The 66,921-nt window shown below is 35.5% G+C and overlaps 5 protein-coding genes and 4 pseudogenes across 5 annotated transcripts; 5 read left to right on the top strand and 4 right to left on the bottom strand.

Annotated features, from left to right (window-relative positions):
- Window positions 1-8,438: 8,438 nt before the first annotated feature.
- Window positions 8,439-10,455, top strand: LOC120188980 (annotated as a pseudogene).
- Window positions 10,456-12,680: 2,225 nt separating this feature from the next.
- Window positions 12,681-14,368, bottom strand: LOC120188775 (nijmegen breakage syndrome 1 protein-like). Its single transcript, XM_039192175.1, has 3 exons — window positions 14,120-14,368; window positions 13,941-14,029; window positions 12,681-12,740 (listed from the first exon to the last, which is right to left on the bottom strand). The coding sequence occupies exons 1-3, from the start codon at window positions 14,293-14,295 to the stop codon at window positions 12,727-12,729; spliced, it is 279 nt and encodes a 92-aa protein (XP_039048106.1). The 5' UTR covers window positions 14,296-14,368; the 3' UTR covers window positions 12,681-12,726.
- Window positions 14,369-28,461: 14,093 nt separating this feature from the next.
- On the bottom strand, window positions 28,462-29,746 carry LOC120188771 (auxin response factor 9-like). Its single transcript, XM_039192171.1, has one exon. The coding sequence runs from the start codon at window positions 29,605-29,607 to the stop codon at window positions 28,537-28,539; it is 1,071 nt and encodes a 356-aa protein (XP_039048102.1). The 5' UTR covers window positions 29,608-29,746; the 3' UTR covers window positions 28,462-28,536.
- A 3,257-nt stretch (window positions 29,747-33,003) lies between these two features.
- LOC120188770 lies at window positions 33,004-34,996 on the top strand (annotated as a pseudogene).
- A 9,320-nt stretch (window positions 34,997-44,316) lies between these two features.
- Window positions 44,317-46,555, top strand: LOC120188767 (O-acyltransferase WSD1-like). Its single transcript, XM_039192168.1, has 7 exons — window positions 44,317-44,680; window positions 44,794-45,369; window positions 45,461-45,527; window positions 45,608-45,714; window positions 45,799-46,008; window positions 46,094-46,231; window positions 46,348-46,555. Exons 1-7 carry the CDS (start codon window positions 44,417-44,419, stop codon window positions 46,501-46,503), a joined length of 1,518 nt encoding a protein of 505 aa, XP_039048099.1. The 5' UTR covers window positions 44,317-44,416; the 3' UTR covers window positions 46,504-46,555.
- A 933-nt stretch (window positions 46,556-47,488) lies between these two features.
- Window positions 47,489-48,029, top strand: LOC120188979 (annotated as a pseudogene).
- A 75-nt stretch (window positions 48,030-48,104) lies between these two features.
- LOC120188776 (putative cyclic nucleotide-gated ion channel 13) lies at window positions 48,105-50,871 on the bottom strand. The gene is made up of 8 exons (XM_039192176.1): window positions 50,800-50,871; window positions 50,155-50,710; window positions 49,873-50,085; window positions 49,519-49,781; window positions 49,295-49,442; window positions 48,976-49,212; window positions 48,496-48,890; window positions 48,105-48,422 (listed from the first exon to the last, which is right to left on the bottom strand). The coding sequence occupies exons 1-8, from the start codon at window positions 50,826-50,828 to the stop codon at window positions 48,119-48,121; spliced, it is 2,145 nt and encodes a 714-aa protein (XP_039048107.1). The 5' UTR covers window positions 50,829-50,871; the 3' UTR covers window positions 48,105-48,118.
- Window positions 50,872-52,270: 1,399 nt separating this feature from the next.
- LOC120189160 lies at window positions 52,271-56,432 on the top strand (annotated as a pseudogene).
- A 278-nt stretch (window positions 56,433-56,710) lies between these two features.
- LOC120188854 lies at window positions 56,711-63,316 on the bottom strand. The gene is given in 11 exon segments (XM_039192239.1): window positions 56,711-57,045; window positions 57,214-57,815; window positions 58,043-59,058; window positions 59,061-60,320; window positions 60,853-61,029; window positions 61,133-61,235; window positions 61,316-61,498; window positions 61,615-61,707; window positions 62,049-62,156; window positions 62,158-62,238; window positions 62,507-63,316. Coding segments are annotated over 11 exon segments (3,873 nt in total). The 5' UTR covers window positions 62,747-63,316; the 3' UTR covers window positions 56,711-57,035.
- Between the last annotated feature and the right edge of the window lie 3,605 nt (window positions 63,317-66,921).

The following is a 66,921-nucleotide window of genomic DNA, read 5'->3' as shown; positions in this document are numbered from 1 at the left end:
ATGTCTAACGTTATAGATGTTACCATTTTAAGTACCTTGGTTGTAACGCCTGTTAAAAATTTTCGTTAAATGACATGTGTTGCAAGGTAATTTCAAAAAATTTATTTTGAAAAATTACAAAAGTATTATTAATAAAATATCATTAATTAAAAAAAAACCTCCATTTTTTCAAATTATAAAAAAATCTTGAAATCCTAAAGTCCCTTATTCAAACCCCATACAAACCGTTGTCGACAATCACCGGCCGTCTTTGTCATCTTCAAACGGTCATCCACCCATTGTCAGACCTTTACTACCGACCATCCCTGTTGTTGTCGTCACAATCCCCATAAATCCATAAATTCTTAAACTTAAATTCCTAATCCTAATCTCCAAATTTATAAGAGAAAATCGCCTCAGTGACCAAAAATGCCTTATAATATATGATTTTAACCAACTTTTTCCGGATTTGCCAAAATGACCAACAAAATCGCAATGCGATCGCTAATTCGCAACGCGATCTCCATTATCGCAAATTCGCGTTGCATTTCGCGTTGCGATAGTTGGAAATCGCGTTGCGATGGTCTACAGTGTCGTTGCGATTTTCCCAATTCGCAATGCGAATAAGTAAATCGCAACGCGAATTGGGAAAATCGCAATGCGATACTGACTATCGCAATGCGATACTGACTATCGCAATGCGATACTTACTATCGCAATGCGATAATACAAAATCGCAACAAGATACTGACTTTCGCAACGCGATTCTGACTTTCGCAACTCGATTTACATAGCGCCATTCGTATTAACGCGTATTTTTTTTTCAAATTCCAAACACGAATTTTTTCTTAATAAATCGGAAACTGAACCGTCCACAGTAATCGCAACTCATAACCTCAAACCCAAAATCACAACACTCAGTCTCATCTCCATCTCTCACTCTCTACGGCGAAATCCGTCCCCATCGCCGGCGAAATCCCTCACAACCATTCACAGTAAAAAATCCCTCACAATCATTCAAAAATGGAAAATCAACCTCCGAGGGTTAGGTTTTTTATTTTTATTTTGAAATTTTTGCATTATTTTAGGTTTTTCATATTGAGATTGATGATAAGTTTACTGGTAATTTCAATAATAGATTAACCATTTCACTTAGATTTCTTATTAAATTCATTCGATTGTTGCCAATACTGCTAAACTGTTTAGCCTGTGAAGTTAGTATTTGTCTTTGTTTTGTCTTTTGGTTGAAGTAATGCAGAAGAAGAATAGTTTCGAGAATGAAAATCGCAACGTGGAAATAACTATCGCAACGAGAGAATCGCAACGCGAAACCAAAATCGCATTGCGATTTTCATTTCGCGTTGCGATTCTCTCGTCGCGATAGTCATTTCGCGTTGCGATTCTCTCGTTGCGATAGTCATTTCCGCGTTGCGATTCTCATTATCTCGTTGCGATTTTCATTTCAACCAAAAGACAAAACAGTGTTGCAAATTTTAGTTTCAAGAATAAACTACTATTTATGTTTATTGTTTTTGGTATATCTTGACAGTGTAGTTTTTGGTATATCTAACTAGGTATGTTTATTGTTTTTTGTAGAAATTTTTTTCGGCTTCATTGACATTAAGGAATAAAGTTAGCCTAGCCACTACAATTGCTTCGAAGCTTTCACCTGCACAAAGAAAATTGTTTGAGGAAACCTGCTTCGGGCCATGGCTGAGAGTACAGCATCCGGGTGGAGATACTAATTTGACCCATTTGTGGCTTCAGACCATGACTAGCGATCTACCCGACAATATACAACGTGGTGAGGAAGAGATATGGTTTCATTTTCCACCGGCGTATACTTGTTTTGGGCGGAAGGAGTTCTGCTTAATCACTGGTCTACGATTCGGACACGATGATGTAGGCCGGTACACTCGTCATATCACCCGCTCATCATGGTTATCCAGGGTTTTTCCTGATGAGTCAATAGAGAAGCCGAACTTACACGTCGACGACATGAAGAAATTGTTTAATAAGAAAGATGGTTTTACTCGGATGAATGACGTCGATGTTGTCCGAGTATGCCTTCTACTACTTTTGTATGCCGGCTTTTTAGGCAGAAAGGCAAGACAACCTATTCCTCAGGAGCTAATATTATTGGTAGAGGACCTAAATGCATGGAATCTGTTTCCGTGGGGTTCGTATATATGGAAAGCTACCTGGACTAAGTTGTCGTCTGCCTTTGATGACCGCAAAAGTTTGCGGGGCGATGGGTTGAAATACACTTTGTCAGGCTTTGTTTGGGCCTTTAAGGTAAGAATTTCTATATAATGTTTTCAAAATTATAATTAATTATTTAACAATTACTAATGTTTGTTATTATATTGTTTGTAGATTTGGATATTCGAGGCCTTTCCCGCCATGAATACATATGCAATAAAAACTTCAAATGATATTCCCAGGGCTATTTCCTGGAAGAGGAAACGTCTGTTGGATTGGGAAGACTTAATACCATATGCGACAATAAATAATGTAAGGTAACACAAATACTATCAAATACATGATGGATTCAAGTTGGCTCTCGTATGAGTTACCGGCCAGTACCATACCGGTATCTGAAGTGGAGAGGAAACAACTACCGGACACAATTCTAGATAACACCCTTTGGGCTAAGACCTCAGTTGATTTTTATCTACATGAGCGGAGCCAGGGGTGTTTCACTGACATATGCAAGCTCAACGATGATATCTATTTGTTGCTTGATCGGTCTTGGTGGGGCGTATTATTAGGGGTCGAAGAAAATGGCTATTTCGATGAAGGGGTAAGTCTTATATTTTTCTTATATTTTAATTTGATTTTTTTTTTAAATTTATGTAAGTTACTAATATATGTCTTTTTTTGTAAAACAGCATATCGATGCGTGGGTGTCACGTCTTCTAATAATTAGGAAACTTAAGGAAAATAAAAGAAATACACGATATACAATTATGCCGACGTCTTTTAACGCCGCTCACTTGAAGAATCAACGAGATGAATCATTTGCGTTGGGTAATGGACAAGCTAAACTTTATCCTGCATGGTGGGAGGTCGATAAGGTTAGTGTTTATTTTAGATTGAGTTTAAAGGTATTCATAAATAAGTGCGCAAATGAATGAATTATTACTTATGATTGCAGATGTTTATCCCTGTTTTGGAACGTAAACATTGGCTTCTCGTCGAGCTTCAGATCCCATCCCTTAAGGCAATAGTATATGACAGCATGATAAATTACATATCATTGGCTGATTTAAGAGATATTATTAAGGGATGGAGCTCTTATTTGGCTAAATTCTTGGATGCGATAAATTATTGGACTCGTTCTGGAAACAAGAAGCCAAAGAAGCTCAATATTACAGTTAGCAGAGACGATACCGCACCACAACAAACGAAAGGACCCAGAAGGGATTGTGGTCCTCTCGTATGCTTGGCGTTGGACCGTTTGATCACAAGAAGTATAAAGTATCTACCTCCCACCGATAGAGATAGAGCTGCAGTAGGCTTGTGGTTTCGGTATTATATGGCTAGATCGATATATACGAGACGCTGCCTACCTGCATCCTCGTTATAAAAATGTCCATAAACAATTGGTATGTTTATAGGCTTGTGGTTTGAAAATGTTTGGTTAAGTACCTAGAATTCAATAATTTGTTGTTTGTAGGTTTTAGATGTGTAGAAAGTGTTGTTTGAGCAAATGTTTGGTTTATGCAGGTTAATCTCAGAAGTGAGCTGCGTGAAAATGATGTATAGCTGCAAAAGTTGATTCAATAGTAGATGAGGAAATAAGAATTATTGCTTATTTTTTGATTGTTTAATTGATTTGTAAAAGGTGATTTGTAAAAGTTGATTTGTTTAATTGATGTTAACATAATTCTTATTTGTGCTTGTTTAATTGATTGAAATATAATGGTTGATTTTGTTGATTTCAATCTGCATTATGTTGAAGGCAAAAAGTACTATCGCAATGCGAAATGAAAATCGCAACGAGAGAATCGCAACGCGAAATGAAAATCGCAACGAGAGAATCGCAACGCGAAATTAAATTCGCGTTGCGATTTTCATTTCGCATTGCGATTCCCTCGTTGCGATTTTCATTTCGCATTGCGAAATTCGCGTTGCGATTTTCATTTCGCATTGCGATTCTCTCGTTGCGATTTTCATTTCGCATTGCGATAGTAATTTCCGCGTTGCGATAGACATTAAGATGATTGCCTATTAAGTGATAACAACTGAACAGATCATAGCAATTTTCAAACTCAAGTTACTAATACATGCCTAACTGAAAATGTTAAAAGTTCACACATAAAATCTACATAATACAACGTTTGCATTTAAAAATCACCTAAGTTAACAGTCCCATAAGGTGAAGCCAGTTGTGATTAAGATTTTAAAGATGATTGCGATTTTGATTGCCTTTTTCTTGACACCATATGAGCTTTGGATTTTGATGATGATCCATATTTTGGTAGAGGAAAAGATGATTGTGATGGCACTGGTGATCCACATGTCAACCTTGTATGACCACTTTCCTTGCACCGACTACATGTCGATCTCTTCTTCTCTTCACCCTTAGACGGTATACGATCGTGACTTTTTGGTCGGCCAGGTAGCCTTCTGTCCATGGCTGGTGGCAAAACTATTTGTAAGTCATCTGGTATGTCTCACTCAGAAGGATGTGGAATAGGGTAGACAATATCAGCATAAGTCTGTCGATATACTTCTGTAGTGTAGCAATTCATAGCGTATGTGCTTGAATCATCTTGGTTTAGATGAAGAGCAACTTTTATAACATGGCCACACGTATAACCAGATGTTTTCCATTTCATAAAACTACACGTCCTTGCATTTAGATCGACAAGCCCATTTAAGTTATTATCCAGTACTTCAAACAAAGTGTTTGAACATGGTTCAACTCTCCATGACGTTGACTTCACAACACGTTTCGTTATCTTTTTTCAGTCCATGGTGTAACACGATGTTCCAATGTTCCTGTAAATTTAAATAAATAAAACTTAGTAAAATATATGATAAGTTACGAATTCAAAGAAATAATACTTGCATGGTTTCTTTTCTTGTAGTACCACTGTTGAATAGAGGCTCGAAAAAACTCTATTAACATAGTAATGGGTAATTTCCGGGAATGACGACTTAGAGCGTTGATTGATTCTGCACTATTAGACGTCATGAAACCATATCTTGCTCCAAGTTGATGTACTCTTGACCATCTTTCAAACCCGACATCTTCTAGTGTTTGAGCACACTGAGGCAAAACAAGTCTTAAACAGTTTATATGCTTATTGAAATCCACTTCCCGATAAGCTTTTACAGCCTTCCAGTATGTCCATTTGTGCTTTTTTATACCAGCAGACATTGATTTTAGATTTCTATACAAATGAACACCACAAAGTCCATGAAAAGCATCTGGGAAACACCTTCTAACAGCGTTGTCAATTGAGTTTGCCCTATCGGATATGATTGTCAGATTGCTAATAGGACCTATGCAATCCCTAAGATGCCCCATAAACCATGTCCATGAATCAGAGGTTTCAGATTTGCCAACCCCGTAAGCTATTGGCAATATCCCATTGTTAGCATCCATGGCTACTGCTAATAAGTTTACTCCAAGGTATCGACCTTTCAAATGTGCTCCGTCAACTATAATAACTGGGCACATGCAAGTAATAAACGAACGAATCTACAAAATAATATACACAAGAAATATAATCATTTAAATGTGAAATGCATGTAACTAACAAAAATGAGTCAACAGAATTATATATATTTACTAACCGCAACACCAATGGCGATAAACAGCAACTCAAAGCGTCCATCGCTATCTGTTTTGATATGAGTTACCGACCCAGGATTTTTCAGCTTTAAATTGTGACAATAAGCCGACAGTTGGGCAAACGATGCTTCTGGCGACCCCCTCAACAATTCCAAGGCATAACATTTGGCTCTCCAAGCTTGAGAATATGATATACTAATCTTGAATCGAGCATTCATGTCAGTCATAATTTCATGTCCCCGATATACCCTGCCATTCAAAAACATTAACTCAGCCAGAAAACCACACAACACCTTTTTGTTTGCCTGTCTATGGTGAGGAAAAATTTGGGTTCTTGAACATGTATTTTTATCAATAAAAGTCCTAACTTGAAACATTTCGCAATCTTTTATCCTCTTTGCAATCATACGCCACGTACAGTTTTTGTCAATCATACACCTTGTTTCGAAACGATCTTTGCTTGATTTGTTAACTTTTAGTTGATAGCTATCTTCCACACATTTCGTATACAAAGCTATCTTCAAGTCTTTCTTTTTATCAAAACAATCATCTTCTTGATACGAATAACTTTTGTGTAACAATCAACTGCTTTCTTTACCAACTCTTCTTCCGGTATCTAAAGTAATTCTGGCATATTCCAGTTATACTCCCGTGGCATTTTCTTTTCTTCGGGGACTTTTTCTTCTTCTTTTTCTTCTTCAGGATTATATGAATTACAGAATGGATGTTCAACATGTTCATTCACAGTCGTAACTTCCTCCTCATTATCATCAACAACATCTTCCTCGGCAACGGCTGTTTCATCATCAAAATTCGGGAATTGACCAATATCAAAATCATTACACGCAGGGTCTGTTTCTTCTTCTGAAACATCATCAAAATCCGAGTATTGACCAATATCAAAGTCCGGGTATTGACCAAGATCAAATTTCGAATACTGACTAGTACTCACAATTTTTTCTGTTGGCTCATCATCGTCTAATTGGTCAATACGAAAACCGGAATTTGGTGCTGAAAGTTGATTGGGATTTGGATTAGAGAAAGGTTGTGGGTTTTGAGAAAAACTTAGTTGATTACTACCCGCTACTGACCCAACAATACTACTTCTAGGTTCAACAACATACAATGTAACATCATCACTTGAAACACTAATGTAAGCAATGAATCGTTCAACATCTTCATTGTCGATTAACAAATAAACTTTACCATTTCTCTGATAAGATAGCCTAAATCCACTTAGGGGCTCTAAATTCAATTTCTTTGAAACACGTAACATTAGAGTTTCATAAGTTAACTTTTTTAATGACAGTTTTAGTTGAAGATTCATGGGTAAAGGCATATATTGTAAAACACCATGAACATTCTCCCATGACCCTCCAAAACACAAATCTATCCAAACATGATCAACATTAGATGATTTCATGGTTGTAAATTAATTTACTAAACAAACGAGCTGCGAAACTAAGACCTGTTGCCGGATGGGGAAGGATGTAGGAACGGATATAGGAACGGATGTCGCCAGAGAGAGTGAAAGATGGAGATGGAATGAGTTGCGATTTAGGGATTTAGGTTATGAGTTGTTGCTCCTGCGTAGATATATACCCAAAAAATTTGTGTTGCGAAACTAAAACATGTTGCGAACTTTGAAAATCGCATTGCGATTCTGTATTATCTCGTTGCGAAAGTCAGAATCGCGTTGCGAAAGTCAGTATCGCGTTGCGATTTTGTATTATCGCGTTGCGATAGTCAGTATCGCATTGCGATTTTCCCAATTCGCGTTGCGATTTACTTATTCGCATTGCGAATTGGGAAAATCGCAATGCGATTTCCAACTATCGCAACGCGAAATGCAACGCGAATTTGCGATAATGGAGATCGCGTTGCGAATTAGCGATCGCATTGCGATTTTGTTGGTCATTTTGGCAAATCCGGAAAAAGTTGGTTAAAATCGTATATTATAAGGCATTTTTGGTCACTGAGTCGACTTTCTCAATTTATAATCCCTAAATTTCTTTGAATCCCTTTGGCCCGCTATTTGGCTACGCATCGGCTTTTGGTCGTTTGAAGCAGTGATTGGTGAGCATTTTAAAGAGATAGAATTTTTTTAATGTCCGTTACGGTCGAGACTCTTAAAATGATAACGTTTGTATCGTTAGACACTTATATTGACTAAAAAATTTTAAACACCTAAATGAAAAAGACAATATAATTCAGACATTTTTTTTATATTAAGCCATTCCAAAAAATATAATATTAGAGGAAAATCGTCATCATTTGTGAACAATTTCCCTTAGAAAAAAAATCAATGTAAAATTATTAATATGGGATGAGATTGCAGTATAAGTCATCAGATTTATAATTTAGGAATCACATATTTTCTTTCGGGACAAGCCATTCACTTCACTAGTTTTCTAGCAATCATGTCCCTGTACTCTTGTCGCTGCACGTCCCTGTTTATAAACATGAGCGATATCTGTTAATCTGTGAATCAAAATAATTTATACAAGTTTATCGATATGCATTCCTTCTAATTTATTCTAGTAATGATAAATGATAAACTCCAAACCCCTGCACTGCTCATAGTTAGTTTTGTTTCCTTTCCATTGTTAATTGCCAGAAAGAATTTCGTGGGAACAGCTTTTGTGAGGTAAAAATGGAATCTAGTAATGGTCTCAAATGGAGGAAGCAATCTCTTTAACCGATTAAAACAACGAGTTCATCAGCAACCAAACGAGAAGCAGAAGAAGAGAATGAGAATAGCCAAAAAACAGCTAAAGAAGAGCCATTGAGCCCTTCATCTCGTCTCTTTCACGAACCAACCTTCAACGTTTATGTTATAGCCATCATTGGGTGTAAGACTAGAATTTACCCAGACGTCGTCAAAGCCAATTTGGGCCATACTTTGCTTAGACACCCTCGTTTCTCTAGTTTGCAGGTATCTCAAACAAGTTTCTATGCAATTTTTTCTACTTCATTTTAGGTCGCTAATATGGTAAAAATGTCAGGTGGTGTATGAGAGAAATAAGGGAGAAATGAAATGGGTTAGAACCGAAGTGGATTTGGAAAAACATGTTATCGTTCCAAAGTTGGACCCCAACAGTTCCTTGAGGATTACATTTACAACCTGAGCAAAACCAGCATCGACAAATCGCAGCCTCTTTGGGACCTCCATTTGTTCAACTTAAGATCCCCAGAATCTGAGGCGGTTGGTGTTTTCAGGCTCCATCACTCCTTTGGCGACGGCACTTCTCTCATGTCTCTTCTACTCGCTTGCATTCGCCAGACCAAGGATCCTCTGGCGTTGCCTACTATCCCAGTCAAGATGAAGCAAGAGAAGAAGGATGATGATAGATGGTTTTGGAGAATTATGTTCATGCTTTGGTCTTTGTTTCAGGTGTTTCGGAATACTGTGGTTGATGTTTTCATGTTTATTGCCACGACATTATTCTTGAAAGATACTCAGAACCCTCTCAAGGGTCCGCCCAGATCTGAGTTCAATCCTCGTCGAATTGTTTACAGGGCAGTTAGATTGGATGATATCAAGTTGGTGAAGAATGCAATGAAAACTTAAGTCCATGTGTTGCATTAGGAAGAAAATTTCAGTTATTGCAGAAAAAGAAATTAATAAAATTTCAATCTGCAGACCATAAACGATGTTGCTTTGGGGATTACACAGGCTGGTCTGTCCCGCTATATCAACAGAATATATGGTAAGATTTATCACTACCATGCAGCTTATGGCTGAAACGGGAAGGATTGATTTTTTTCTTTCACTTGTTAATTAGGTGGGAAAAACAAAGATGACGGAGCAATAGAAAAGGATAATCTTCCCAAGAAAATTCGCCTCTGATCAACTTTGCTCATCAACCTAAGACCATCTGCAGGAATCCAGGTTAGTAGCTTTCGCTCAAATTATTTAGTGATTAATTTCTGCCCCTAATCTCTCTTAAATAATCTTTTTTCCACAAACTCTCTTAAATAATCTTAATTAAACATGTTAATGCATGCATGCATGCTAGGCTTCAGCTGATATGATGGAGAAGGATGCTGAAGGAAAGTGGGGCAATTGGATTGGTTATGTTCTGCTCCCCTTCACCATCGCTTTAAGGGACGATCCATTATACTATGTTCGTTGACAGAAAGAAACGCTCGTTTGAAGCTATATTCACTTTCTCCATTGCTGAGTTAGCACTCAAGATTTTTGGCGTCAAGGTTAATTTCAATCTTTCTAATTAGTCTTAGTTGCCTCACTGATTTCTTATCAGTTTGTATGTTTTCCAATGCTGAAAACAGACGGCTAGTACTTTGTCCCATAGAATTTTGTCTCACACAACGATGTCCTTCTCGAATCTGGTTGGACCTTTGGAGGAAATTGGTTTTTATGGTCACCCCCTGGCTTTCCTTGCTCCTAGTTCTTATAGTCAACCTCATGTAAGTCTTTCATTTGAGAATAGCTACGCTGTTGTCCGGTCGAATTATCGGCTGCTGATGTGATTACTGAAATTAAACTGCAGGCATTGATGACCAACTTCCAGAGTTATATCGACAAGATGGCGATTGTCCTATCGGTGGACGATGGAACAAATCCAAACCCTCACCAGCTGTGTGAGGACATCGTGGAATCACTTAGGCTCATCAAGGATGCAGTGGTCACTAGGGGGCTTGCCTAGGAAACAGAACCGTCATGCCGCTTCTGTAAACTGTAATCAGTTTTTCAGGATTATGCTGTGACAAATTTCTACGGTGTTTCATGAATCACGGAAACAAAGAAGTTCCAATGGTGCCGATGATTAGCTAAGATCAAGTTTCTATGTTGTTGGTGTTGCGTTTCGTACATTGTAGGAAACGTTCTGGGATTGTCGAAATCATTTGAATGTTATCAAAAATAGATTAAACTAATAAAAATATCTCTAAACTTCATTTAAATCAGAAGTCGTACTTTCTGGACTCCACAGTGTTGTGCATAAAATTGGTCCATAGAATTTAAAGTTGCTTGGATGCTAAGTAACAATAAGGCTGAATTTTTGCTCTGCTGATGCCAGTAAAGTTATTGGCACTGTTCTGCAGTGACGTATATATTTATTGTTATTATGATATATTAAACATTTAACTTAAAAATATCGCCTCAAAAAGAGGCCACCTAGTTGTTTCAACTAAAGTTGTAAAAAGTTGACACGACCTGTAAAACTGATTAAAATCGACTTAAGTTAAAATTGTTTTTGACCTGCGCTGTAGCAATCCGAAATCGATTCGAGTCGGAACTGGTGTTAACCTGAACCCGAATTGAACCTGAAAATTTTGTATCTAAACCCGACCTGCATCCGACCTAAGAATGACTTGAACCCGAATTGAACCGAAAATATGATACTCGAACCTGAACTGCATCCGACTGATATGAACCCGAACCCGAGATTAACCTGATAAATAACTGGTATTACCTGACCTGTTTTCAACCTGATATGTTATGAACTTGACATGTAATTGACTCAACATGTAATTGATCTGACATGTTAAAATGATCTAATATTATCCTGACTTATAAGTGAAGTTACAATTAATATAATTATATTATTTTAAATTTATAATAAACTTATGATAATTAAATTAATATGATTACTTTTTGAAATTTAGTTTTTATATTAATTATAATTTATATATATTATAAATTTGATTTTTATATTAATTCCAATTCTTTATATTATTTATATTTCTTATATTATAAATATTATTTACTATCACTAAATTAAATTTAAATATTGTCTTATTGAACTTGATTTTATTAAATTATATTAATAAAGTTAAAATTTTCATAAATCTAATTTATTTTTAATGTGAAAATTGATTAATAATTTAAGTATAACTTAACTTGAAATTTTAAAATAAAAATATATTAGTTGAAATGATGAACTTATTAAATATTTGAAACTTAAATAACATTACAAATACTAAAACAAAAAATATATAAATGAAATTAATTTTATTATACTTGAAAATACTAAAATTACAATAAAATCAACTAAACAAAATAAATTTATGTTGAAATAAATGCTCTCAAATCTTATAGTTAATGTTTTACAAGGCTAAAAGCCTAACTATACTACTCGAAATATCATCATCGAGCCTGTATACCAAAATGTTGCCTACATGTTTAATTATAGGCAACTTTCTAACTTTAAAATTCAAAATGCCACCAACATAATTTCACATGAGCAACTATTTAGATAAGAATTTATAAGGTTCAAAAATTGATGTAAGTCACACCAACAACAATAATTTACAAGGCATCAATGAGTAGGTAACAACAATCGGCAAGCATCAATGTACCAATTCATCAAGCATTATTGCATCAATTTAGCAAGCATACTGCATTAAGAAAACATACAATCAGTGGTAAAGCCAAAGGGAATTCGATGGCCAACAGTGTCAAACATTTTCGACTTTACCAAACCCTTACAAATATCAAGTAGAAGCAAACAAAATATCAAACAGAAACAAACAATATAAAATAGAATAATGCAGAATCAAGCACCAAATATTGCTTCTTGTAAGGCACCCTACAAAAAAAATATTAATGAACTATTTGAAACTTTTATTAAATAAACATAATAAATATAAAATATTAAGTTACCATTGAAGGGAATAAATAAGACATAATCTCCAATTCCAATAGTTTCAGGGACCATTAAACACCCTAAAAATTTAAAAGAAAAATTAAATATTCTCTTTTCAAATAATAATGAAAAAATGATGGAAAAGGTGAGTTATCATTAAATAGTTATATGTAGGCAATAACACATTTTATTTTCTTCTAATGCTTTATGCTATGAACAATTAAAATGTTACTTCTGTGCAATTGAGTTGAAGAATATGAAATGATTTTAACTTACACTACCCCACGATGCACATCACCATGGTTGCAAAGACCCGAAACACTATAGCTATCAAATGTAATAATCTGAAAAATAATAGAAGCACGGATAAGAGAAATAAGAAATGAAAGATATTAACAAACAAGCAGTAACAGAAAACTTTCAGCAACTATTGAGCAATACAAAGTTGTCTGTGCATCATTTTGGCAGGTTAAACACTTAACTTGATTTGATTTCTAGCTAACAAAAGCTTAAGCCTTCATATTTTCTTTCACTCTTTTTGCATTTTCCAGCATACTTTAGTTCTTCATGTAACTGAAACTTACCTCATCATGTACCATCATTTTTTTAAATTAATACAAGGCAAAAAAAAAACCATTTGAGTTAAGAGGATGTTTACTACATTCTGTTTCAATATTTGGGCCCTAAACGTGTCTTTACAAAGTGACAATTCTTTAAGAACAAGTATAGACAATGATCTTTTCAGAGAAAAAAAAAGTATAGACAATGAACCTTGGTGCCACTCAACAAATAATATGTTGATACTTAATAATCTAATGTGTAATTATAATTTTTTAATTAAATTAAAATTTTGCATTGTTGAGATTTTATTGAAACTTAATTTACAGTTTTCCTTGCATAAGTAATGCTAGTAAATTGTTCCTTTTTCAGCTTGTCTATTAAAGAAACAAAAATATAGAAGAATTCATAAAAATGACTTAAATAAGCTGCTTTGATTCATAGAAGTTTATCTTCATTTGTAACAAAAACATAAAAAGGGCTCTAATTCAAGGCCTAGCCAAACATATTAAAAATGTCCAGAAGAGGTGGAGAAACCATCGCTAAACGCTCGGATCATTCAAGTTGTTAGATACATTTATAAAAAATGTTCCTTCTGCTGATTGCTGCAAATTCCAAAATTAGTTTCAACCCCAATGCACCTAGTTTTGAGAGAAGTTGATTGTCTGAGCAGCTTCTATTTGTTTATTGCTCATATCAAACAAGGACATAATGACAATTGCTCATACCAAACTGGGAAATAATGACAATCTTTTCGAACACCCAGACCATATTAGCATGGTAAGCAAAATGCTTGAGGGTACAACAAAAGAACTCCAGGTTCAGGTTCCATCAATTTTTGTTTCTCTCTTAATTCTAGACGCAACATTAATGTTTTCGGAATGTGGATAAAAAGACTAAAAGAAAAAATAACAAGTTTTAAATGTGAAATTATGAGACAAAAAGCTTTATGAAGATTGAAGCCAAAACGATAAATTTTAACTAACCAATGGATGAAACTTTGTCCTCAAGATAATGACTCATCTGGGAGGCCTCAGCACAGCAGATGTAGAATACAAGCGGCACATAAGAGAATCTGAACATATACAAGGGGTGAGAGGATTTAGTCGTTTGGTACGAAATCACTGAATTCATTGAAATAAAGGAATCGTTAAATTGACAGTACCTTAAGGTTGCATTTCCAGTTCCAAAAGAAAGAAGGTCCCCATCTTCCAGAGAGGTCTGTTTATTAGGAAATTGATGAACTTTCTTGTTAGAAGTGAGATTCTTGTTAATGAATGTCCCGTACTTGGACAAATCTTTGATTGTAACTTGAGATGATTGAGTCATTCCATCGACCATTATGTGAGCATGGATACTGGACACGCCCTTGTCTTTGTGAATGATGACATCACACCCTTCAACAAATCAAAACACAAAGGAAAGGAGAGCAAACCCCAATATAGCAAAATAAAAACAAAAATTAGAATCTAACAATTTCCTCACAGAAAGAAAAGAAAAGAAAGTGAAAGAGAGCAAATTCGATAACCTTTTCGACCCACAGTATACGTTCCGTTCTTGAAAAAATAGTACTTATCTTCTTCTCTTATTTCTTCAGCTGCCCAAATGGAATAGGGTTTCAGTCTTGAAAATAATGCAACGCAAAAATGAAGCAATAGTAGCACTTCAATTAAGCTTTACTTGCCTGAAGAATGATCGACGGGAAGCAAAGCCCAAACCATTGTTTACTACCTATTCGATTCTATTAAATTTAAATTTAAATTAAAACCAATTATTTCTGCAAAAACAGAGAAGGGTAATCGTTGTCTTCAAATCTAGCTATACCTATCCAAATACAAACTGCCACGCGCTGACGGACCGGGATCGCATCTCGAAGCATCGTGTTCTTCTTCATCACCGCCGGTTTGAGCTCCTCGCAGATCATGTTGAATGTAGCTTTGCTCATACAAACTGCAAACGCCTCGCATGTATCTACCCGTTCGGCCGAGGGAAACAAAGGCTCAGGTGAGGAAAATCATCTGGAGAAGGAATCCATCGGTCCCAGAGATTCTGATGATAATAGTTCAGAGGACAACCATAAAGAAGCCATGGTTATGTTAAAATCATCAGGCGGGAAATGATGCTGATTTTGGCGCCACAGTTGGCGTAGCCTCGTGGCTTAAGCGAGGGAGAAAACCCGCGTGTTTTTTAACTTCATTTGACATTGTATTGTTATCTTTTAATTTTAACTTTATTCAATTTAGTCCAAATTTAATGATTTAATATATTAATTTAAGCTTCATATTTCAACTTTTTTTTCAATTTAATCCAAATTTAATGTTATAATTTATTAATTTAAGGTTCATATTTAAAATTTGTTCAATTTGATCCTTACATATTTTTAATTCTTTCAATTAATATATATGTTTATATTAATAAATTAATATATAGTTTATATATACTAATGAATTATATAATATATAGTTTGTATATACCATATACTATATAGGTTATATATACTAATGAACTATATAATATATAGTTTATATATACTAATGAACTATATAATATATAGTTTATATATACTATATAGTTTATATATATTAATGAACTATATAATATATAGTTTATATATACTATATAGTTTATATATACTATATAGTTTATATATATTGTATAGTTTATATATATATCATATAGTGTATATAGTTTATATAGTTTATATATACTAATAAATTATATAATGTATAGTTTAGAGTTTAGGGTTTAGGGTTTTTATATAGAGAAAATCGCCTCAGTGACAAAAAATGCCTTATAATATACGATTTTAACCAACTTTTTTTGGATTTGCCAAAATGACCAACAAAATCGCAACGCGAAATAAAAATCGCAACGCGATCCCCAGAATCGCAAATCAGTTTCCAAAATCGCAACGCGATTCTTGAAAATCGCAATGCGATAGTACAAATTCGCATTGCGATTTTCCAGAATCGCAACGCGAATATGAAAATCGCAACGCGAACACATAAATCGCAACACGTATCCGTAAACCGCAACGTGTATCCGTAAATCGCAACGCGTATCCGTAAATCGCAATGCGTATCCGTAAATCGCAACGCGTATCCGTAAATCGCAACGATAATCCGTAAATCGCAACGAGAATCTGTAAATCGCAACGATAATCCGTAAATCACAACGAGAATCTGTAAATCACAACACTGAAATTTTGGGTATATAACTACGCAACAGCAGCAAATCATAAACTAAATCCCTTAATCGCAACTCATTCCATCTCCATCTATCACTCTCTCCGGCGACATCCGTTCCTATATCCAACGACATCCTTCCCAATCCGGCAATAGGTTTTAGTTTCGCAGCTCGTCTGTTTAGTAAATTAATTTACAACCATGAAATCATCTAATGTTGATCATGTTTGGATAGATTTGTGTTTTGGAGGGTCATGGGATAATGTTCATGGTGTTTTACAATATATGCCTTTACCCATGAATCTTCAACTAAAATTGTCTTTACAAAAGTTAACTTATGAAACTCTAATGCTACGTGTTTCAAAGAAATTGAATTTAGAGCCCCTAAGTGGATTTAGGCTATCTTATCAGAGAAATGGTAAAGTTTATTTGTTAACCGACAATGAAGATGTTGAACGATTCATTGCTTACATTAGTGTTTCACAAGATGATGTTACATTGTATGTTGTTGAAACTAGAAGTAGTATTGTTGGGTCAGTAGCGGGTAGTAATCAACTAAGTGGGTCTCAAAACCCCCAACCTTTCTCTAATCCAAATCCAAATCAACTTTCAGCACCAAATTCCGGTTTTCGTATTGACCAATTAGATGATGATGAGCCAAGAGAAAAAATTGTGAGTACTAGTCAGTATTCGAAATTTGATCTTGGTCAATACCCGGACTTTGATATTGGTCAATACTCGGATTTTGATGATGTTTCAGAAGAAGAAACAGATCCTGCGTATAATGATTTTGATATTGGTCAATACCCGAATTTTGATGATGAAACACCCGTTGCCGAGGAAGATGTTGTTGATGATAATGAGGAGGAAGTTACGACTGTGAATGAACATGTTGAACATCCATTCTGTAATTCATATAATCCTGAAGAAGAAAAAGAAGAAGAAAAAGTCCCCGAAGAAAAGAAAATGCCACGGGCGTATAACTGGAATATGCCAGAATTACTTCATATACCGGAAGAAGAGTTGGTAAAGAAAGCAGTTGATTGTTACACAAAAGTTATTCGTATCAAGAAAGATGATTGTTTTGATACAAAGGAAGACTTGAAGATAGCTTTGTATACGAAATGTGTGGAAGATGGCTATCAACTAAAAGTTAACAAATCAAGCAAAGATCGTTTCGAAACAAGGTGTATGATTGACAAAAACTGTACGTGGCGTATGATTGCAAAGAGAATAAAAGATTGCGAAATGTTTCAAGTTAGGACTTTTATTGATAAACATACATGTTCAAGAACCCAAGTTTTTCCTCACCATAGACAGGCAAACAAAAAGGTGTTGGGTGGTTTTCTGGCTGAGTTAATGTTTTTGAATGGCATGGTATATCGGGGACATGAAATTATGACTGACATGAATGCTCGGTTCAAGATTAGTATATCATATTCTCAAGCTTGGAGAGCCAAATGTTATGCCTTGGAATTGTTGAGGGGGTCGCCAGAAGCATCGTTTGCCCAACTGCCGGCTTATTGTCACAATTTAAAGCTGAAAAATACTGGGTCGGTAACTCATATCAAAACAGATAGAGATGGACACTTTGAGTTGCTGTTTATCGCCATTGGTGCTACGGTTAGTAAATCAATATAATTTTGTTGACTCATTTTTGTTAGTTACATGCATTTCACATTTAAATGATTATATTTCTTGTGTATATTATTTTGTAGATTCGTTCGTTTATTACTTGCATGCACCCAGTTATTATAGTTGACGGAGCACATTTGAAAGGTCGATACCTTGGAGTAAACTTATTAGCAGTAGCCATGGATGCTAACAATGGGATATTGCCAATAGCTTACGGGGTTAGCAAATCTGAAACCTCTGATTCATGGACATGGTTTATGGGGCATCTTAGGGATTGCATAGGTCCTATTAGCAATCTGACAATCATATCTGATAGGGCAAACTCAATTGACAACGCTGTTAGAAGGTGTTTCCCAGATGCTTTTCATGGACTTTGTGGTGTTCATTTGTATAGAAATCTAAAATCAAGGTCTGCTGGTATAAAAAAGCACAAATGGACATACTGGAAGGCTGTAAAAGCTTATCGGGAAGTGGATTTCAATAAGCATATAAACTGTTTAAGACGTGTTTTGCCTCAGTGTGCTCAAACACTAGAAGATGTCGGGTTTGAAAGATGGTCAAGAGTACATCAACTTGGAGCAAGATATGGTTTCATGACGTCTAATAGTGCAGAATCAATCAACGCTCTAAGTCGTCATTCCCGGAAATTACCCATTACTATGTTAATGGAGTTTTTTCGAGCCTCTATTCAACAGTGGTACTACAAGAAAAGAAACCATGCAGGTATTATTTCTTTGAATTCGTAACTTATCATTTATATATTTTACTAAGTATTGTTTATTTAAATTTACAGGAACATTGGAACATCGTGTTACACCATGGACTGAAAAAAAGATAACGAAACGTGTTGTGAAGTCAACGTCATGGAGAGTTGAACCATGTTCAAACACTTTGTTTCAAGTACTGGATAATAACTTAAATGGGCTGGTCTATCTAAATGCAAAGACGTGTAGTTGTATGAAATGGCAAACATCTGGTTATCCGTGTGGCCATGTTATAAAAGTTGCTCTTCATTTAAACCAAGATGATTCAAGCGCATACGCTATGGATTGCTACACTACAGAAGTTTATCGACAGACTTATGCCGAGATTGTCTACCCTATTCCACATCCTTCTGAGTGGGACATACCAGATGACTTACAAACAGTTTTGCCACCAGCCATGGACAGAAGGCTACCTGGCCGACCAAAAAGTCACGATCGTATACCGTCTAAGGGTGAAGAGAAGAAGAGATCGACATGTAGTCGGTGCAAGGAAAGTGGTCATACAAGGTTGACATGTGGATCACCAGTGCCATCACAATCATCTTTTCCTCTACCAAAATATGGATCCTCATCAAAATCCAAAGCTCATATGGTGTCAAGCAAAAGGTAATCATCTTTAAAATCCCAATCACAACTGGCTTCACCTTTTGGGACTGTTAACTTAGGTGATTTTTAAATGCAAACGTTGTATTATGTGGATTTTATGTGTGAACTTTTAACATTTTCAGTTGAATTAATGACTCAGGCCAACCATTTTGACTTAACCAACTCTTGTTATTCAGTTGTTATCACTTATTAGGCATGCATTTGACTATCGCAACACGGAAATTACAATCGCAACGAGAGAATCGCAATGCGAAATGAAAATCCCAACATGAAAATCGCAATGCGGAAATGAAAATCGCAATGCGAAATGAAAATCGCAATGCGAAATGAAAATCGCAACGAGAGAATCGCAAGGCGGAAATGAAAATCGCAATGCGAAATGAAAATCGCAACGAGAGAATCGCAATGCGGAAATGAAAATCGCAATGCGAAATGAAAATCGCATTGCGATTCTCTCGTTGCGATTTTCATTTTCGCATTGCGATTCTCTCGTTGCGATTTTCATTTCGCATTGCGATTTTCATTTCCGCATTGCGATAGTCATTTTTGCCTTCAACATAATGCAGATTGAAATCAACAAAATCAACCATTACATTTCAATCAATTAAACAAGCACAAATAAGAATTATGTTCGCATCAATTAAACAAATCAACTTTTACAAATCAATTAAACAATCAAAAAATAAGCAATAATTCTTATTTCCAATCATCTACTATTGAATCAACTTTTACAAATCAATTAAACAATCAAAAAACAATCAATTAAACTATTGAATCAACTTTTGCAGCCATACATCATTTTCACGCAGTTCACTTCTGAGATTAACCTGCAAAAACCAAACATTTGCTCAAACAACACTTTCTACACATCTAAAACCTACAAACAGCAAATTATTGAATTCTAGGTACTTAACCAAACATTTTCAAACCAAAAGTCTATAAACTTACCAATTGTTTATGGACATTTTTATAACGCGGATGCAGGTAGGCAGCGTCTCGTATATATCGATTTAGCCATATAATGCCGAAACCACAAGCCTACTGCAGCTCTATCTCTATCGGTGGGAGGTAGATACTTGGTGCTTCCCGTCGTCAAACGCTCCAACGCCAAGCATACGAGAGGACCACAATCTCCTCTGGCTCCTTCCGTTTGTTGTGGCGCGGTCTCGTCTCTAATAACTGTAATATTGAGCTTCTTTGGCTTCTTGTTTCCAGAACGAGTCCAATAATTGATCGCATCCAAGAATTTAGCCAAATGAGAGCTTCATCCCTTAATAATATCTCTTAAATCAGCCAATGATATGTAATTTATCATGCTGTCATACACTATTGTCTTAAGGGATGGGAGCTGAAGCTCGACGAGAATCCAATGTTTACGTTCCAAAACAGGGATAAACACCTGCAATCATAAGTAATAATTCATTCATTTGCGCACTTATTTCATAAAACCTTTAAACTCAATCTAAAATAAATACTAACCTTATCGACCTCCCACCATGCAGGATAAAGTTTAGCTTGTCCATTGCCCAAATCAAATGATTCATCTCGTTGATTCTTCAAGTGAACGGTGTTAAAAGACGTCGGCATAATTGTATATCGTATATTTTTATTTTTCTTAAGTTTTCTTATTATTATAAGACGTGTCACCCACGCATCGATATGTTGTTTTACAAAAAAAGACATATATTAGTGACTTACATAAATTTAAAAAAAAAATTAATCAAATTGAAATATAAGAAAAATATAAGACTTACCCCCCCATCGAAATAGCCATTGTCTTCGACCCCTAATAATACGCCCCACCAAGACCGATCAAGCAACAAATAGATATCATCGGTGAGCTTGCATATGTCAGTGAAACACCCCTGGCTCCGCTCATGTAGATAAAAATCAACTGCGGTCTTAGCCCAAAGGGTGTTATCCAGAATCGTGTCTGGTAGTTGTCTCATCTCCACTTCCGATACCGGAATGGTACTGGCCGGTAACTTATACGAGAGCCAACTCTCATCCATTATGTCCGGCACGTCATAGGGTTTCTCAAGAAGCCTACATATGACGCCATGTGAATCGGGCTCTTGAATGGTGGGAGGGACCTCTTCAATGATGATAGTGGCCTCTTGAACGGTGGGAGGGGACTCTCGAGGAATGATAGGGGGGCCTCTTCAACGATAGGAGTGGACTCTTGAGGGATGACAGGCGAGTCGGGCTTCTTCTTGCGGTGTCTTCGCACTATTGGGGTGTGCGGAGACTTAATAGCACGTGCACGCTGTCTGATGCGTGAACTCCGTCGTGCAAGCATAACCCGACGTAAAGCATCCACTATATCGGGCCGCTAAATAATTAAATACAAAAATCAGTAAATAAACAGACATGATATTTAAACAGTGAAAACAAAGACAAATATGTTTCAAACTTGCATTGTATTCACCCAAGTCATTATTCTATCATAGTTCACAAAATGCATCAGATAACAAAGAAAAATATGTTTCAAACTAATACCCTGAAGTTAGTATTTGTCTTTGTTTTGTCTATTGGTTGAAGTAATGCAATCCATTCAAGTTTCAATTTGCAGAAGAAGAAATAGTTTACTTTCGCAACACGAAACTTAAAATCGCAACGCGAAATGAGAATCGCAACGAGAAACCAAAATCGCAACGCGAAACCAAAATCGCAACGCGAAATGAAAATCGCAATGACAGAATCGCAATGCGAAATGAAAATCGCAACGAGAGAATCGCAACGCGAAATGAAAACCGCAATGCGATTTTGGTTTCGCGTTGCGATTTTGTCGTTGCGATTTTGGTTTCGCGTTGCGATTCTGTCGTTGCGATTTTCATTTCGCGTTGCGATTTTGGTTTCGCGTTGCGATTTTAAGTTTCGTGTTGCGAAAGTAAACTATTTCTTCTTCTGCAAATTGAAACTTGAATGGATTGCATTACTTCAACCAATAGACAAAACAAAGACAAATACTGACTTCAGGGTATTAGTTTAGCAGAATTGGCATCAACCGAACAAATTTACTTTCAACCAAAAGACAAAACAAAGACAAATACTATTTCACAGTGTTAAAGAATACACAGTTTAGCAGAATTGGCAGCAACCGAATAAATTTACTAAGCAATCTAAGTGAAATTGCTAATCTAAGTGAAATTACGAGTAAATTTATCATCAAGTTAAATATGGAAAATCTTAAACTTACCTCGTTGCGTAGAGTATGAACCTCATTCTGCAACGATACTATCATCTCATGTAGAGCGTCAACCTCACCACGTAAAGTTGACACCTCCACACGCCATGCACCATCGTTATCGCGTAGAGTACCGATCTCCTCACGCAAGGCATTGACCTCATCACGTAACTCCCTTGACTCATCCCGTTGAGGTGGAGGTGGAGAACAGGGAGATAGGAGTCGTGGCATCTTTGCCGGTCGCCTATCATGAGGTGATGGTGGAGAAGAGGCTCGATGATGTGACGGGATAGGTGATGGCTCTCGTTCTAGAGGTGTATAGTCGGGTCGATCGGGTGATGGCTCTAGGTGAGGGGATGGCTCTCGAATTGGAGGAAGTGGATGCTGCTCATCATCCGTGCCATCAAAAAAACTCTGACTAGCTTGCCACCAATCAGTGGCAAGCTCTTCCTCCGTAGGTGTCAGTCTTTGTAATGGAATGTTGGCCTCCTGACAATATAAAACTCAAACAAAGTTAAACGTCTACTATTAATAACTTGTTTATATATTATATGAAAGTATTTGTGTTAACTTACATTATTTATTGTCGCATATGGTATTAAGTCTTCCCAATCCAACAGATTTTTCCTCTTCCAGGAAATAGCCCTGGGAATATCATTTGACGTTTTTATTGCATATGTACGCATGCTGGGGAAAGCCTCGAATATCCAAATCTACAAACAATATAATAACAAAATTAGTAATTGTTAAATAATTAATTATAATTTTAGAAACATTATATAGAAATTCTTACCTTAAAGGCCCAAACAAAGCCTGACAAAGTGTATTTCGACCCATCGCCACGCAAACTTTTGCGGTCATCAAAGGCAGTAGACAACTTAGTCCAAGTAGCTTTCCATATATACGAACCCCACGGAAACAGATTCCATGCATTTAGGTCCTCTACCAATATTATTAGCTCCCAAGGAATAGGTTGTCTGGCCTCTCTGCCTAAAAAGCCGGCATACAAAAGTAGTAGAAGGCATACTCGGACAACATCGACGTCATCCATCCGAGTGAAACCATCTTTCTTATTAAACAATTTCTTCAGGTCGTCGACGTGTAGGTTCGGCTTCTTCATTGACTCATCCGGAAAAACCCGGGATAACCATGATGGGCGGGCGATATGACGAGTGTACCGGCCTACATCATCGTGTCCGAATCGTAGACCAGTGATTAAGCAGAACTCCTTCCGCCCAAAACAAGTTTACGCTGGTGGAAAATGAAACCATATCTCTTCCTCACCACGTTGTATACTGTCGGGTAGATTTGATGTCATGGTCTGAAGCCACAAATGGGTCAAATTAGCATCTCCACCCGGATGCTGTACTCTCAGCCATGGCCCGAAGCAGGTTTCCTCAAACAATTGTCTTTGTGCAGGTGAAAGCTTCGAAGCAATTGTAGTGGCTAGGCTAACTTTATTCCTTAATGTCAATGAAGCCGAAAAAAATTTCTACAAAAACAATAAACATACCAAGTTAGATATACCAAAAACTACACTGTGAAGATATACCAAAAACAATAAACATAAAAAGTAGTAGTTTATTCTTGAAACTAAAATTTGCAACACTGTTTTGTCTTTTGGTTGAAATGAAAATCGTAACGAGAGAATGACTATCGCAACGAGAGAAATGAAAATCGCAACGAGAGAATCGCAACGCGAAATGAAAATCGCAACGAGAGAATCGCAACGCGAAATGAAAATCGCAATGCGATTTTGGTTTCGCGTTGCGATTTTCATTTCGCGTTGCGATTTTCATTTCTCTCGTTGCAGATAGTCATTTTCGCGTTGCGATTTTCATTTCTCTCGTTGCGACTCTTCTGCAAATTGAAACTTGAATGAATTGCATTACTTCAACCAAAAGACAGAACAAAGACAAAGACAAATACTAACTTGAAAATCGCAACGAGAGAATAGCAACGCGAAATGAAAATCGCAACGAGAGAATCGCAACACGAAATGAAATCTAAGTGAAATGGTTAATCTATCCAGTAAACTTATCATCAGTTTCAATATGAAAAACCTACAATAATGCAAAAATTTCAAAATAAAAATAATTAAAAAAACTAACCCTCGGAGGTTGATTTTCCATTTCTGAATATTGTGAGGGATTTCTGACCGTGAATGGTTGTGAGGGATTTCGCCGGAGATGGGGACGGAAATCTTCGGAGATGGGGACGGATTTCGTCGTAGAGAGTGAGAGATGGAGATGGGACTGAGTTGTGATTTTAGGTTTTAGGTTATGAGTTGCGATTACGAGATTTTGTCTTAATATTCGTTTTTGTAATTTGAAAATAAAATACGCGTAGCGATTATAATGGCGCTTTAAAAATCGCGTTGCGATTTACGGATACGCGTTTCGATTTTACGTATTGTCGTTGCGATTTACGGATACGCGTTGCGATTTACGGATACGCATTGCGATTTACGGATACGCGTTGCGATTTACGGATACGCATTGCGATTTACGGATACGCGTTGCGATTTACGGATACACGTTGCGGTTTACGGATACGCATTGCGATTTATGTGTTCACGTTGCGATTTTCATATTCGCGTTGCGATTCTGGAAAATCGCAATGCGAATTTGTACTATCGCATTGCGATTTTCAAGAATCGCGTTGCGATTTTGGAAACTGATTTGCGATTCTGGGGATCGCGTTGCGATTTTTATTTCGTGTTGCGATTTTGTTGGTCATTTTGGCAAATCCAAAAAAAGTTGGTTAAAATCGTATATTATAAGGCATTTTTGGTCACTGAGGCGATTTTCTCTATACTATATAGTATATATAGTTTATATATATAATATATAGTATATAAATATAAACTATAGTATATAAATATCAACTATAGTATATATATATATAGGTCATATGTAAACTATATAGTTTATATATATAGTTCATATGTAAACTATAGTTCATATGTAAATATTAACGATAGTTTATATGTAAACTATAGTTCATATATAAATATTAACCTTAGTATATATATATATTTATATATATAATTCATATGTAAACTATAGTTCATATATATAGTATATAAATATAAATTATAGTATGTAGTTTATATAAATATAAACCCTAAACCATAAGCCACACACATATATATAAACTATATAATTTATATTAATAAACTATATAATTTATACAATATATATTATTTAAATATAAATATAAATTGTATAGTTTATATATAATTCTTATATAATTTATATATAAACTATGTAGTTTCTATATAGTTCAATAGTTCATATATAAACTATATAGTATTATAGTTTATACATGGTATATATAGTTTATGCTTTATACATAATATATATATAAACTATATAGTTTATATATATAATATATATACTTTATATATAAACTATATAGTTTATATTATATATATATATATATATATTAGTTGTTTTAATTTTTTTTCTCAACTTATTACTTATTTATATTTATTAATTGGCCCATAACTTTTTAAATGAGTATAATTTAGTACTTTTTTGTATTAATTTCAACCTCAAAATTTTAAATTATTTTGATTTGATCCTTTTTGTGTTGTTTAATATATTTAAATTTTTATTTGTAATTTCATATTTGTTCAATTTAGTCCTCCAAATTTTATTTGCATCTGAAATTGACCCATACTTATTACTTATTTCTATTTTTAAATTGACCTATAACTTTTTAAATGGGTATAATTTAGTACTTTTTTGTATTAATTTCAACATCACAATTTAAAATTAGTTCGATTTGATCCCTCATCAATGTGTGTTGTTTAATTTATTTAAATTTTTATTTGTAATTTCATATTTGTTCAATTTAGTCCTCCAAATTTTATTTGCATATGATATTGATCCATACTTATTACTTAATTCTATTTTTTAATTGGCCCAAAACTTTTTAAATGTGTATAATTTAGTACTTTTTTGTATTAATTTCATCCTCATAATTTAAAATTATTTCGATTTGATCCCTCATCAATGTGTGCTTTTTAATTTATTTAAATTTTTATTTATAATTTCATATTTGTTCACTTTAATTCTTAAATTTGTATTTTTCATAAAATTGAACCATGATTATTTATATTCTTAGTAATTTACTCTAAATCATATACAATTACAAATTACAATTCAACGTTTGCGAAAGACGAAAATAATTAATCCAAAAATAAAAAATAACCCGATTTGAACTCAATCCGTATCTGGTAGAGATCCGACCTAAATTTTATTTGCCAATGATGTTACCCGATCTGAACGAGATCCGCCTGAAGTCCATGCGAACCCGAATTAACCTGCTTTTTAACTGCTTCGGACCTGAACTGTTTTGACTTGACCTGGCAACAATTCAAACTGAAAATGACCTGACCTGAACCCGATCTGGATCTGGTGTCAAATCAACCTGAAAATAACCTGAACTGATTTGACCAGACCTGAACCCGATCTGGATCTGGTCTCAAATTTACCTGACTTGACCTGTATCCGATTTTACCCGACTTACCAGGATCCGACTAAAACCTGAACGATTACCCGGTTTTACGACCCTAGTTTCAACCGCAGAACTCCACCATGTGTCCAAGCTCCAGGGCTAGAAATTGATGTAGTGAAGAGTGCACGTACATATTAATGGAAGTTGACCTCGTACAAGATTTATGATTTTGCACCTTTGAGAATTATTGCTAGTAATAAACTTTCTGTTGCGGTGTTTTCCATTTATAAAAGTTCTCTACCAATTAAGTCACTGTACTCTTATCACCATACATCCCTCTTTAGATTACATAACTAAGGGTGAATGTTTTAATCGAGTCAGATTCGAGTAAAAAAATAAATTATTTGAATTGATGAGTTATATTTTATGATTTAAATTTTATTTAAATTTTTTAGCCGAGTCGAGTTATTCGAGTTTCTATACAAATTTAATTATAATTATTTATAATATTATGGTATAAATTGATTACGATTGATCGACTTTCTCTAACCATTTATATATGTATTCATATTCTTTTTCACATTTTAATATTATTTAATAAATCGAATACAATTTAAAATTATAAAATATATTTACAATATTATTTCAAAGAAAATATTTTGAGGATAAATTATTGATTAGAGTATAAAGGAATCAAGGAATTGATGGAAAAAAGAATTTGTTAAAAATTACAGTCAAAAGATCAAATTAAATAAAATACAAAGTTAAAAGATTAAAAAATTGGAAAAAATAAATTTATAGTTAAAATAGAAATTAAAGTTACATATTTATTCTATAGTGGTAGAGAAACATGTGATTCTGATAAATAATTTGATCAATAAAACTTTAAAAATTGTGATATTTAATTTGGTCAATTAAAAGTTTATTGAATGGTCACAGTGGTTAAAGAAAGTGTTGTTATCTCTAAAGGTCTTGGATTCGAATAGTTGCGCCTGTGGGTTGTGTACACATTGTCAATAGTTAATTTTTCTTTAAACAAATATTATCATATAATCACTCTTAGACGACTATTAAAAAAATACAACATAATCATCATTAATTCTATAGGTAAATTCATAACAATTAAACCACCCAAAAGGTGGTTCGAATATACATGTCTATAAACTAAATATATCAATGGGTTGTTTACGATAAAAAATGATTACACTAATTTATTCTAGCTAGTGTTAGGAAGTGACTACAAATGCCAATATACACATGAAAGAATGCATTATTATTCATCTCAGTTGACAGCCTCCTCATAACCGAACATAACCGCCTCCTCATGCACGTGTTTTACAGCAGTCTAACATTCCCCCTACTCTTCCTTTTCTCCTCTTGACAACAACCTAACATTCCCTCTACTTTTCTTCTTCTGTTCTTCTGACCTTGAACATATTATTACAGCAAGTTCTAAAAACTAATTACAACTAATTTCTAACATTCAACCTTCTTGATGAAAAAATGAACAATTGAATCGAAAGTGTTGATGCTTCCTTCCGTTCACTTGAATCGAAAGTGCCGATGCTTCCTTTCGTTCTTCTTGAATCGAAAGTGTCGATGCTTCCTTTTGTTCACTTGAATCGAAAGTGCCGATGCTTACTTTCGTTCTTCTTATTCACCTTCATTTCTTTCTTCTTCATCCTCTTTTACGAGGTTCCTTGACATATATTTTTTCCTTGGACACTTGGTTGTGCAGCTTTCAAGTCTCATGACACCTTGGAAATCCACATCTGCTGGAAGGTGCTAAGTGATGCCACATGCCATGATTCTCATTTCTTTTAGCTTCAGCAGAAATGTTACGCTGAGTTGGATCATGGAAATGCATAACTCCAATATTCCAAGGAGTTGATGCTGTTGTTGACATATGTAGAGCAGGATTTTCAGCGGGCGGTCGAGGCCTTTTGTTCTTAGTTGCATTCGGTTGAGCTAGAGCCAGTGGAATTGGAGCAACAAAGGGTTCTATCTCCCATGGTGAAACCCTATCAGGCCTCTGAATAGAGGTAGGCTCATCCCATTGTACCTTCAATGAACGCCATTTTGAATCTTTCCAGTGAGGAGAAAAGTCTTCAACTCCAACAATTGTTCCAGAAAACCTTCTCTCATGAGAATCTTCCCCTTCACATCTTATCTTAAATCTCATGCCAACTGCAAACTTACTATTAAGGGCATCTAAATATTTGTTCAACCCAATGATGAACTGACTTGTCCTTGGCTTATAGTAGACAACAAAGAGGGACTGAGTTGAAGCAGCATGAGATGTAGTTGCAAGCACTCCTAAGTGCATATTCTGACTTGATATCACTGACGACGTCATGTTGCTCTGTTGGCGAACTACACACCTAACTCCGACACGAAGCTCCCCATTCTCTCCTCTTAGGAACACAAAGGAACCACCAGCGACTAATCGCTTTGAAGTTACAAATGTACTCCATCCTGTTGTCAACAAATGCCTCCTTGGTTGGCCTCTGAATATATGCTTAAAGCGCCACTCATAACCATGAAGATCCTTTGCAACCAATTCCTGGGTTGGCGTTGCCTGGTTCATGTCCAGTGGAGGAAGGCATTCAGTGGCATGTTTTCGAACAGAAAACCCTCCATGGGTGCTTGTATCTGAGGCTGTTAAAACCTTGCAGAATGAGTGGACGGTAGGTCTTTGAGACTCAAGAGTGCATTCATCAGGAGTTGTTGGCTCAGGTTGATTCGGTTCCGGCATATAAGTTCCATAACTCGATATACAGATCATCCCTTCCGTTTCCTTCAGAGGATACATTATTTGTCTGCGAAAACACTCCGACTCTATTCACCATTGAACTCTATCTAACTCACCGAGTCAAGAAACAGTAATAGTAGCAGAGCAGCAACCATTCTGTTGACTATATTCCAAAACACTTGAGGAAGCAGTATGAATTGAACTGGTCTGAGTGGCTCGGTCAGACAATTCAACAAACAGATTATAAGCGCAAGCGGAAAAAAATATTCACACAGCAAGCATAAACCAATCTGAGCAACACAGCATTAACGACGATGACAGAACATCCGAAACAACGATTTAGAGTAGTGAGATTCAAACTAACAAACCATTGAAGTTGATAAAGAAAGAGGAAATCGACAATTGAGAAGAAGAACAACGAAGATCCATATTCAGATCAGCAACCACATCCGTTAATCAAATAGAAACACCATACCAGAACTACTGAGAAACCACCGTCTACGCCAACAAGCACGATGAACTAACAAGAACGCCCTGAGTTACGCATTAAGAAAACAGGAGACTCCAGGAACTTATGGCGATTGATACCATGTTAGGAAGTGATTACAAATGCCAATATACACAGGAAAGAATGCATTATTATTCATCTCAGCTGATACATTACATTTATAAGAAAAGGTTAGGCTCATAAGCTCCCATTAACCGTCTAACAAACAAACTGCCCTAGCTAACCAAACTAACAGAATAACCGCCTCCTCATGCACGTGTATTACAGCAGTCTAACATTCCCCCTACTCTTCCTTTTCTCCTCTTGACAACAACCTAACAGCTAGTTATTAAAAAATCCGACTACTCAATTTACAACCCTATCATTATCTTTTGAACAAAATTCCATGATGAGTTTGGCAAAACTTAACTTTCTCCCTCTACTATAGCTTTCGGCTGTGGCTTCATTCCAGAAAAGTGATCATATTAAAAAAGAATGATAAAATTGATAGAAGAAAGAGACGACATTTCGGTTCTGATTGTGGAGGGCGACTCATGTTGTAAACATGTCAATACATTTTCTATTTTAAACTAAAATATCAATTCGTTTGGTAATAGATCTAGACTCGTGTTTGGTACTATATTCGAATGACTGATGGCACTGAAATACTCGCAGTGATAATGCTCCTCAACAATCCAAATTAACAAACATACGAATGAAATTATTCAAACGTTGAACTAACAAAATTCAATGGTACACATATACTTTGTTATACTACTTGCACTTTATAAATGTAAGCATGTTATGTAGTATATGTAAAGAGACATAAGTATATAAGATATCAATGACACCTTTTTTTTTACATAAACTAATATTCACATGTTGGAATTCATAACCACATGTTGATCCTCAATATTCACAACTATCAACCCATATAGACATCAAGTACAATTTCACACCATAGCACATATAACACAATTCGACACCAATATCGCATAGCATTAGTTATTTATAAAGAGGGAATATCAACATCACCTAATATCGTTAATGGTTTTCGCCACACAAGTATATGTGGCTGTATGGTCTCACATAACGTCAAATATAATGGTGAAATATTGGTTTCACATAATCTTAATGATAATTTCTATTATAGCTTCGAGATAAGGTTATCTGATTTCACATATCGTTGGACTAAATATGTATAAGTAAATAAATAATACAACACACATTTAGACAAGCACCACAATGATATTCACCATATTAACCACACATGGAAGATTCAAACTTTACATTACAAATAATGATTCACAACGATCGAGTGAGAACACTTCCTCTCACTTTGAATCGTAACTTATTCTATTCTCTAGAAAGAACTAAGTAAGGCACAAGTAGTTATTAAAGGCTTATGACTTCGTGATTATCACTCCGCTTTCATGCCAATACACATTAGGCTTTGGAGTGGATCACCCACATTCAATCCCTATACTTACCAATCTTGATACTTAGGGGGTGTTTGGTTCAAGGATTGTGAGATTCTCATGGGATGGGAATCCCACATTCCCATGTTTGGTTGGCCGGGAATCTCATTCCCGGTAATGTTTTATTACCAATAGTAGATTTTTTGGGGTATATTACCGGGAATGTCATTACCTCCATTCCCTTAGGTATTGTAACATTACCGGCATTTTGGACTAAAATTCCCTTAAATTTTTATTTTTTTTCCAAAAATATCCTTCTTCTGTCATTGAATAATAAAAATTCTACGAAGGTTAAATTATAAATTTATCCTTAAATTATTTTAGATTTAAAAAAAATGTCTATAATTAAAATTTTATATTAAGTTCAGAGGTTAAAATTTTTTTTACCCTTTTATTAAACCTTTTTTATATTTTTAATTTTGTAAAAAAAAAATATATAAATATTATGAATTTAATTTTTTAAAGAAAATATATAAATATTTTACAATTTGTAATATTATACAAATATATAATAAGGACAATTTGGTCAAATATACATTCCAATAATCTTTTATTCCTTTAACCAAACACGGTAATCTTACATTCCTGCTAAACCAACCAAACACAAAATACAACATTCCCAATAATCATATTCACTGGTAATCTTTTATTCCCACTGGTAATCTTACATTCCGTGAACCAAACGCACCCTTAAGGGTATGTTTCGTACTTTCTTACTCTCATTGTACCTTAGTTCACAATAGCATCAAAACGCCTTCTATAGGCTCAATCATTGGTAACAAACTCTACCTTGGTCCTGCATTCGAATTGGAAGTCAATTTACGATTTTTGAAGCATGGAATATCGATATCAAACAGAGGATATCGATACACATCTAAAGTATCAGTACCAAATTTAGGCTCAATATTTTAATATTTCCTAAGGGTATCGATACCTCATGCGAGTATCGATACTCATCCATTGGATATCGATACTCAACTTCGAAGTTTAAATAAAATATCTTGATATCGAGACCCAACTTTTGGTATAGATACCACAAGAACGATACTAACGATCATGTGTCACATGTCACTTGTAATACGCGTCACAATAATATGTTTACATGTGTCACCACCTAATTGAATGATTAATTTATTAAATTAAATTAAAATTAGGACCGTCTTGATATAATATATAAGTATTGACAATCAAATATGTAATTATAGTAATTTTAACTACCACATCAACACTTTCGTTAAATATTAATGGCAAATAACTTGATTGACACACTTAAATAATTAAGTGATATGAGTAACAAAATTTTAAAATCGATGGTCAAAATAAAAAGGGAAAATTAAATAGTCATACAAATAATTTACCTAAAAATAAATACACGCATTTCTTGCCATAAATGATAAACTCGAAACCTCTCCACTGCATAGTTAGCGTTGTTTCCTTTTCATTGTTAATTGTCAGAAAGAATTTCGTGGGAAAAGCTTTTGTGAGGAAAAAATGGAATCTAGTAACGATCTCAAATGGAGGAAGCAATCTCTCAAACCGATTGAAACAATGAGTTCATTAGCAAGCAAATTAGTAACAGAAGAGAATGAGAATAGTAAAAAAAACAGCTGGAGAAGAGCCATTGAGCCCTTCATCTCGTCTCTTTCACGAACCAACCCTCAACCTTTATGTTATAGTCATCATGGATGGAAGACTAGAATTTACCCAGACATCGTGAAAGCCAACTTGGGTCATACTTTGCTTAGGCACCCTCGTTTTTCTAGTTTGCAGGTATCATAAACAAGTTTTTACTTATTTTTTTCTATTTCATTTTAATACACTAATATGGTAAAAATGTCAGGTGATTGATGAGAGAAATAAGGGAGAAATGAAATGGGTTAGAACCGAAGTGGATTTGGAAAAAACATGTTATCGTTCCAAATCTGGACTCGAACATTGATTCACCTGAAAAGTTCATCATTTACAAACTGAGCAAAACCGGCATCGACAAATCACAGCCTCTTTGGGACCTCCATTTGCTCAACTTAAGAACTTCAGAATCTGAGGCGGTTGGTATTTTAAGGGTCCATCACTCCCTCGGCGATGGCATTTCTCTTATGTCTCTTCTACTCGCTTGCACTCGCCAAACGAATGATCCTCTGGCGTTGCCTACTATCCCAGTCAAGAAGAAGCAAGAGGAGAAGGATGATGATAGATGGTTTTGGAGAATTATGTTCATGTTTTGGTCTTTGTTTCAGGTTTTTCGTAATACTTTGGTCGATGTTTTCATGATTATTGTCACGACATTGTTCTTGCAAGATACTCAGAATCCTCTCAAGGGTCCGCCTGGAGCATTGTTCAACCCTCGTCGAATTGTTTACAGGACAGTTAGCTTGGATGATATCAAGTTGGTGAAGAATGCAGTGAAAACTGTAAGTCCATGTGTTGCATTATGGAGAAAATCTCAGTTATTGCAGAAAAAAAATAATTAAATTTCAATCTGCAGACCATAAACGATGTTGCTTTGGGGTTTACACAGGCTGGTCTGTCCCGCTATATAAACAGAATACATGGTAAGATTTCTTACTACCATGTAGTTTATGGATGAAACGGGAAGGCTTGATTCTTTTTTTCACTTGTTAATAGTTGGAAATAACAAAGATGAGGGAGCAATAGAAAAGGATAAAAAGGATAATCTTCCCAAGAAAATTCGCCTCCGATCAACTTTGGTCTTCAACCTAATACAATCTGCAGGAATCAAGGTTTGTAGCTTTCGCTCAAATAATTAAGCAATTAACTTTTTCCCCTAACCTCTCTTGAATGTTAATGCATGCTAGGCTTTAGCTGATATGATGGAAAAGGATTCTGAAGCAAAGTGGGGCATTTGCGTTGGTTATGTTCTGCTCCCCTTCACCATCGCTTTGAGGGATGATCCATTAGATTATGTTCGTGATGCTAAGGCCACGATTGACAGAAAGAAACGCTCGTTTGAAGCTATATTCACTTCCACCATTGTTGAGTTAACATTGAAGCTTTTTGGCGTAAAGGTTAATTTCAGTCTTTTTAATTATTGTTAATCTTAGATCTTCCACTGGTTTCTTATCAGTTGGTATGTTTTCCAATGCTCAAAACAGACGGCCAGTGCTTTGTCCTATAGAATAATGTCTCGCACAACGGTGTGCTTCTTGTTGGACCTTTAGAGGAAATTGATTTTTATGGTCACCCCCTGGCTTTCCTTGCTCCTGGTGCTTATGGCCAACCTCATGCAAGTCTTTCATTTGAGAAAAGCTACACTGTTGTTGGGCCGAATTGTCGGCTGCTAATGTGATTAATGAAAATTGCAGGCATTGATAATCAATTTCCAGAGTTATGTCGACAAGATGGCGATTGTTCTATCGGTGGATGAGGGTACAATTCCAAACCCTCACCAGGTGTGTGAGGACATGGTGGAATCACTGAGGCTCATCAAGGATGCAGTGGTCACTAGGGGGCTTGCCTAGAAAACAGAAACGTCAGTTTTCCAGGATTATGCTGTGAGTTTCATGTATTTGTGATTTCATTCACAATTTCCAAGATTCATGAGATTCAGGAAATAATATAATAGTGTATTCCAATGCTCAGTCAGTATGAACCGTTACTTTCAAATCTTGCAGAGATGGTTAAAGGCCAGAGGCCAACACCTTTCTTACGATCTGTATATATAAATATAACAAATCCATTAATACCCGTAGCGTACAATCAAAATCTGTATATACTCCGTTGGTATTTGATTCATTTATTAACTAATTTAAATTAGATATTATAAACGTTTATTACGAGAACGATCATTTTAATTTAATTTGTTCTAATTACGTTGTTAATATTCAATGAGAGAGTTTTGTAGTCTTGATAAACCTACACAACTTAATAAAAATCAATTTTTATTTGAATCATTAAAACAGAGGAGAAACAACTCTCATATTTTTAGAAAAAGAGTAAAGTATAGTAATGGTCATTGAACTTTTCTAAAACTTGCATTTAAGTCCCCCAACTTTTAAAACTTGCAATAAAATCCTCCAACATTTAGTCCGTTTGTAATATGGTCCCCGACCGTTTGACGTTGTTAGTTCATTTACAATATGGTCATTGAACTTTTCAGGCGCTTGCATTTAGGTCCCCCAACTTTTAAAACTTCTAACATAGTCCTCAATTTCATTCTAAACCCCAAATTCCAAAATAATTCAATTACATTTTAAACCCAAAATTCTAAAATACTTCAATTTAGGATTTAGAATGTAATTAAAGTATTTTGGAATTTTGAACATGAATTTGCTAATTGATAGTGTTTACTTCAATATAAATTTGAGGTTTATTGTATGCACATCCAACGGCTGCCGCACTTTGAACATGAAGAGTGCATCTATCACAATTATTGCATAAACCGTTGAAGTAAAAGTAACAAGATCAATTTGTCTTGTTCGTAGCTACCGTACTTTGGTATGACAATCCAATAGGTAGGCCTGTAAACGAACCGAACGCACACGAACGAAGGTATGTTCATGTTCGTTCATTTAATAAATAAAAGAACATAAACGAACACGAACATAAACGAACAATTTTTTTTTTCTTCATGCTCGTTTATTAAGGAATATAACTTGTTCATGTTCGTTCATTTAATAAATAAACTAACATAAACGAACACGAACATAAACGTTGGAGTCCCTATCTTCCATTGTTCTTTCATGAAAAATAGTCGACAATGCAAACCAATCAAATCTACAGTGATAAATAGCGTAAGAGCTGATTAGCAGTGATGAAATGTTTGAAGATATCAAATATTTTGATCAATCTTTTAAAGATATTAAATGATTCACACGACTTTAATTTAACGCTATAACATTTATTTTAGTGGTCCATGATTACATATGAACAATCATTTTCCACTACGTTATTCTAATACATTCGCCGGCTAAAAGTTTTGTGACATCAATGTCAGACTTTAGTGAGGTTTGTTAATAATGGCCATTTCCGTTGGCAGAGTAGAAAATTTAACAGCATGAAAATTTTGAACAGTACAAATTGGACTACAAGGCAATAACATAGATCTAAATCCCTTCGATGTTACATATCGTAACTGATATTATTGCTAAACCACCATTCAAAATTTTAACGTACCTAAAGTCTACTCCACAACTAAAAGTCACACAAGAACTATGAAAACAAAAGTTCATTGTCAAAGTGTATCTTCTACTTATTAATGGGTTCTTCTTGAAAAACCCATTACTTTCGCTATTACACTTTTTTTTCAGAAATTGTATAGAAACCTTTGTTTTGTTTTCTGACAAATTCTATATATTTTTCTCTTTACTGATACTCATATACTTCCGATTGTTACATTTATCTTCTCATCTATTTCTAGAAAGAAGTATGATGTTTTCTTGAGTTTTATATGTGAATATACCCGCAATAACTTTACATATCAATTATTAAGTCAAATAAAACAGAGAAAGAGATGGAAACAGACCTGTAAAAATTCAGATTGCATTATAATATAACTTGTTTTGAAGCTTTTAGGGATTGTCTCCACTCTCCAGTGAACACTAGGGTTTGGGAAAAAAAGGGGGAAAATGAATATAGGTGCGAGGTGCCTCACAGGTTAACATATTGGATTTAATCTCCAAATAAAATTGGGTTAATTATGGAGTTAGTCATCAGAATATCAGATTAATTAATATTTTTAAGATACTTACAAATTGGTCACCAAAATTGATTTAAGAAGATTGTGTTAAACATAAATGAATGAACATAAACGAACATAATCGAACGAACATAACCGAACGTTCACGAACGTAAATGAACGAACGAGACCTATGTTCATGTTTGTTCATTTAATTAAACAAACACAAAATTTTGTTCATGTTCGTTCATTTAATAAATAAACACACATAAACGAACTTCCCGCCACACGATTCATGAACGGTTCAAAATGAAGACATAATAAATAAAGGGAAAAATGTTTGGTCATAGTCACTCCAAAAGTTATGGCGTCAAATAGGTTGTTTAAGATAGACATTAGATGCCAAAAACAACATTACCAGTTGCAAATACATTAATGGCCTACTCTTTTAACATATAATTGCTTCTAATGCTCCATGTTTAATATTCGATGAGAATCTAAAGCAGATAGCGGAACTAAAATCATAAGACCCCATAATTCTTGTAAATTCATGGCATGTCAGCAATAAAAGACATTGTAAAACATAGAGGACACTGCAACAAACATATATATGCTAGAAATGAAGGTGCAAATGTGCAATGACCGGGCAACATATCAAGTAGCTGCTCCAAATATACTACCCTGTCATGATGCTTTTCGAGTTGTGTGCACGTAGAATTGTCTTCCAAAGTTATAATTCAATACAGATTCAACTGTAAAATTTCCAAAACATGTAAAAAATTCAATTCGTTCACGATATATCAGTCCCATAATCAACATGAACTTATTAAAAAGAATACGAGCTCACAAGATGCCAAAAACCACTGGTCGGATCAATACAATTCCTAGTAAACTAGTACCAACAGTCTCTCGGATTGAGCCTAGTGATTTCACTATGTCGATACTCACAACCAATTCCCTAATTTAAATAAAAACCAAACAAGAAGATAAAAAAATTAGCCTAGGATCCTCTTTCACTTCTATTCTGATGGACTGAATATCTTTCATAAGGAGTACTAAAAGTTTTGATTAAGAAGAAAGAAATAAAATTAGATGGTTTTGGTTCGAAACTAACACTGAATATCCAGATCCCTGATTTTATTAAAATAAAATTATTATTATATTAATTATTTATTAAAATAAGAATAATATATTATTAAGTATATTAATTACTAATTAAAATAAGGGTAAAGTATAGTAATTTTTATGTTTTTGGAACTGTATGTCAATGATCTGAATATTCAGTGTTAGTTTTGAACCAAACCATCTAATTTTATTTCTTTCTTCTTAATCAAAACTTTTAGAATTTAGGGTTTAAAATATAATTGAATTATTTTGAAATTTGGGTTTTAGAATGAAATTGAGGACTGTGTTGTAATTTTTAAAAGTTGGGGACCTAAATGCAAGCGTCTGAAAAGTTCAGTGACCATATTGCAAACGGACTAACGGCATCAAACGGTCGAGGTCCATATTGCAAACGGACTAAATGTTGGAGGACTGTATTGTAAGTTTTAAAAGTTGGGGGACCTAAATGCAAGCTTTAGAAAAGTTCAGTGACCATTACTATACTTGACCCTTAGAAAAATCTAACCCCTAAAATTTTAATGCAAATTTGCCACCAAATTCATGCAAGTATATGGGACAATATGATTTTTTTTATAGAGGGAAAATATGAATCTTAATGTTGAAGACTTTTTCTTTTTTGAAAAAAAATGTCAACAAAAAAGTCGAAAAAATTAATTTTCATAGGATTCGAACCAAAGGTGTTCATGAACTTAAAGACTTAATGGTATTAGTAAAAGACTACTATCATTAAATCAAAAAATAAATAAATCCAACAACTTAAATTGGCCTAATTGTGATGGGCAAGCCCGTTTAACAAAGGAATAAAAAAAATTCATTTTATTATCGATTTTAATTTTCCGCTATTTTCAACACTTTAGGTTCCGTTTTTATTCTAAAATTATTTTTTGTTTTATTATTTTTAAAAACACTTGAGGGTCCGTTTGTACAATATTTACACTTTTTAGCTGTTATCAATTTGTTTTTTATTATTATTTTAGCTGTTATCAATTTGTGAATTTGGACAACACTAATAAGAAATTTATTAACGTTGGACGAGCATTCAAGGAGCTGACGGGTGAGAGTGAATAGGGTTGGTTTTCTTCTTTAAATTTGACTCTAACTTCCAACCTCTGCTGATCCCCATTCATTGGAACCCATTGTGAGTTTCACCAACTCCCGCAACTCTCATTATATCAGTTTTATAGTTGTTGTTTTCTCATTCCTACATCCATACGACCAGGATGGATCAAGAGATTTTGGAGTGCGATTGTATCTCTAGAAAGTTTAAATCCCATATAATTTAAGTAATTTATATGTCTATTCAAAACAAAAGTTTCACACCCAACAACCTCTTTATCATAATTCAAAAATGATTTAAGCTCAATTTCACATCTGTTGCAGAGTCACCAGAAATTTTCCCAGTAAAAACTTGGAACCAAACTGATTAATGACTCGTAAATTGCACCAGTAAAAGTTTCTTCCACGATCTGGTGTGTGCTCTCTTTGTTTCCCTCAAGTCCACGAATTGTTTGCAGAATATATAATTAGCTTGGATGAGATCAAGTTGGTCAAGAATACCACACACACACACACACCAGTCCAAAACCCTGCGTTTCCATTATGAAGAAGATGACATAAATCTGTTCAGTAGTTGTTTCTGAAAAAGAAATCAAACAGTTAAGGATGTTGATTTATGGATATGGATCATACAGGTTGGTTGAAGGTTATCTAAATTTGTAGCAGCTGGCTGGTTTGCCCCACTTTTCTGGCCATCAGTAGAAGAACTTGGCATTGACATTTTATGAGGTACTCCAGCTAGCTCAACAAGGATGCAGGTGCAGTACACTGACTAGGGGCTGGCTAAAAAAAAACAGTCAATTTATATTGACCTTGAGCACTAAATACGATAGCAGAGCTGTCTTGTCTAATATGTACTAATTTCTTCTCTTTTTTTATTAATTAGGTCAATAATTTCTTAATCTGTTGTCTAATAATGTTGGTTAAACATTAATGAAATTAACTAATTGTCTTAATATGGTAGATTCTTTCGATAATAAACCAAGCTAATTTAACTTTCAATGTAGGGCCAAAATATATATAAAAAAAGAACATTTCACAGATGCAAATGGCGATTAGTAGGAAATCACCGGATGCACGGAGAGAAGTTACAGAGGTGGCTGACGATGACTTAATTATGGGAAATATTGAAGGCATTCAAAGCCAGAATCAAGCAGAAAACAGAAGCAAACAAACCGGAAAGTTTGTAACGCCTCTACCAGGCTAAAAGATACTTCAGGTTAAAGATGTCACATTCGAAATTCGAAGCAAATTAAGATAAAATTTAGAATATTTTATTTTATTTTAATAATATTTTTTATTAAGTAGAAAAATGTTTATCTTCTCAATGTAAATGTCGAGATTCGATCCCACACAAAGTAAAATAATATAATCATCTTTGACTATTTTATGGTATTTTTAAATATAAAATCAATTGCTTAAGCCAAGTTAAATTTTAAAATTAACTTTTGTTTGAAAGTCAAATAATTATACATAGACGTTTTTTTACGTAAATCTTAATATTTTGAGGCAAATATAAATTTCTCAGAACCTATAAATTTTCATACAACACAAAACTCTTATACATGTCACTATAAACTATAATTTTAAAACAAACTTTTAACTTTTTTTTTTACGGGAGGCGTTGTGACTTGTGACTCTTTTGACGATGTAACTTTCATGGTCTCACCCCCTACCTTTCAATTAATAACACCTACTAGTGAAAGTAATTCACACACTAAACTTCACATTTAATTATAATATATATATATTAATAAAATTAGTTAGATTTATTAAAATAAAAAAACCCTAAATTACAATGAAAAAATTACAATTATAATCATAAATTAAACACATAATAAGGAGGACAATTTCCTATAATTATTAACACAAAAAACTAGTAACTTAAGATCATATAATGACCATATTAAAAAAAAGTTAAAAAACTTAATCAAATTAATTACAACAAAAGGTAAATACAAACATATCTAATTGCATCAGTAAATGAATCACGAAAAAGAATTATGCTATTGAAATACCATAAAAAACTGCAAATCAAAGTCTAGTGAAGTGAGAAAATTATTCACGAACGCATATCGTGTATCCAAAACAGATAATATCAATAGGATAACAAATAAATGTCATCTTGGTTAGTTTTGACGATGTCAAATCCAACCATGAGAAAAAAGATAAACGAAGACAAACTATCAAATGACCGAAAATGTACCTAAAGACATAGGAAAACGTATCACAAAGATAGAAAAAATGTGCCATAAGATAGAGTTATTAATTTTTTTTAAAAAAAGAAAAAAATAATATATAATAAAATAAATTAAAAACAATGATTATCGATGATCGACGATTAATACTAAGACTAATATTGTCGCCGATCATAAAAAAGAAGAAAAAACAAACAACGACATATGGATAAGAGAGAAAACTAAGATAACTTTAAGAAACCCTAATATTCACGCTCAATGATACTTATAATAACAAATAATGATGAAGGAAATATAAATATTATTTTATATATAAATATAGGATGAATATAAGGTACCATATGTTTAAAGACTTTCAATTATTTGAAAGTGAACGCTTATACCCTTATATGTGTGGTGCTTAAATCCGAGATCTCAAAAAATGAGAACAATACTCTTAACCACTAAAATCCGAGATCTCAAAAAAATGAGAACAATACTCTTAACCACTAAAATCGTTTGGTTCGTACAATACTTAAATAAAATTTTTATTATCTATTCTAATTTATTCATAAGGTGATTGTGCTTATATAAAAAATTTATATCATTAATTAACATAATATCATTATTCCCTAACAAATTATCATAATGTATAGCATATAATCAATATGCATCTAATATAATCGGTATTCATGACATACTGTCATTATGCATGTTATATCATCAATATACATATCATATAATATAAACTATTCATTGTTTATGCATCTTATTTCAATAGAAAACTTATGAATGGGATATAATATATGGACTTTATTGTTAAATTAAACCATTTCATAATAAACAAGTGAATTTTAATATTTAAAACGATTTTAAAAAAATTAAATTTATCATATTTATAATGTGAGTAAAATAAATATTTAATATAAAAATTTAGGTGTAAAATATAAAAATACTCTTACAATAATACTAAGGGTAAAGTATAATAATAGTCACTGAACTTTTCTAAAGCTTTCATTTAGGTCCCCCAACTTTTAAAACTTGCAATACAGTCCTCTAATATTTAGTCCATTTGCAATATGGTCCCCGACGTAACCCGTCGTTTGATGCCGTTACACTGCCGTTAGTATGTTTGCAATATGGTCACTAAACTTTTCAGGCACTTGCATTTAGGTCCACCAACTTTTAAAACTTGTAACACAGTCCTTAATTTTCAAAACATGTAAAAAAATCCAATTCGTTCACGATATATCAGTCTCATAATCAACATGAACTTATTAAAAAAAAATACGAGCTCACAGGACGCCGAAAACCACAGGTCGGATCAATACAATTCCCAGTAAACTAGTACCAACAGTCTCTCGGATTGAGCTTGACGATTTTACTATGTCGATACTCACAACCAATTCCATGATTTAAAGAAAAACCAAACAAGAAGATCAAAAAAATTTAGCCTAGGACCCTCTTTCACTTCTATTCTGATGGACTGAATATATTTCATAAAGAGTACTAAAAGTTTTGATTAGGAAGAAAGAAAGAAAATTAGATGGTTTTGGTTCAAAACTAACACTGAATATCCAGATCATTGACATGCAGTTCCAGAAACATAAAAATTTCAACAAAAAAACACACAATACGAGCTGAAAATAGGAAAGTGCGAAAGAGGAAAAGCTTACTTCTGGATAGACCAAAAGAGAAAATAAATACCTTCTTGCAAGTGAGGGGGAGAGGCTAAGAAATAAACGCAATCGATGTTGCGTTCCAACAATTCTTCCTCCATTTTTCTTTGTAAATAAAAAGCTGAAAGCCAGAGCACTCTTGGGTTTACAATTTTACATGGTGAAAAATTGAAGAACAAAAACCAAATGAGAATGCATGTGAGCGAAAGAGACTAAGAGGTGAATGCGCTGTTTGGGATTTCATTATATTTGATCATCTATTGGAAAATCTTTAACCACAATGATTAAACGAAAAAATTATTATATGTCATTTATACAAAATAATTCCAGCTTTGTTGGTGACTTTCAACAATGATACTTAGTTTATCTTAGTAGTATTTGTCAACTCTGCATTTCTAACCTCATTTTTTTCTCACAAGCATTTCATCAAACATCTATGCTTCACCTGAGATGACTTGCATCTAACATTACATCTTGAATCGTTGATGGTCCCGATAGTCCCTTGGTCGGGTCTTCTCTCAATGAACCCTTATTCAAATCAACACCTCCACATAATTCAAAGTTAGATTAGAATTTCCCATGCATCCCCGACTGAAAAGTTACTGGAAATGAGAAGAGAGAAACGAAAAAGGAAATTCGAGGTCGAAAAATAATTTGGGATTTAGAATGAAATTGAGGACTGTGTTGCAAGTTTTAAAAGTTAGGGGACCTAAATACAAGCGCCTGAAAAGTTCAGTGACCATATTGCAAACGTACTAACGGCAATGTAACGGCATCAAACGGTCGGTTACATTGGGGATCATATTGTAAACGGACTAAATGTTGGAGGACTGTATTAGAAGTTTTAAAAGTTGGAGGACCTAAATGAAATCTTTAAAAAAGTTCAGTGACCATTACTATACTTTACCCTAATACTAATTATTATTTAAAGTAAATACATTTTAATTTTAAACTTGAATCGAATTAATCAGGAAATCAATTTGACCTCGAGTTATATTAACAGTATAGACAAAATAAAATATAAATAATAAAAGTAAAAGACAAAAGTAGTAGTAATAAATGTATCCAACAAACCTTACTGAGAAAAATTGAAAACTTTAATGCATGATGATTAATATTGACACACTAGATCGAGCTACCCTCACCTACGTACTCCTCGTTCGTTTATAATTTCTTTCCTTCGTCTAATGCCAAATATAATTTCCCGGGGAATTAAGCTTTGAGAAGCAAAAATGGCGTCTGAGAACAGTGTGAGATTGAGAAAGCAAGCACTCAAACCAATTGAAACTCGCAAAAGCGAAGAAGTGAGTAAGAATAATGGGCAAACAACATGTGAAGAAGAGCCACTTAGCCCTTCATCTCGTCTGTATCACGAACAAAACTTCAACGTTTATGTTGTAGCCATCATGGGGTGCAAGACTAGAATTTATCCAGACGTTGTCAAAGCCAACTTGGGCCATACTTTGCTTAGACACCCTCGTTTCTCCAGTTTGCAGGTACACTACAAATTTATATTCATCTTCCTTCTTTGGGTGCTTGAAGCAGTTCTACTTCTAGTTTCCCTTTCTCTTCATTGAGAATGGTAGGGTTTCATTCCTTTTAAATGCAGGTGGAGGATGAAAAGAATGGAGAGATGAGGTGGGTTCCAACCCAAGTGGATCTGCAAAGACATGTTATTGTTCCAGAGTTAGACCAAAACATGGACTCACCGGACAAATTCGTCGAAGATTACGTCCACAACCTGAGCAAAACCACCATTGACAAATCCCAACCTCTCTGGGACCTTCATCTGCTCAACTTAAGAACTTCACAATCCGAGTCGGTTGGTATTTTCAGGATCCATCACTCCCTTGGCGACGGCACATCTCTCTTGTCGCTTCTACTCGCATGCACTCATCAAACGAATGATTCCGAGGCTTTGCCCTCCATTCCAATTAGGAAGAAGAAAGAGAAGAAGACTGACCGTAGAGGATTTTGGAGATTTATGTTGAGATTTTGGTTTATTTTACAGGTGTTTTGGAATACTGTGGTTGATGTCATCATGTTTCTGGCCACAGCATTGTTCTTGACAGATACTCCGAATCCTCTCAAGGGTCTGCCGGGAAGTGAGTCTACACCACGGCGGATTGTTCACCGGACGGTCAACTTGGATGACATCAAGTTTGTGAAGAATGCAATGGGCACTGTGAGTCCTTGCATTGCATATATATCCATAAGCTTCTCCTATCAGTTATTTTAGGGAAAAAATGATTAAAATCTTTTGAGGCTAATTGCAGACCATAAACGATGTTGCTTTCGGGATGACGCAGGCTGGTTTGTCCCGCTATATCAACAGAATATGTGGTGAAATTTCCATTTCTTTTTCTTTCTTTTACCACCTTGTAATTAAGATTGTATGATTCACATTTTTAATAACTTGTTAGGAGGGCACAACAAAGATGGGGGAGCAACAGAAACGAATAACCTTCCGAAAAGCATTCGTCTCCGATCAACTCTGCTCGTCAACATAAGGCCAGCTCCAGGCATCCAGGTTAATATATATCAGATAAATCTTATCTGAAACCGCAACTTATCTGATAGATCTTAATAGAGCATATGGGTTAATTCATGCCAGGCTTTAGCTGATATGATGGAGGAGGATGCTGAAGTAAAGTGGGGCAACTGGATTGGTTATGTTCTCCTACCCTTTACCATTGCTTTAAGGGAGAATCCATTAGATTATGTACGTAATGCTAAGGCCATAATCGACAGAAAGAAACGCTCCCTCGAAGCTATAGCCACTTTCTATATTGCCGACATAGCACTCAAGCTCTTTGGCATCAAGGTTTGATTTGAGTATATATATTCCTGTTGGCTTATTTCTTCAGAAACAGAGCCTTCAACTAGTGTTTGTTTGGTTTTTACCACAGGCGGCAGGTGCTCTGTCCCACAAAGTCGTATCTCGAACAACAATGTGCTTCTCGAATATGGTTGGACCTTTGGAGGAAATTGGTTTCTATGGTCATCCCATGGCTTTCCTTGCTACTAGTTCTTATGGCCAACCTTATGTAAGCGTTCCACAAATTTTATAAATTTGTCCTTTAACATAAAATTATATGTTCGTCCATGAGTGAAACGGGTATGTTTATCCGATTGATTTGTGGTTGATGACTGAACATTGCAGGCACTAATGATAAACTTCCAGAGCTACGTCGACAAGATGACCATTGTTCTGTCGGTGGATGAAGGAACCATACCTGACCCTGGCCTGCTGTGTGATGATATCGTGGAATCACTCCGGCTCATAAAGGAGTCCGCTGTGACAGGGGGCTTGCCTTGAAAGAGAAAGAGGCGAAACATAATGGAACTTGAACTCTTCAATTAATTTATATACATCGAGCAGTAAAAGATATTTTTTTTAAGTAATGAAATGATGATTGTTTGGAACTTAATTTTAAAAGTTGTTGCGTATTGATGGAAATTAGTAATAGGGTTTGGTTGTACTTATAGGTGCTAGCTAAGGCTTATTTTTATTGTTGTTTTTAAAAGAGATTTTTTCTTCTTATATTTAATTATATCTTATTAATTATATTTTCCCTTAAATGTCATTTTCATTGATCTCATCAGAAATAATTAGTTATTCTCTGAAGTATTCTTAGTAATAGAAGTTAATAACACGAATAAATCAACTTTAGTGGTTAAGATATTGTTGTTATTTCTTGATGTTTCGAGTTTGAGTACAACATCTGTAGGGGTGTATGAGCGTTCATTGTTTAATGATTGAGAATTTTTTGGATAGACACTACCTTGTATTCACTTAAACTTGTCACAAATTATTGGTAGGGCACGTAAAGGGGAAAAGGATTTTTGTTTAAATAAGCTTTATAATTTGTACTCCCTGTAACTTCTAACTTTAAATAAGAAGTAATTATGTTTAAGACCATTTGATTTCACGATCTCCTCAATGATGCAACGTACCAATCAAATTAATGTTCAATTAGCACGTAATTGATGATTTATTGTTTGCCAGAATAAAAGCATTTGGAGCATGAAGAGGGACTCAGGGCTGAAGCAATGACAGTTTTAAGTGCATGCCCTTTTCACGAATTTTGTTTTCTTATTATTCTAAGAGGTGGAAATGCATAAAGTTCCAAACTTCAAATATCATGAATCCGGTGTGTATGTTTTATGTATATATATATGCTTTGCAGTTTGGATCCTTGTCCTTCAAACAACACAGCTTACATCTGGGAATCCACCATGACTCGCTCATTCACATCTCTAGCCGTACTCGTCATAGTTACTTTATCAGCCTTGGCTATTAACGAAATTTCAGCTGCACCTGGTGCTTGTATGTTACCGGACAATTAATCCCATGCCTCAACTTCCTGAACAGCGACAGTGATGCCGACTTTCCATCACCAGAATGTTGTTCTGGTGCTCAAAGTATTGCTTGCCAAGCACGGACCAAAGATGACAGACTATATGTGAATGCCTTTCAAACGTATTAGCAAGTATCAGCACATCCGGTTCCTTCAGAGCACGGATACCTTTAATTGCTCCGAAATGCGGTGTTGATGTTTCTCTTCCTCCAATTACTGGCGAAAGTGACTACTGTTCCAAGTAACCAATCTCTTCCTTTGCATTTCATCTTTCGTTTCTGAATCTTTCCAGCGTTTAAAGCCTTGATTGAGTTTTCTTCTTGCAGGATCGCCGCTTAACACTTTACTCGGCATATCATCGTATGATGCCACAATAGGGAAGAAATGCAGTTGGAAGAGTACAAGTAATATGTTGTACTTGGTTTTAATGAAAAATAACTCCTATTTCTGGACAAATAAAAATCATACTTGATGTTAATGTGAATTCATAAGCATTGCTTCTTTATCAGCCTACATATAGCATACAAAGCTTTATGTTTCTTCCGAATTTACTCTGTTATAATATCAAAACTGTTAGCTATGTTCAGCTGCAAAATCAGGCTCGGCAGGTTTTTGAGGAAGCAGTGGTGGTAATCTTTGAGGCCGACTGGTGTTTCGCGGACCATTTTTCTGCAATGTTCGTAATGCATTGGCAGCGAACTTTGATGCATAGAGAGTGGCATCGAGACTAGGTGAGGTTCCGGACTCTTTTGCCAAAGCGTCCTGCAACTTATCGTCCGCTTCACGAAGGGATTTCGTAAGTTTCCTCTTGCAGTACCGGCGCCACGCTGCTTGTATAAAAGATGCTGCCCAAGTCTGCCACTGCACCGAGTAAAACCTGCAAAATAAAGTTTATTTGATATTAGAATTTGGTTCTGTAATTAACAAGCAATGTTTATTTCTAGACTTACTTGAATGTGTTCCGGAACTGCTTGCTGTGAAGACGCCGAAACTGGGAGGCTACGAACTTCAAGTCATCAGCCATTAAAGCAAAGGCTTCAACTTCGGTTAAGGCCTGCACGGTTCTAGTTGAGATAGGAAAGTTGGATGACGATTGGAGATCCAGGGCCCATGTAAGAAGATCATCTCTACAAAAATCACCAGCCTTCAGATGAACAGAATTGAAGAAACCAGTTCTTCCACCATTGGTGGTCGTACTTATTAGATTTCCTCTGATGATAAACAACATCTCCTCTACTGGATCCCCTTCCCGGACGATGTAGCTCTTGTCGTTGTAAAGTGCCGGCTTGAGACGATCACACATTGCATCTAATAGTCGCTCATCCATTTTTTCAAACATTGGCACCTAAAAAAAACTATAGCTTAATAATCTTTGACTTAAACGTGCATGCTCATGTTATCAAGGTAGAAATTAATAGGAAAGAACTCACTCTCTTGAGAAGATCCAAGCAAAGATGCCTCTTTATATCCCTCCTGAGATATTTCGGAAGGTTCGAAATCAACGCCTCTTCTTCAACCCCTCTGGTTTCTTGCCATTTATACTGTTCGTATTTCCTAATACGTTCCCTGAGGCTATCAGGAAGCATTCGATGCGACATCCATTGTTCTGCATCTTGCCTTCTCACTCTCATCTCCTCGACTCTAACTCCGGTCGACTGCAGATATTTCTGCGAAAACAAAACAAGTTCAAGGACTATGGATGAGTTGGCAAGATTAAGTGGCGAAAAACGGCATTGAATTAAGAAATACCTGCATATTCCCAATAAGCAGTGAAAACAGAACCAGCCCACCAATGGAAATCACTATAGCAAAGAGTACTTCCCACACAAAAGTGCTGGTTTTAAGATTCTGACCCAGAGAACTAAAATAGGACAATAAGTACAAGTTAGCAAGCAAACTATTCAATGGAATAGGTAGCCGGTGACTTAATAAGAACAAAACTGGAGGGTTATAGTTTACAAACCTTAGATTACGCATTCTTCGGAAAATCCCAGGTTTCCACCACCCCCGACTCGAGTGCATCGATGAATATACCAAAGTTGAAGGCCTTGAAATCCTTTATGTCATCAGGATTTATAAAAGGGCATGAAGCATTCAGCAATTTCACTAATGTGGTGTTTACAGTTGTAGTGTGGTTATCACAGTACAATGCACTTTCTTCACCTTCGCCTATGGCGTTACTCCAGCAGCTGTCTTCTCGTTCTATTGAGATCAAGTACCAGAAGGCCCCAACTACCTGAAATGTCATATTTCTTTAGAGATTGAAAAGCAGAAAATCGTTTGGTAACGATATGAATGATTTGTTGACTATAAGGAATAGCACTTACATGACTGGCTAGCATGTAGAGGAAGAGATTCAAAGCAGCTCCAGCCCATGCTGTTTCAGTAAGTATGCCAGAAGTCCTTGTAACTTCTTTGTAAAGAGGGAAGATTCGAATAATTCTTGGAACATATTGGGCGAAAATAATGGATTCCAATAAGTCCTTTGTGACCAATGGATCTGGGCCTTTGATTTTGGGAATTATAACTAAGAGTACCACCTAAGCAAAACAAACACAATTTGAGGTGTAACTTGAGAGTCAAGGAAAGAAATCAATTGCATTTAGTACCTGTGGGAGTGGAAGAATTGCCAGAACATCAATGATGAAGTACTTGGGCAGGTATCTCTTTGCTATTGCCCAAGGATCCTCAATCAATTCACCCCTACCGAATACCCGAGACGACGGGGCAATAAATGCAGTGCAGAACTGAAAGATCATGTGAAGTATATAAAAGGCGTCGATGATCGTTCGAAGTACGCTAGCAGTAATTTCCAATCTGTGATCCAAGTTAAGACACTTGCGATGGCCATCGACCACGGGGATGTAAAAGAACAAAGGGTCCACTGCAAGAGCAATGGCACATGAGAAGAGGAACATTTTATTCCATGTTTGAAGAAACTGTCCTTGTGGATTAAGAATCCTCTTATTCGAACCAAATGCCTTTGCCTTGTCAGTTGTCGATGTCGGATTACTTCCGGAAGAACGGAAACTTATCGGTTTCTTAAAGCTTCTGATCCTTTCAGAACCCTTCTTGAATACTCTCTGGAGACACCCCATAACTGCATGAAATGAGGGTCTAACTTTCATTTGAAATAATCCATCATCTGAATTCCAATCTTGAAACCTGAGTTGATTCGTCAAATCAATCCAAAGCAAAACAGAACGTACAAAACTGGAACTGTTTAGGCATTGATTATATGAACAAATACAAACCTTACAAAGCTTTCTCGCCGGAAAGTCATTTCAATCAAGTTCTGCGGCGGTTCAGGTGAAATATAAACCTTTGAGATCAGTTGGTTAACTCTAGTCTAAAATCCAGACCCTGCAGAAAAACAAAACCAAGCTTCATATCAGATTACTACCAAAAGTCTCATATTATCAATACCCTAAATACAGAAGTAATTAACTTAAACAATGTATAATAATACTAATAAAATGACACAACAGAAGTAAATAGTTGGTGTATCTAGAAAATCTTTTAATAGGAGCCATAAACTTCAACCTGTGCTACCATCATAATCTACCTTACCTAACCAAACAAAATATAATTTTTAAAAATTTTCAGCGTGTAAAAGACGTTAATGATAGTGTTCTTTCATTTTTTTCTTCATTTCCTTAATATTGAGTTGCAGAACTGAAAATCGTATCTACTTCAACTATGAAAATAAGTTACATAAAACAGAAAACATTTCCATGTTTCTTCAACGAAGAAGAAGAAGAAGAAGACGAAAATGAAGATCCAATAAAGACAACTTTCATAATTGATTGACTAAACAGAGAACCAACGGTGGTGGTTGTTATGTTGCTTTCTCTTCAAAACGAAGAAAGGTACGTAAAAATGAAAAACAGAAAGACTAGCCTTAACCAAGTGAAGACTAAAAAGTGATTAAGTTTCACTTCATTTTGGAAAATCCGGGAGACCAAAAAAAGAAAAGTTGTTTGCTTGATTACTTGGGAATATTTTCAGAGCAACCAAACAAAAGCAGGGAGAGAGACAAAACAGAGCAGAAGCCGTTTCTGTCTTTGGTATGATGAAGACATAAAAGCAATGGAAAATGAAGGAGAAGTTTTGTCAGCCCTTTTTAGAAGAAAACTGAAGAAAGTTTGTAGAGTGAGAGAGTCGTTAATGGCAGTTATTATCAGCAATTCTTTCACGCCTTTTCCCAAACAGAACTACAAACGGAGGGATATATATATACAAACACACATAATCAAAAAGTAATAATATAACTGAATTATGTTAAATAATTATTTTTTAAAAATAGTGTGAGCTGATTAAAATTAGGGGTTTTCAAATTAATAGTTGTTTTGAATTAATCAAATCATTAAAGTTAAACGATTTTAGTTAGTTTAATCAACTTCTCAGTGACTAAAATTTAATAGAAAGACAACGTAAATGATCAAATATAATATTTTTAAATTTGATGAGAAAAAGTGTATAAGTGTGAAAAATTAAGTGACGATTCTTTTAATTTACCCATACACTAATGACTAAAAGTCTAAAACCCTTAAACCCTAAAACTCATTTTCTTCGTCTTATGCTCTTATTGGCTGGTTCCGAGGGACACATTTTAGTTATAGGAGCCTCTGCCCCAGACCGTTTCGACCTAATCCCAGGGCCAACTCTGAGTTGTCTCCTGAAAACAGAGGATATGCCCATGCCTCGAGAAGCCTGATCATGGAAAAAGCCGACTTCGGTCACTGGGTCGGCGAGTTAAGAACCTCTCGTTCCTTGACTGACTAATTGGCGAAGACGGGAAATTAGGTACGAATAGAGCTAGGAGTAGAGATAGAGAGGGAAATATGGGTTCATCGAAGAGGAAAAGAAAGAGTGGGACTGGTGGCCACTCAGGCGATTTGGATTCGTTGAAAGAATCCGAAGGAAAGAGAAATAAGAGTAGTTTCGATTCAAGAAACAATTTGGGAATGAAATCAAAGTTTAGTGGAGACGGAGACGATAGTTCTATTACCGAGGCTGTAGGTGAGGATGGAACTTTTAGGAAGAATGCAAGTTCCAAACTGGGATTGGATAAGGATGTTGGCCGAACAGAGAATCCAAGTTCACCGGAGGAAACCGAGTCTTATTTGAGTGAAACAAGGCGTGTTTTCATCAATTTTATGAGATATGATTCTTATTTCTTAGGCTTTCTTTTAACTATTATAAATGTCTGATATTTTTATTGCCACGCCTTGCATATTTGATCAACTTCCACTTTCACCCTTGTCACTGAAGGGAGTCAAGGATGCTGGATATGAGAAGATGACCTTGGTACAAGAGGCAACTCTTCCAGCAATACTAGAAGGTTTGTTTCCTTTTTGGCATTATTTATGACCAGATTTTCTGTGATGGGACCTTTGTACTCGGTACTTTCTTGTTTGTTTATTATTGAACACTTCCATTTAATGGTGAGGAAGCCAGACATGTGAAAGAGTGCTGCAGTTGTGTAGAATTTGTTCAAATATGTTGTAAAGAATTAGTTGTGGAATGGTTAACCTCTAGCCTCTGATTTTATTATTGTGCATTGATTTTTGCTGTTCTGAGTAAATATATTCCATTTTTTCGAATCCCAACAGCTATCACAATTTTTTTTTTCTTATTTTTTAGGCAAGGATGTACTGGCCAAGGCCAAAACAGGCACAGGAAAGACTCTTGCATTTCTGGTAAGACGTAGCATGTTTGGGCCACTTTGTTGATAAGCGGTTAATATCTGCTGCATGACCCATTATTTTCTAATGATCTCTGTGGGTTATGGCATTACTCATAAGTTCTAAATGATCCTTTTTCTTTTATCTTTTTTTTTGCGGGTTGGGGGGGGGGAGAAATAACTATCTACCCATGCAACAAGATTGTTGTTTTCTATGTTTTTGTTATCTCATGTTCTTAACTTTATTGTCTCTTTTAAGGAGGGATTAAATACAGGCATCAACAATGATTAGTTACTCTGAAGTCATTGTAGTATCGATTGGATACTGGAATTCCATGAACTAGTGAAACTTACTAATTACTATATGTTGGTGCTCCGAATTATTACATGTGCTGGACTTGTTCACTTTGTTTACTGTTTTTGTTTTTTTTTATTTTCAGCTTCCATCGATTGAAACTGTTTCACAATTGCCTCCTACTAGTCCTGATTTTAAGCTACCACCAGCGATTAATGTTCTTGTAATATGTCCAACTAGAGAGCTTGCAAATCAAGCTGCTTCAGAAGCTAACAAATTACTGAAATATCATGCATCTATTGGTGTACAAGTAGTTATCGGAGGTATAAGCACTGATAAAGAGAAAAAAACCTGCGAGCAAAACCTTGCCAGGTGAGTTTGTTGTAATTAATTCTTGCTTAAGGTAATGGTTGGAAAAATGTGTTGATCCTTATTGATGTGATTTAAGGGGGAAAACAACACTAAATCATCAGAATTATGACTGAAATATGAATGGGAATGAAGATGGAACTCTAGAAAACTTATGATTACATAAAACCTGTAGTTTTAATATTAATTGAAAGAAAAGAATGAAAATGATTGTCTTGGTTGTAAAGCCTACAACTTATATATATAGACTTTCTGTCTTACAAGCAAAGTAACTAAACTTTGTTGCAAAGTTATCTATAACCCTATATTCAAACCTAAAAAATTACTAACCCTAAAAATACTTAATATCCCTAGTCGTTGCCCTCTATCATATTTCTAATAGTTAATAAATATTATAAATTTAAACTGAAATAATAATCCATTATTAGATAGATAAAGTTCTTGTGTCAGTTATCAACATTGTTAAACTTCTACTGTCATGAAGTGAAATGAGATTGAGAGAACTAAAGATGGATCTCTGTAGGTTCTGGCTTAATATGTTGAATATGAACCATCAATTTCCTGTCAACCCAAGTCCGGGTCTTCACTTTGGGTAAATACTACATTTACTGTCAAGGCCATATATAATAAGATGTGGTTACATTTTATCACCATTTTAACTCTCAGATGCTTATTGCTACACCTGGAAGGCTCAAAGACCATATTGAGAATACTGAAGGATTTGCAAGGAGGCTGAGCGGTTTGAAGGTACTTGTATTTGATGAAGCAGATCGTTTATTAGTCATGGGTTTTCGTAAAGAGATCGAAAAGATAATTGCTTCTGTTCCAATGCAACGGCAGACACTTTTTTTTTCTGCAACAGTTCCTGAAGAGGTTTCTTTCTTTATCCTTAGTGTATATCGGATATTGATGTTCCACATATTTGAGGAAAATTCTGAAATTTCTAGCTGGTGTGAAGGTCCATCAAATCTGCCACATTGCATTGAGAAAAGATCATGAGTTTATCAGTACCGTTCAAGAAGGCTCTGAAGAGACAAATTCAAAGGTGGGGTTTCCAGCCTTTTTTTGTGTGATCAGCTTGGAATTTTCTTGTTGTCCTAATTGCTTAAATTTTGGATATTTCAGGTTCGACAAATGCATATGATTGCTCCTCTGGACAAGCATTTTTCGCTTCTGTATGTTCTGCTGCAAGAACATATTGCAGATGATGTTGACTACAAGGTACATTTTTTAATTGGACAGTGGCAGTTATAAAGTTTTTTTTTCCATCTCCAAAGACTTTGCTACTAAAAAAATCACAATTCTTAAATGTTTAATATCAGGACTTAAAAATCAAATTACAATTATTTGCCCACTGTTTTGATGATCCTTTTCAAAATATGTAATCTAGCAATGTATTCTGCAGGCTATTGTGTTCTGCACTACTGCTAAGGCAACAAAGTTGGTGGCTGAATTTCTTTGTAAGCTGAAGATGAATGTTAGAGAGATTCATTCAAGAAAATCACAGAATTATAGAACAAAGGTATCTGATGAATTCCGAAGGTCAAAAGGCCTTATTCTAGTGACGTCTGATGTTTCTGCTCGTGGGGTTGATTATCCTGATGTTACACTTGTCATACAGGTAAGAAGGAATAATTTTTTCTAGTTAAAATTAAATCCACTGTTCTTGGTTGTGTTTCCTGGGAAATGTGCTGAAATATTTCAAACCTGTAATGGAATGAGGTATTCGGCTTGCGAGTTGGAATCAGTCCGTATCCAAGTGCTCTGTTTCTTTTCCATATAAAAAAGATAATATTATATTCTATCTACTGTGCAATAGTTCAACTCAGTTTTTCTACGAACATTTTATTATTACAGTTGGGTGTGCCGGCTGATCGAGAACAGTATATACATCGGCTAGGTAGAACTGGGCATAAAGGTAAAGAAGGGCAAGGAATACTCTTGCTAGCACCATGGGAGGATTTTTTTCTACATAGCATCAAGGATTTGCCAATGACAAAGGCTTCTTTCCCTTCGGTGGATCCAAACACTAACAGGAAGGTATACGCATTTTAGTAGAACGTACCTTCTAAGAATTTTAGCATGTATATATATCTATGCATTTGCAACTTGCAAGTGAATCTTTGATGGTTCTAAAATACGGTTAAACAGGTGGAGGGGGCACTTTCCTACGTAGAGAAGACAACCAAAGAGTCGGCTTATCTGGCATGGCTTGGTTACTACAATTCTATTAAGAAGATAAGCAAGGATAAGCGCAGGCTTGTGGAGCTCGCCCAGGAGTTCAGCAGAAGCATCGGTCTTTACGAAATTCCTTCAATCCCGAGACGCGTCGTAAATAAGATGGGCCTTGCTAATGTCCCTGGTCTGCGTGCAATCTAAAGTAGACCTGGACTGGAAGAAGCTCAACCATTGATTCAACCTCAAATCTCAGATCAGCCCTGCCCTCTACCTATAGGCAAGATATTATGTGAATTTCTTTTTGCAGTTGATCACTAGACATTTTGAAGTACGTACTTCCTTTATCTCATAGGTGGAAAACATCTGGTTTGTTTTTCTTTTCTAATTAAAAATTTTTTTCAGTCTTTATCATTTAATTTCCATCATCTGCTCATTCATTTTTTTGACCATGGAAATGCTTATAGTTGCACTGGAAACTTTGAGCAACGAAACTGATATTATAATATCAAAAGATGAAATCTCAAAAATTAATTGTGGGAAAGTAAATCTCCTAACCATCGCAATTAATTTATAAAATGATCAAAGGAGAACTCAGTGCCTACGCTTGTAATCCTAAGGAGATCCTATTTCAGTTACAATTGTGTATAGAGCCCTAAATTTGAAGTCTAACACTCCGTGCCCTGCATCCTTTTAACCACAAAAAACAGAGCATTTAAAAACAAAATGATTTCGTCTTTATAGTGTACATACAAGAACAAGCCAACAAGCATGAGTTGACCATCTAGTGAGAAAACCATTCATAAGGAATCACTGAGTCAGAACTCGCTTTCATGACCATGAAGCGAATCAAACAAGCCTGGTAAGTGGATTTTCTCAACGGCAAGCCATCATCATTTCTTCCCTTGGATGGATCCCCTCATCTTCCAGTGGTGATTCTTCTGACCACAGATTCGGCAATAAGATCAAAGTCCCCTGTTAAAGACAAAACAAATCCATTTGAAATAGAAGAGACAGTTCAAATCAGAATATAACTTAAAAAGAGGGTTATTATCCAATATTAAGATTCAATTTAGTTTCCATATATAATTGCTTTTTTTAAGTATTGAAAAGAAGCTACCTCAGATAAACAAGACAATTTACCTTTGGAGGTGGGATGAAGAGGGTTGGTCTAGGGACTGTTGAGCAGAGGTACCATGGAACCTTTGCTTGTCAAATAACCCACTTGAGCTGCTTCCATCACTTGGCTGCGGTACTTCTTTATTCATGCCTGAAAATGCCACAGGTCCAAGAGAACCAAAATCAAGCTGTTCATCTGGGGAACCATAGCCAGAATTATGTTCATAGGGATACAGCATGACTACAGAAGGAATGGTAGGTCCATTAGAAGACACCCCGCTGTGGTTCATGGCTGGCAGTGGGTACATGCCATATGGCATGTCGGCAGATGTACCTTGTGAAGAGTTTGAGTAGACCGATCCATTATGAGACTGGTGTGAAGAATATGAATCATGTCTATGTGACCCCCAAAGCCTCTCGGCTCTGCTCTCACCAGAAGCAGCTCCCGATTGTTCACACGTGAATCTTGATTTTTCATTTTGATTGCAACTACGGCCGTACCCAGCAGCTTGTGACTTTGAATTGGCATTCCAGTTCCCATCTCTATCACTGTGGTGGTCATTCCTATCATAACTATATTTTCCCCTCCTTGCATTTGCAGAATGGCGTTCTCTTGTCGAAACTTTCTGAAGTAGAAAAGCATATAGAAAAGTTATGAATGCTCTAATTTTCAAAGTAAAATGACACAAAACAACATTAAGATCACTTTAAAAAGACTGATTGAAGAGACTAATGGAGAATGGATAAACAGGACCATGTAACCAGCAGCATTACTCTTCAAAGTATGCCAAAGTTCAAGTACAGAAATTTAAGGTCATAAAGGCTCATTAGAGATTGTCAATATGGGACTTACGGGGTTAGGAAGGTACGTCCCAGTACCACTGCGATATCTTGGCATTTCATCAGCATGCCGTTGGTATACGCTGGCAGGTCTATTTGAAACAGATTGAAGGGGAGTATCAGAAACAATACGAGGCCCATAATTCATAAGTTGAGAGAAGTGGTTCACATTTGATGAAAGAGTTCTCCCAGGGCCATCCCATGGGAAATGACCTTGTAAATAGACAGGTGGTAGCACTAGGGGTGAAGGATAAATCAGAGGCGGAGGATATCGTGAATTTTGGCAAAACCTTCCATACTGCAAGTTTTGCCAATGGCTAGCAATGTCACCATTAAGAATGTCAGATTTATGCTCTAATGGCTCAAGAGATGCAGCTTTTCTTGTAGAACTAGAATTACTTAACACCTCAGATTGATCAAGTCTCTCAGATGATTCAAGATTTTGGCAAGATTGATTATCGAAACCCTCATCCCAACTGAAATGGTTTGTAGATGCATCTGGAGTTCCTGTTTCTGCCGGAATGTTGTACACAGGACACAATAAAAATGGTATTGGTGGCCCTGTTATGGTGAAGGCCAAGGGAGGGACTCCAGAATTATCCATAGTTCTTTGCCCTGAACCCGGATCTAAGAGGAATGGGGCAATGGGTATCAATGGATCTGAACCACTTGTCTGAGCTGTCTCAGATCCAGGTATTAGATGATCTGGAATAAGCGAAGAAAGTTGAGGTTCAGTAGTTCTTTCTGCCATTTCAGTGCCTACTATTGATGGTGAATCCCAATCTCTGCCATGTTCCTCTACCTGAGAGGAATATTCAGATATACTTTTACCTTTCTGACACGCAGCAGAAGGAAGCACAGAAGCAGATGTTTTCCTACCCCTTTTCTCCCTAGCTGGCTTAGAGACCTTTGCTGATGACCCTTCCCAAGAACTTTCTGATGAAATTTTACTTCTAAGTGAACTAGTATGTGAAGCAGTCATGGATCTAGAACTTGCAGTTCTTTCATCAAAGTAAATCTCATTACCTGCTTATTATCCGACTGAAGCATTTCAAAACTCCCATTATCAAGATCAAAACCACCACTAGAGCCTCTGTCATGTTCATGCCATAAATCACGTTCCACTTCCCCTGAATTCATTTCTGGAGGACCAAAATTTTCACTACTGATCTCAATTGGATCCTCTGGATTTGAGGCTAATCCAATGCTAGAAAAATAATGGGCCAAAGGAGAAGAAACTAATCCTTGGGGAAACATTTGAATATTTGTAGGAAGAATTCCACCCAAATTTCTCTGATTGTATGACATTGACAGCGGTTGGATAGGAAAAGGCAAGTGACCTGCAGCTAAATTTAGTGGAACAGAAACCTGACCATTAAAGCCACGAGCTGCAGAAAATGCCATCATGTTCACTAAATCTTGCTCTTCTTGTTGCATTCCTTGTGCATCTGGAATCAAAGAAAACTCCTGACTCATATTTCTGAAGCCTAAATCATCTTGGTAACTATTTAGAAGATCGTTTGGATCAGCAGCAGTATCAATGCTTTGATGGCTTGAAGCTTGGCTAAAAGATGAAGGATCATCACATGAAGATTTAATGTTACGACTTGTTATCAGATCAGATTCAATATTCTTCCTCCTGTTATTATCTGACCTCGTAGAAGCAATCTGGGTTTTCCCACTCTCTGGCGTTCTGTTCCGCCTTTGTTGAGAGGTAACTTCTCCATATGTTTCAGTAAGCTCAGGACTAGAGCACGTCCTTGCAAAAAGATATCTTCCTTGAACATCAGTCACATTCTCTGCTTTAGGAATTCTCTGACCAATACCATTACGAGTATTCTGACTGGAATTAGAATCCCATCTAACCTGATCAGAGGTCTTTGAGTGGCTCATATTACCATGACTCTTTAGGCTTTGAGTACGAGAAACAGCAGAAGCATCATTAATCTTAATTTTGCTTTCCAAAGGATTATAAACATGCTGTGAGGAAACACCCAATGATCGTCGAGCCCTTTCAGTTTGAGTTTCATGCTGTGAAGAAGCATCATTCCCTTTACTGTTTGAATTGTTCCTGATATTCTTAAATCCATGAGTGTGGTCCAAATTTGACAATCTTGAGCGCCACATATCATTCCTCGGTGCATCAGGCCGTTGCCCACTGCCATGCCTTTCCCATGTATTCATAAAGAATTGATTTACTTCATAATACAGATCCTCTTTGGGACAATCAAGTAATCTAGCCAGCTTTTTAGCACCAAATGCAAATGCACTGCGTATCCTAAAGAAATTACCTGGAAAATACAGTATTAATTTTATGCACAACAAAACCTATTATTAGCAGTGGATACAGTCAACAAGAAAATTGACAACTCTAACTTTTCCAGAAGCACTAAGATGGTGAAAAAGATTTACATGGTTGTACACATAAAAAGCTAAATAGTATTATTCCTCATTGAATCATGAGATGCTTAATCATAAAGTTGCCACTAATTGCTTTCTATTACCTTTCTTCCCTCCATTGCTCTTCAACTTGCTTTTTACCAATCTAAGTTTAATATTTTGAAAAGTTCTTAATCATGTGGCTGTATTGAAAGTTCACTGCATGTATCACCCAAAGGTCCATACAGGAACAAATGGAGGAAAAGGAAACTTTAACAGAGCAAGTAGTTAGGCCAGACATGGAAACTTATGCCAACCAAAGTATGCAGCCATAGCTTTGGAAACAGACAATGCTAAGGGAGAACAAGGTCACAAAACACAGAAATCTCAGGAAAAGAGAAGAGAAGAGAAAGAAAGGAACCACTTAAAAAGTTACAAATGTACCTTTACTAACACTTCGGCCAAGATTGTTATTTACACGCAAAGGATCGATCACATTGAAATATTTACAAGTAAAGGGTTGACCCTGATTTTCTTGGCAAACAGCGTATCTTGAACTGCAAGTATCAAGAAAATATTTGCTAAGTAACAACTCTCCACCATCTCTTCGAGGTGGTTCCGCTGCAAAAAGCATTTCAAACAAAGTAATTAACACTAAAAGCCAGGCAAACATCCGGTGATTCTTATTCAAAGCTTAGAATAATATGTCCAGAAAATGCAGTACCCGATATGTCTGGCAGTGAACTAACTGGAACAGGACCCAATAGGCTAACACAAAAGTTTTCCCAATCAAACTTGCTAAAGAACTCAAGAAAACGATACAGAACCTAAGCATGAAGAAGGGGGGGAAATAAGACATGTGGAGACAATGCAAAAGGAATTTAAAATAGAAAGTAGAAATGGAAACCTCAAGTGGTCCAGAAAATGGCTTATTGTAAACATGGAATATGTAAAGAACCAAGGTTTCCAGGGCATAAGTTGAGATAAGCCCATGATGAGCACCCAATATACGGCTCTCATAGTAACACCATGCTTTTATCAATATGATGCTACGCTTGAACAAATGGTTCTGATTTATCAAAAGATCAACCTACACACATGGGCATTAAGTTTGGTTAAAACTTGCATTAATTCATAAAGGTCTATTCATTTCAATTTCTAAAAACAAATGTTGAGACACACAGTGGCAGGTGTTGCATCACTAACCTCTTCAAGAAAACAAAGGGTACATAATCCACCGAGCTGATTAAATGAAATGTCTACCACAATGTTTTGTACAAGACACTTGATTATCTTCACCTGAAGTGCATGAGAAGCAAAAGAAAACATTAAAATAAATTCATGTATTAAAATAACAACATCAAGCAAACGTGTGGAAGAATTCTACTACTAGTTTAAAGCAAGTTGCTTCAGGAGATGATATGAAAAATAGGAAGAATAACATCAGCGCCGCAAATAAGAAGATCCCAGCCAGTAGCAAGTGTCACAAAACTGCAATTTTAATTGAAGAAATCTGGCCAAGGATACTGAAACATTGACAGATTGGTACACTTGAGATCCTAAAGAACAAACACAACATCCAAGCTTTTAGAGGAGATTCCTAGGAACTGTGAAGAAAAGACATCTCATTATGAATTTACCTCAGCCTGAATGTACTGAACTTCTTTCACTCGGAATTCAGCATTTTCATTTTTTTCTTCATTTTCAAGCATATCCCGAACCTGATGAGCCCATGTATCCTTCAAATTTTTGATTCTTACTGAAGGCTGTTAAGTCGATATCCCCATCAGGCAAATACGTCTTAAGGGGAACAGACCCAAAAGTAAACGCCTGTCAACAGAAAGCAAAGAAACTCCATATTAAAATTGGTTCATGAACTCAATAAGCCTAGTCCAATAACGTTAAAACTATATATACATCCCGTCAATGAACTGAACATGAAATGCATAGATATGAAATTTCTAATCATATAATCAACCTTTCTATTCAATCATTTCCTAAACATCGAAATCAAAAATGAAGAATTAGACATATAAGTATAACTTCATATAATGCTATTTTTTAATCATTAAGAAAAGAAATTATAATTTGATTGGACCTGACAAGGGAAGCATTTGGAGATGAGGCGTTGCACATAATCAGCAACGGCATTACGGCGACCTTCCGAGGGTGCATCGGGCTGAATGCAGGCAATGAGATCAGCGGTTCTTTCCTCAGCCTTCATCCATCGCTCGTAGTCGAGTATCCGAATCCCCGAGGCGGCTTCATTCGGTAACAACCCGTTCGGTAATAGCCCGAAGGGCGGATGCTGCGACGCACACCCTTCATACTCTCCCATGCAATCCTAAACCAATTTTCCTCGCCTAAAAACTTCTTAACCCTTCCAACAGCCAGAACGCGACCAAAAGCAATAAATTTCGAAATAGAGAAGGCAACTAATCCAAGAAAAAAAAAAGATCGTTCCTTTCAATATGTTCGGTTTCCTGGTGAATCTATGACTACCAAAAATTTAACTTTGGAGTTAGAGCTAGATTTCCCTTCTTCTTCTTTTTTGTTGTTGTTGTTGTTGTTGTTTATTTAATAATCTGCTAACAACCTATATTGCATTAACGTTTCTGAAGTAACGAAATGGCAAGTCCAGTAAATACTTCCAAAACGAAGGGGGATATTCTAATAAATTTCCCAGGTAAGTTTCCTATTTTATTTCCCTAATTGATATTCGCAAAAGTTGGATAACAGATACTAGAAATCAGAGAATTGAAGCTGGGGAAAGAAAAGAAAAAAAAAAAGAGGGAAAGGAAGTAGGAAACCAAAGGGGTAAAGGAAAGGGAAACAATGGGGGAGCGGTGAGATTATCAAAAACCCTAAATAGAAACTGCACCAATCCTGGAAATGGGGAAGGAGGACGAAATATGAAATGCAAATGAAAACATTGGGGATATATCTGGAAATACAGGAACAGAAAAAGAGAATGGTGGGGGAAGAACGGAGGCGCTTGGTTACAAGAACAAGGGATCTTGCAAACGTGATAGAATTAGCCAGCCTGACCTTAGACCCAAAACAATATTGGGTAAATTACACTATTAATCATTAACCTATTATTTATTATTTATTTTTTATTCTAACCATCAAACTAATTTTTTTAATAAAAGCGTTACTAATATTATATATTATTTTTATTTTAATTATCGACTGTTTATTAACAACGATGCTTATATGAATTTGCATCAGTTTTTAAAAATAATTTAATCGGACTAATAAGATAATGACGCATCATCCTATTCAACTAAAATAAAAGCCAAATGAATATAAAGAGAATTGAAACAATAAAGTATTTAAAAATTTGTTCCAAAATAATTTGTTTAATCTTTTGAAAATTTTTAAAGTGATGTTAATTTCATGGGTAAATTACATGTTTGGTAATTGAATTTTAATCTCTCTCCTATTTCACTTATCGTACTTTCAATTTTTTAATTTACTCACTAAACTTTATAGATTAATTTTTTTTTGTTACTCTACTATTAAAAAATTAGAGAAAATAACCTCAGTGACCGAAAATGCCTTATAATATACGATTTTAACCAACTTTTTTTGGATTTGCCAAAATGACCAACAAATTCGCAACGTGAACTCCAATTTCGCAACCCAGTTTCCAATATCGCAACGCGAATATGTAAATCGCAACACAAAAGTCAAATTCGCAACGCGATAATCAAATTCGCAACACTGAATTTCAAATTCGCAACACAAAAGTCAAATTCACAACGCGAAATACAATATTAATTTCGCAACACAAATGTAAACAATATTATCGCAAATCATAACCTAAAACCCTAAATCACAACTCAGTCACATCTCCATCTCTCACTCTCTACGGTGACATCCGTCCCCATCTCCGACGAAATCCGTCTCCATCTCCGGCGAAATACGTCTATATCCATCTCTCAGAGCAACCCTCACAACTATTCACAATCAGAAATAGAAAATCAACCACCGAGGGTTAGTTTTTTAATCTCTTATTTTTATTTTGAAATTTTTGTATTATTATTAAATTTTTCTTATATTGATGATAAATTTACTGGTAATTTCAATATATATAATGATTAACCATTTCACTGAGATTGCTTAGTAAATTCATTCGGTTGCTGCCAATACTGCTAAACTGTTTTGTCTTTAACCCTGCGAAGTTAATATTTGTCTTTGTTTTGTCTTTTTATTGAAGAAATGCAATTCATTCAAGTTTCAATTTGCAGAAGAATAATTTTTGAAACTTAAATTCGCAACACGAAAATAAAAATCGCAACGCGATTTTAGTTTCGCGTTGCGATTTTCATTTTCACGTTGCGATTTTCTCGTTGCGATTTTGGTGTTGCGAATTTAAGTTTCAAAAACTATTCTTCTGCAAATTGAAACTTGAATGAATTGCATTTCGTCAACAAAAAGACAAAACAAAGACAAATATTAACTTCACAGTGTTGCTAATTTAAGTTTCAAGAATAAACTACTACTCTTTATGTTGTCCTTGAACCTGCACTAAACCTATATGTTGTCCTTTTAAATGTTTATATAAGTTCTTACTTCTGGAATGTTATTTGATGCATTTTGTGAACTATAATGGAATAATGACAGCATGTGAATACCATGCTAGTTTGAAACATATTTGGCTTTGTTTTCACTGTTTAATATCATGTCTGTTTATAGTGTATAATTTGTAGTTTTTGGTATATCTAACTTGGTATGTTTATTGTTTTTGTAGAAATTTTTTTCGGCTGCATTGACTTTAAGGAATAAATTAAGCATAGCCACTAAAATTACGTCGACGCTTACACCTCTACAAAGAAAATTGTTTGAGGATACTTGCTTCGGGTCATGGCTGAAAGTACAACATACGGGTAGAGATGCTATGTTGACACATTTGTTTCTTCAGACCATGACTAACGATATACCTGAGAGGATACAATGTGGTGATGAAGAGATATGGTTTCATTTTCCTCCGGCACCGGCGTATACTTGTTTTGGGCGGGAGGAGTTTTGCTTAATCACTGGTCTACGCTTCGGACTCGATAAAGTAACCCGGTACACTAGTCATATCTCCCGTCCATCATGGTTATCTCAGGTTTTTCCTGAGCTGGCAAAGTCGAAGCCGAGTTTACACGTCTACGACTTGAAGAGATTATTTGTTAAAGATGGTTTTACTCGGATGGATGACCTTGATGTTGTCCGAGTATGCCATTTATTACTTTTGCATGTCCGCTTTTTAGGCAAAGAGGGAAGACAACCTATCTCTGAGGACCTAATATTATTGGTAGAGGACCTAAATGCATGGAACCTGTTTCGGTGGGGTTCATATCTATGGAAAGCTACCTGGAAGAAGTTGTCATCTTCCTTTGAGGACCGAAAAAGTTTGCGGGACGATGGTTCTAAATATACTTTGATAGGCTTTACTTGGGCCTTTAAGGTAAGAATTTATATATAATGTTTCCAAAATTATAATTAATTATTTAACAATTACTAATGTTTGTATATTATATTGTTTGTAGATTTGGATATTTGAGGCTTTCCCCAGCATGCGGACATATGCGATAAAAAGATCAAATGATATTCCTAGGGCTATTACCTGGAAGAGGATCCACATGTTGGATTGGGAAGAGTTACTCTCATATACGACGATGAATGATGTAAGTTAACACACAAATAATACCATAAATAAACAAGTTATTACTAGTACAAGTTTAACTTTGTTTGAGCTTTTATATTGTTAGGAGGCCAATTATCCATTACAGAGGCTGACACCCACAGAGGTTGAGCTTGCCACTGATTGGTGGTAAGCTAGTAAGCGGTTTTTTGATGGGACGGATGATGAGCACCCCCCACTTCGAGAGCCATCACCTAATCGAGCCTCTTCTCCACCTCCACCATCCCCTATTCCATCACATCATCGAGTCTCATCTCCACCATCACCTTATAATAGGCGACCGGCAAAGAGGCCACGACATTTATCTCCTTGTTCTCCACCTCCACGGGATGAGTTACGGGAGTTACGTGATGAGGTCGGTGTTTTGCGTCATGAGGTCGGTACTTTACATGAAGATAATGGTGCATGGTGTGACGAGGTTCGGTCTTTACGTGGTGAGGTGGATTTTTTACGCGATGACAATGGTGTGCTACGTGGTGAGGTATCTACTTTACGTGATGAGGTTGCCGCTCTACGCGAGATTATTTCATCGTTGCAGAATAAGGTTCATACTCCACGCAATGAGTTAAATTTGTTTAATACTATACTAAAAATGAAAATAACCTTTTTCAACATTATTTATTTATTTAATGATTTATGTATTAATTTATTTTCAGCGGCCTGATAAGGTAAATGTTTTACGTCGGGTTTTTCTTGTACGACAGGGTTCACGCATCAGACGTCGTGCATGTGCCATTACGTCTCCGTTCACCCTACTAGTGCCAAGACTCTGTAAGAAGAAGCCCGATGCACCTATCATCATTCAAGAGGCACCTCCT

This window comes from Hibiscus syriacus, unplaced genomic scaffold, assembly GCF_006381635.1.
Source record: "Hibiscus syriacus cultivar Baekdansim isolate YM2019G1 unplaced genomic scaffold, ASM638163v2 tig00116951_pilon, whole genome shotgun sequence".
Taxonomy (NCBI): domain Eukaryota; kingdom Viridiplantae; phylum Streptophyta; class Magnoliopsida; order Malvales; family Malvaceae; genus Hibiscus; species Hibiscus syriacus.
This window is presented reverse-complemented; position numbering and strand designations above follow the sequence as displayed.

What these genes read in the sequence shown, in the direction of transcription:
- LOC120188771 (XM_039192171.1), bottom strand. Translation starts at nt 29,607, where the DNA reads ATGTATCCTCTGAAGGAAACGGAAGGGATGATCTGTATATCGAGTTAT.
- LOC120188775 (XM_039192175.1), bottom strand. Translation starts at nt 14,295, where the DNA reads ATGGTCGATGGAATGACTCAATCATCTCAAGTTACAATCAAAGATTTG. An exon ending in ACTGGAAATGCAACCTTAAG is followed by an intron (nt 14,030 to 14,119) that starts GTACTGTCAATT and finishes GTATATGTTCAG; the next exon opens with ATTCTCTTATGTGCCGCTTG.
- LOC120188767 (XM_039192168.1), top strand. Translation starts at nt 44,417, where the DNA reads ATGGCGTCTGAGAACAGTGTGAGATTGAGAAAGCAAGCACTCAAACCA. An exon ending in CTCGTTTCTCCAGTTTGCAG is followed by an intron (nt 44,681 to 44,793) that starts GTACACTACAAA and finishes TTTTAAATGCAG; the next exon opens with GTGGAGGATGAAAAGAATGG. An exon ending in GGCCAGCTCCAGGCATCCAG is followed by an intron (nt 45,715 to 45,798) that starts GTTAATATATAT and finishes AATTCATGCCAG; the next exon opens with GCTTTAGCTGATATGATGGA.
- LOC120188776 (XM_039192176.1), bottom strand. Translation starts at nt 50,828, where the DNA reads ATGACTTTCCGGCGAGAAAGCTTTGTAAG. An exon ending in TCTACATGCTAGCCAGTCAT is followed by an intron (nt 49,782 to 49,872) that starts GTAAGTGCTATT and finishes ATGACATTTCAG; the next exon opens with GTAGTTGGGGCCTTCTGGTA. An exon ending in CAGTTCCGGAACACATTCAA is followed by an intron (nt 48,423 to 48,495) that starts GTAAGTCTAGAA and finishes TTTATTTTGCAG; the next exon opens with GTTTTACTCGGTGCAGTGGC.